Source organism: Nycticebus coucang, chromosome 2 (genome assembly GCF_027406575.1).
Source record: "Nycticebus coucang isolate mNycCou1 chromosome 2, mNycCou1.pri, whole genome shotgun sequence".
Taxonomy (NCBI): Eukaryota; Metazoa; Chordata; class Mammalia; order Primates; family Lorisidae; genus Nycticebus; species Nycticebus coucang.
The window spans coordinates 169,151,516-169,223,604 of record NC_069781.1 but is presented as its reverse complement, the minus strand read 5'-3'; positions in this window follow the sequence as shown (position 1 = coordinate 169,223,604).

Sequence of the window (72,089 nt, the reverse complement as noted above, 5' to 3'; positions counted from 1 at the left end):
AATCGCCAAAATGTGGAAACAGCCTAAATGCCCACCAACCCAGGAATGGATTAACAAGCTGTGGTATATGTATACCATGGAATACTATTCAGCCATTCAAAAAAATGGAGACTTCACATCCTTTGTATTAACCTGGATGGACGTGGAAGACATTATTCTTAGTAAAGCATCACAAGAATGGAGAAGCATGAATCCTATGTACTCAATTTTGATATGAGGACAATTAATGACAATTATGGTTATGGGGGGGGAACAGAAAGAGGGAAGGAGGGAGGTGGGTGGGGCCTTGGTGTGTGTCACACTTTATGGGGGCAAGACATGATTGCAAGAGGGACTTTACCTAACAAATGCAATCAGTGTAACCTGGTTTATTGTACCCTCAGTGAATCCCCAACAATAAAAAAAAAATAAATTAAAAAAATATTCCTCCCTATTCATTTTTAATGGATGCAATTCCTTATTTATTAACTCCTGAACATCTTAAACACACTCATTTAAATTCTTTGTCAGACTCTTTCAGAGTCTTAACTTCATCTACAGAACATTCATGTCCTAAGCATGTGTTTTGTTTGCTGTCCTGATCAACATTAGGTTTCTTCACCTGAAGTCTGCAACCTGGGCCTGTAGGTTCATTTTACATGTGAGGGGCTTTCTTTGGTTTTTGTTTTTCTCTGTTTAAGCTTACCATTCCCTGTCTAGAGCTTTATGACTCTCCATCCGGCCCTTGGATCATTAAGCCATAAGTAAGACATCGCCTGGGATAGATCCAGTCTACAGTGGAAGCTGCAGATTCTCTGGAAGCTCCATCTTCGTCCTCCTATATCTCCAAGTCTGTAATTCCCTATAAAGCTATCTCTGCAAGCAGTAAGTGAGTAGGACTTTAATTGTTAATTTTTTCCTCTCTATGAACCCTGGCCTCGCCTCTGAATTCAAGCACGGAGCCTACTGACTTCCCATCTTTCATGAAGCACATTTAGTCTCTGTCACACCACAGGAATCCAATTCCAGGGTGCCACTGCCTACTTCCAGATGGAGAGTCTCACTGCTTTGTATTTCTGTTCCATTTCTGGTCCATGGGGATATCTACCGTGCTTTTGAGTTCAGCTCTCTATTTGCCTTTCTTTTCCTATACCTTATACAGTAGAGTAGAGGGAGTCAATTTTTCATGCCATTCTTGATAGAAAATCCTCCCCTGTACAGATACTGAAAATAAATACAGACATATATTTCCCTCTTAGGTTTTTGAAAGGACATTCTCAGAATCTAAAACCATAATTATCCCTTGATGAAGCTTCAGAGGGTCATGGTTGCTGGGTGCTCAAGCACAACCACCTCTCAATGGATTTTTTTGGAAGTTCATTTCTACATCTAGAAATTCCAATTTGTTAAATTCCTCATGCAGAATCAAGACTTTCAGTACATACTTCAGAGATATTCTGGGTTTTGTTCTAGACCACGGCAAAAAAATGAATATCATGATAAGGGGAGTCACACAAAATAACCCTCATCGTGTATAAAATCACTGTACTCACTAGACCCTCCCAAAGTTACACTCCACTATTGTCTATTGGGTGTGTAGTACCATTATGTCTAAAAACCATATCTACTTTAATTAAAAGATATGTTTTTGCTAAAATGTGCTGACCCAGAGACATGAGGCAAGCACATGCTGTTGGGAAAATGGCACTGACACACTTTGTCCATGCAGGGTTGATGCAAATCTTCAATCACCTACAATCACAAAGTACAATCACATGAGGTTGCCTGCATGTGCTTTTGTTCAGCAATATTGGGAAAATGTGGAGGCTTTAGTCTGAAAGCAATCCCCTTTCCTCCACACCTAACTCTAAAGTTAGTGGCAAGCAACGCAGAATCATGGGTGGGACAGGGAAGGATGAGAGTGGGGACTATTCAATGATGAAGTTCCTGTGCCCCGTGTCCAAAGCTCTTATTAATGCAGAAGATTGTGTAACAGGAATTTTCTGATCTAGTTTGTTGTGTTGTTTGATTTAAGAAATCAGGCATTGGAGAAGTAACTGTTTTTAATGGCTGATGGCTACATTTCTCTTTTTTTACATTTTTTTTATTTGTACAAATTTATGGGAGATGTGTGACATTTTGTCACATGTGTATAGAGCACAGCAATGAATCCAGGGCACTTGGGTGTCCATCACCTGAATGCACACATTTTTGTTAACTCTAGTTACCCTACTCTGCTATCAAACATTAAATTGTTTATTTTTTTCTCACTGCATGTTTGTGCCCTTTAACCCACTTCTCTTCATCCTCCCCACCTCCTATTTCAGTCTTTCTTGTCTCTGTTATCTATCTTTCCACTCTCAGCCTCTAGGTAATCTATTTCCTTTTTTTTTAGCTTCCACATAACAGTGAGAACTCATGATATCTGGCTTTTTGTGCCTGACTTATGTGATTTAATAACCTCCTGTTCCATGTGTGTTGCTGCATATGACATAATTTCATTCCTTTTTTATGACCAAATAGCATTCCATTGTATATATGTACCACATTGTCTATCTCCATCCCTCCATTGCTGGAGACTTATGTTGAGTCCACATCTTGGCTATTGTGAACAGCCAAGATGACAATGGGAGCCATTGACAATGGGAGCACAGGTGCCCCTTTGACAGATTGATTTCTCTTCCTTTGGGTAGATACTCGGTAGTGGGATTGCTGGACTGGATGGTGATTCTACTTTTATTTTCCTGAGAAACCCCCATCCTGCTTTCCCTAATGGCTGTACTGGTTTACATTCCCACCAACAGTGTGGAAGAGCCCCCACCTTTCTCAGCATTCTTGCCAACATCTATTATTTTCTGTCTTTTTAATAATAGCCATTCTGACTGGGGGCATATGATAGCTCACGGTGGTTTTGATTTGCATTTTCTCTGATGATATGTGATGTTGAGCATTTTTTTCATCTACCTAGCATGATGGCTTTATTTCTTATGGTATTATTACCAACGTGGTACAGATTTGCATAATATTGAAATCAATAAAATGTAAGGAAATGATATTCTCCTGTTCCTTCAGTTCTTCTTTCTTTTTATTTATCCTCTAATTTTTTAATTGTATTTTTTGCTGTCTATATCTAAGCTGTATAAAAATGATGTTTTGATATACAGAGTGATATGGTTTGCTTGGGTCTTGAATGCAGAGTAATCTTGTCATATTTCTGCTGTATTTGTTTTCTTAGTTTTTCAAAAGTAGAGGATAATGTCATACTTACATAGGAGAACCATTTATAACCATTGTCAAGTTTTCCAAGAAAGTGGGAAATCTTTGTTTACATGAGGGAAAAGGATGTGTGGGGGCTGGGCCAAACATTTCATCATATGGAGCAAGGCCATTTTTAGAAACCAGTACATCCTAGGACCATTCTCTGCCATTTTCCTTTTTACCTTTCCAAGGTTTAGGAGGAATTTCTGTTGATTAGAATGAGTCAAATATGCATAACATTCCAAGGTTTTAAAAGGAGAGATTCTATAGAAACTGAAAAATTGATTCAATAACATAATGTATTTTTGGGTATCTGTCTTGTTTTTCTGAAACACACTGGCGAGATCTTTAAGATGAGTGATTATGCCTCACACGGTTAAAATTTTTTCTCAAAAGGACTCGCTGAAGGGCTTGACAAACGCTTGCTAAGTTGACTTACAAAGCACCGTTTGTACCCTCTCAGCGTTTTAATCATGACAAATCTCAGGGCTGACAAATTGCATGTTGATGTTCTTGTTTTCTGTCTAATGAAAATATTTAATTTTCAGAATGAACTGAAAGTCACCCCGGGTTTACTTAATACCAACCTTGCCTAAGATGACAAATCATTCTCAAGGGCAGCACTGTGGCTCCCGTGTCCCAGAGCAAGGCCGGTCTCCATGGCTTTTAGCTCAAGGTGTCATCCTATTTGTCTTTCTTACTGGGTACATGAGATCTTTATTAAAATCCAAAGGTGTGATAGTGTTTCCTTAGAGTCCACCATTTTTAGAGGACAGTAAGTCCCTAAATTCTAGATGAATTAAATCCTCATGACTTGGTTCACTTGGCAGTTGTCACCCAGTGAAAGTATTTCTGTCTGGAGGTCACCACTGTGCCTAATAAAAGATGGGAGAGTGGTCATGGATGATGTTCTGATTCTCTCCTCTTTGAATTCATCTGCGTTGCTTCTGGTGGAAAGAAAGATGCAGCTTCAGTTTTTGCATCCGAAAGGAAACATGCTGGGGTGTGTTATTCTTTTTTTTTTTTTTTTGCAGTTTTTGGCTGGGGATGGGTTTGAACCCGCCATCTCCAGCATATGGGGCCGGTACCCTACTCTGTTGAGCCACACCCCGGGGTGTGTTATTCTTTTGCATTAATTTGGGAAATGATCATTTGTAAATGCAAGGAAGAATGATCTCAAACCGAATAATTACAAAAAGATGGATCTTGATATTCTACTCAGTTAAAACAAGGCTTTTGTTGTTATTGTTATCAACCTCCTGTTAAGTAACTATATGATTATCATTATTTGAGACTAGTCAAAACAATCAATCCTGGCTTGTTTTTGACAAGGTGTTCATAGCGATGGAAGGAGCTTAGAGGACAGCGTCAAAGAACTTTCATATCTTTTTGCTCTTCCCAGTAATGAGTGCAGAGAATTTGGGGGGGCCTTACATGAACCCCCACTCATCCAAAGGACTACTAACATGGCCTTACATGAACCCCCCTCCTCCAAAGGACACAAAAGACCTAGTCAGCCCCACATCCAAAGTTTGCACCAAAGGATCCTAACTTTTCAAAGCCCTCCAGGAAAGCTGTGGAATTTCCCCATCCCCTATAGCCCCATATAAAAAGGGTCTCTAACTGTATATGAAATGTGAAGACACCATTTTAGCACTGCCCAGGGCGCCGCTGTCCCTTTCAATAAGCCTGACCTAAACTCTTCTGCTCCCCCCCTTCTCTACTCCCTCTCACTCTCATCTCTGGGCACTGCTATTCACACCTTTCAAGGAAAGGAAACCCCACACTTCTCAGGGGAATATGATACAACTTTGCTGTTGTAGTCTCAACCTTCCTGTCTATGCATCCCATTTATAAGCTTTGCAAATCAGGATGCTGGTCATCTTACTGATTTTTTCCCCCTCACCTTTGAGTTAATTCATTTTGCCCCAATTTTAAGCTTTGACATTAGTTTTGACCCCAAGGAACAAATCAATGGTGTTGGTTTTTCCCCTCTAGTTTTTAGAAAACTGGGTTCCCAACAGTAATCAGGTTTTTGCTGTGAAATATCTAAAAGATGAATCTATCTGTTGTAAATAAGCCTACTGGGTGTTTCATTCTACTAGGGTACACAATGTATGTACACAATGCATGTACACAATGCAGTACACAATGTATGTACACAATGCAGTACACAATGTATGTGTAGTTTGTCACACATCAGGGATCTGAAAAGGATATTCTGTCTGTGGTTACAAAGAAGATAAGGACAAGTTCATATTTGATGGAATATTGTGTCTTTTTCATTGAGAAAATAATTTTTTTTCCTTTCTTTTTTTTCTTTTATTGTTGGGGATTCATTGAGGTTACAATAAGCCAGGTTACACTGATTACAATTGTTAGGTAAAGTCCCTCTTGCAATCATGTCTTGCCCCCATAAAGTGTGACACACACCAAGGCCCCAGCCCCCTCCCTCCGTCCCTCTTTCTGATTCCCCCCCCATAACCTTAATTGTCATTAATTGTCCTCATATCAAAATTGAGTACATAGGATTTTTTTTTTCTTTTGTGATTTTTGGCCGGGGCTGGGTTTGAACCCGCCACCTCCAGCATATGGGACCGGCACCCTACTCCTTGAGCCACAGGCGCCGCCCGAGTACATAGTATTTAAAACAAAGGTAATGAGGAACCCAGTGGGAATGGCTACAGAGCTCTCCAAGGTATCAGGAATGAGTGATTTTTCATCTCTACACCTCTCCTGTTCTGGCAGCCAGATCTTCTCATCCAGGTGGTTTTGCATCTACTGAACAATGATATCATTCTTGGTAGTTAGAAGCTTTGGCAAGGACTAGAATCCATCTCTAAAGCAGAATGGGCTCAAGACATCAGGACACACAGCTGTAGCTGGAAGGGGGTTGTGTGAAGTACGAACCCTGTTCCTCTCAGAAATGTGTCTTGCATCTGAGCCCAAGGAGCAATCATTAGCTCCACAAATAAGACATGGCAACTAATAAAAGTATCTAAGATGCTCCTGTAATCTTCTGATAATAACTATGCATGTTAGGAGGGCTGATGATGAATAGATCCATAGACCAATGCAATAAAATTCAGAGCCCACCAACAAACTCATGCACCAATGGTCAACTAGACATCAAGGAGGGTGTGAAGAACGCAAAGTGGGAAAAGGATAGTCTCCTTAATCAATGCTGTTGTAAGAGCTGGACAACCCATGCAAAAGAATGAAATCAGACCCGTATCTTACACCACAGATAAAAATCTGACAATGAATGAAAGACTTAAACCTAGGACCAGAAATGATAAAACTTCTAGGAGAAAGCATAGGGGAAAACATTGCCTTGACATTGGCAATGATGTTTTTGGATATAACGTCAAAAGCACAGGCAACAAACACAAAAATAAACAAGTGGGATTTTAGAAAATCAAATGTTTTGTAAAGCAAAGGGAACAATGAACAAAACAAAATGGCAAACTGTGGAATGGGGGAAAACATTCACAAACCAGATATTTGATAAGGGTTGAATAGCCAAAATACATAAACTCATACAACTGAATAGCAAAAACATCAAATACCATGATTAAAAAATGGGTAAAGGACCTGAATAGACATTTCTTCAAAGAAGAAACACAAATGACCAACTGGACCAGGTATATGGAAATGTGCTCACCAGTCACCAATCACCACGGAAATGCAAATCAACACTGAGATTATCACCTATGCTGGTTAGGATGGCTCATAATAAAATAAAACAAAAGACAAGTGTTAGGATGTGGAGAAAAGGAACCCTTGTGTATTGTTGATGGGAATGTAAATTGTTACAGCCGTTATGGAAAACAGCATGCAGGGTTCTCAAAAACTTTAACATATAATTGCCCTATAGTCCAGCAATCACAATATTGGGCATACGAGGTCAGACAACAAAGTTCATGAACTCATTCTAGACAAAGTGCTCTATGTGTATGGCCATTCCAGAAAAAGAGTTCCCAGATTGCTTTGAAGGGTGGACTAGGCAGTGGTATTAGTGCTTAGCTTCCCAAGGGGAGTACCTTAAAGGTGACTGTAGCAATATTCAGCAATGAAGTATGTAGTGCTTTTTCTAGCATGAGTTCACAAACTTAATTGTCTGACCTTGTATATCCAAAGGAGTCGAAATCGGTACATTGAAGAGCTATTTGCACTCCCATATTTGTTACAGCATTCTCAGTAGCCAAGATATGAAAACAATCTAAATATCCATGAATGGATGAATGAATAAAGAATTTGTGGTATATATAATGAAATATTATTATTCAGCCCTAAAGAATAAGGAAAGAAGGCCAGTTGCAATAACGTGGATGGGCCCGGAAGGCATGATGCTATGATGTTAGGTAAACTAAACCTGATACAGAAAAACACATACTGTATGATTTCACTGATACGTGGAATCTAAAATAGTCAAAGTCAGAGAAGCAGAGATTATTTAGAATGGTGGGTGCCTGGGGCTGGGGGATGGGGAAGGGCGAGGTGAAGGTTAAAGGGTACAATAGCACCTACTGCTAAAAATACTGAACTAATTACTTGAAATTGCTAAGAGCTCAGATCTTCTGTGAAGTGCTCTTAACAAAACAAACTAGCATAAGCATCAACATCAGTAATGACAATAAAGGGGGTGGGGGAAACTTTGGGAGGAGATGGTGGAGATGTTCATGGCGTCAAAGGTAGTGATAGTTTCCCAGGCGCACACTTACCTGCAAACTCAACAAGATGTACACGTTAAATACGTGCAGCTTGTTATATGCTAATCATACCTCAGTGAAGTGCTTTGAAAAAAGGGCATGTGGAACATGCGAATTGGAGAACATAAATATCAGAGCACCAGGGAGGTAGAGGCAGATTCCTAGGACAGATTTGGGGCCAGACAGGCAGAAGCCAACTTTACCAACAAGCAAACCACTGGACTCTTTAACACAAAGAGAGCTCGGAGAAATCCAGAAGATATGCCAAAACGAGCCATAACATGAAAACACGAATCGCAGTTCTAAAGAAAGTTTCTAAAGCCCACAGATTTTGTACGTGTGTATATGCAATTTTTCCTAGATATCTGCTTGCACAATGACGAACATTTTTTTCTGTACTTTCCCCCCATTCCAGAGTTGTATTTCTTTCCCCCAGTACCTACTTTCCATTGCTCCCTGTCACTTAGCGTGGTTTGGCTTGTGACTTGTATCCTTCCCCTACTTCCTTTGCTGGTGACTTGTATTTCTTGCCTATAAATCTTAACAGTTTCTCTTTGCTTTCCATGTTAAATTTTTAAATCAGAATATTGCTTATGGTTAGGATTTCTCTACTAGTCTCTGATCAATTTACTCTTTATCTGCAACACTCTTATTTCTTTATTTTAGGGAATCCTTTTTGCTATACTACATTTGACCATTTTTTTCATTTGTGGGTTCTCCACTTCCAGAACATGTACTATCTCTATATTGATCACTTTTAGACTTTTTTTTCCCCACATTGATTACATTTTCTTTTTGCTGTGTCTTTTTCTTTCCTCCACACTTGCTATAATGCCTTTTTCTTAAATTTTATTTTAGCTAGTCATATTTTCCTCTGTGCTATTCTCATTTATCTACAAGTCTTTTAATAGTGTTGTTTTGGTCCTCAATTTCTTTCTTTAACTTTGGAGTTGTCTTGTTTCATAGTTTTATGATCTTTAGAAAAATGTTATTTCATTCTCAATAATACCATGCGGTTGCATAAGACGGTCTTCTTTTCCTTGGCGTATGTTTTCTTCTGCATTAAGTCCTTCATCCGTTCTTTTTGTGTTCAGTTTCATTTGTTCAATGTTGATAGACTGATTATCTACCCACGTGACAGGCACTACTTGCAACGCTAAAGACAGACCCTTATTAGGGGAACTAAGTTGCTGGCATCATTGACATGAGATCTCAGACAGAGATGTCAGACCACAAATAAATAAATGTATCATAAAACATCAAAGATAGTTAATATTTTGGTTTGTGGGCTCTCTGGCTCAGTACTCAACTATTCCATCTGCCACTGTCATGGAAAACGGAGGCGACAGGTCAACACAAGAGTGTTGCTATGTTCCAGGAAAGCTTGGCTGACAGTGAGTTTCAGGCAACTATTTAAGTTTACCAATGTTATTCTCCCCTTCTTTTCGGTATTGCTTCCGGAGGTCATGACAGTGAGATACAGGGTCCTGGGCCTGGAAGTGAGAACGGCCTTAGGACTGTTCCCAAGGCAGAGAAGCCCTTTCCTGGATTCATAAATAGTTCAAGACCAAGGAAAAGAGGTCATTTTGGTCTATGCCAGCCATGCCCCATTCCCAGGTCAGTATAGAACTTATAGGTTGGAATCTGATGCTGGTTTTCCCCTGTGACTCTCTAGGCTTGGTCTGGTCCTGGAATAGTTATATGTAAGAGAACACAAGAGAACACTTGAGAACTTCCGGTTCCCCAACAAAAGCTCCGATTCCCCAACAAAAGCTCCATACATGTGTAAGACACCAGAGGCCTGTTGTAATCACACCTAATGACTTACCGTTTCTTCTATGGCCTGATTTCTTTACGCATATGATAAACTTTAAGCATTTACCTGCCAGTTTATTTTCCTAAGGCCACTACAATTCCTTTTATATACATTTAAAAAATTCTTATTCATTGCAGAAACGAATGCAGATAGGCACAGAAAAGAAAATAAACACCATCCTGAATCTTCCCCTCCCTCCCCAGAGAACCAATGTGAACATTTTGAGATATATTCTTCCAAATAATTTTTTGTCAATCTAAATCTAAATCAATGTTAATATATATTAAATGTATTTTTTTCTACCGAAACATTAACATAGACTTGTATTGAATATCTAGCACTTTGCAGCCCTCAGTATTATATGATGACAGTGACATATGGAGTGGCATATGGGATGCTCTCAAATCTCTCTATTTTAAAATCTGCTCTTCTGCATTTACCAATGTATGATGAATATTTTCCCAATCTCTAATTTTTTTGCAATGGCTGCATAGTATTCCACTGCCCAGAGGTGCCATCATTTACTTGAGGGCTTGCTCATCCTTGGAAATTTACTTTGCTTCTATTTTTTCACCATCATGAACAACACTAAAATGAACATCCTTTCATCTAAATACAGGCAGATTTTTTCCCCCCAATATTCCCTTTGTAACAGAATTCTTTTTTGTACATATATTTTACCTCATTTGGGCATTTGTCTCATTTTTGTGTGTTGAAATTCGGTCGCAACACTTGAGAACTTCTGGTTCCCTTTGTGGTGGTGGTGGTGGGGGAGGAGATTCGGGCAACCCTGGATTAGGATTAGGACACTGATGTGCTGTGAGGCAGAGCCCACAAAGTGATGAGACCCACGTAACTACTTGAAGAGATTAAGGGATCCAGTCGAGGTTAATTGTGACAGCCAGAAATCCCGTTGTAACCATTACCACCTAACACCAGGAGAGCTCTATCAAACCATTAAATACTAAAAATGGGCCTGAAAAAAATCCAAAGGGTGTTGCCAGCTGACAAAGGACACAAAATTCATAGTCTAGATTGACATTTAGCTCCTAACACACCATGACAGTGGAAGGCTCCATGGAGTATATCAGAACCGGGGAGGGGGGTGTGGGGGGAGATTCGCCAAAACTCTCTCTTCACTTGCTGTCTGTGGTTCTAATAACATTACAGAAACCTTTTCATGAAGACCATAAAATGCATATCTTTTGACCTATAAAGGCACAGCTGGTCAAGTTCATCAGGGAAATACAGACTGAGACGGGTGGAGCTTCCACATCTATTCATATTTATATGTTTTATATAAGGCTCTGTTATTTCCTTGAGTGTCTAGGATACAGCAAGCTCTGGGGAAATAAGTATTGTAAAGTTGGCAGGTAGAAGGGGTTTTTGGCTGTTGTTTTTCAAACATATTACACATATTTTTACATTATTAAAAACACACGCACACACAAAACACCATTTCCCCAGAAGCCTCTTCGGCTGACTAGTGTCAGGCCTAGTGATTTATAAGATTGTTTGCATATATTATATTTTAAAACACATATTGCTTTTGTAAAATGTATATTTATTATACATTTTGGAATTCATAATAGGTGCTGGAAAAGCAGTCTCTGGTTCACCGGATCTGAGACACTCTGTCATACAAACACATTTCTGGAAGGGGCTATCATACAAATGCTTTAGACAGGCCCAAACAATTCTTCCCTTTGCAGCACACACGCCCCTTCTCTCCCTCCTCCCGTGTGTCACACCCATACAAATAAATAATGAAAACAGTAATGGAACGACAGCCCCAGAGGAAAACTCTGTTAGGAATGAATCTGATTTTCAAGGCTGCTCCAAAACCAACAGGCCAAGTAACCTCATGAAAAGCAGCAATTGAGAAGGACTGGGCTGTCCCAGTTCCAGATTAGAGAAATCTGGAAATCTGCTCTGTGAACCCCCGTGAAGGGTGTTCTAGTTCCCTGAGCTGGGACCCTGAGCACCAGAGTTGAATCTGAAATCAAAGACAGTGAAAGCCTGGATAGGGCTGTGCGGGTCAGGGTGTGGGGGTGTGGTGGGAGCCGGCACCAGGCTCCTGGCTCCTGCAAATCCCAGGAGAAGGACTGTCCGCACCCACTGCGACCCCATTCCCAGGAGTCCCGCTGTCCATCCCACCTCCTCTCCCTCTGAGCTCAGGGGGACAGAGTAGGACTGGCCCGAGCTCCCTTAGTGCTCCGACCCTGAATGTTTGCTCTCCCACGGTCAAGGTCAGCGGGGAGCCAGGGAGGGGTCTGGCTGCGTGTCCTCAGGCTGCCGCCTCTCCTGCCTGCCACCCCGCACGGAGAGACACCAAAGGGGCCTTTGGGAACATCCATTCCGGGGGATGCAGGGCTCGGAGCCCCGGACAGAAGCTGGACGCACACCCCACCACATGGCAGTTCTGTTTCTCGGCCTGTCCAGTTAGTGTAAAAAGGAAGAGTAAGCCCAGGTGCTGAGGCCTTCTTGCTGCTGTGCTCTGGCAAAGACAGAAGAGGGGGAGTCGCACAGGTCTGCTCCTGCCCTGCGCGCGCTGAAGATGCCTTTCTTCACCTACAGAAAATGGGAACCAGCTTGAAAAGAGAAAAAAAAAGGCCCTGCCCGGATCCAGGCCCTGTGAGTGGGTCCAGACGAGCCCCGAGAGCCGCCCGCCTGCCGTCTGCAGCGGGCTGCACCTCTTTAGCGCGGGTGTTAAGGAGCCGCCCTGCGCGGTCACCCCCTAACTCGGCTCCCCCCATGTGTCCTGGAACGCTGCGTCTGAGGATTTGCAAGCTGCCACCGCCTCGCACACAAAAGGCGGCTCCGAGAGCCAAGATTATGTCTTCAGCGCATTACGGGCACATGCAGCGCGTATATCTTCTGTAAATAACTGCCCGTTTTCACATGGATTATTTAGAATTTCTGATGAAACTGCAGAAATGTCAGTGCAGGGTGCCAGCCACCAATCGCAGCGCCGTCCCGCGACCCCTCTCTTCCTCCGCGCAGCTAGTATCTTCAAGGGGGGAAGGAAAAGACCCTCCTTGTCGCTTGTTACACCTTTTTTATGATCTAGGATGCTATTGATAACGACTTTGTGTTACATAAAACAGATAAATTAATGTCACCAAGTCCCCAAAGTACTGAATCAACCCCATTTCTTGAAGCAGGAGACGCCAGGTGGATGAAAGGAAGGCTCGGGCAGAACAGGGGCTGTTCTAAAATTGGGGAAGCCTCCGATTGCCGCCTGCTTCTGTTTAAAATGCAGCATTAAAGGCCCAGGTGGAAGACACCGGTGTCTGGCTGAGCCCCCTGCAGAGGGGAAACCAGGCGTGTGGTTTTAGTTGGTGATTTAAAGCTCCCCTGCCCTGCTGGATGTGTGTTCTGGGGCCAGGGACCCTGAGCCAAGGGGCAGAAGCAGGTACATGATTCCTGATCAGCAACTCTTCCCTCAGGAAGGAGGTGGGTGATTCAAAACACCCAGCCCTGTGTTCTCAACGTGGAAGGAATTAACACATCCAGCTTTGCACCCCAAGTGAGGTGTCCCCTACATTTGCCTCTGATGAGAAGGGGAGGGAGATATAAACGGTTCTCTCCTGTTGTCCTGGGGTCCACAGCTGGCTGGGCCCTGTCACCCCAGCACCACCCCCAAGCAGAAGTCACACCACCCTTTCCTACATCCTCTCTGCAAAGCCAGGGTGGCCAGTGTTGGTCCAGTTGGTCAGTGGGGGGCTAATGAGACAAATAGGCATTCACTTCCCATTCTGGGGAGCTTTGGGGTGGAGTGGGGCGGGCAGAGACCTTACCCAATGAATCAGGAGGTGGACAGAAGCCAGGAATAAAAGGAGGGAGGGTGCCATGGAGGGGCTCTTCCAAAGACCTCTCCAAGTGGGGTACCCACACCAGGCCCCCTGTGCTAAATTACCCAGCACGGTTTGAGTGGAGTTCAGGAGTGCTGAGAAGGGGGTGTCATAGTAGACAGAAGGGGGGTTTCTGAGCATCAATTCTGTGTGAGGATCAGGAAGTGGAAGTTGTAGGTATTAATTAGAGTATAAATACACTCAAGCACACACACGCATAGATTTGCATTTAGATACAAACTGAGATAGAAGCTCATTTCTATAAATCACGAGGCTTGAACAAGTATTGATTAGGTGCCCCCCTGTATGCCAGTCTCTGTGCTAGGCACAGAGGAATCAAGGGTATGTCTAAACAGACCCTGTGTCAGCCCTGCTGGAGATCACAGTGTATGAAGCCCCTCATAGCCCCTAACCAAACCATGAGATGAATACAAAACCACAGGTTTTAATACCACAAGAGACTGATAGGAGGAATGAAACCCATCTAAGCAGTCAGAAAAGGCTTCTCTAAAAAACATGCTGAGGCTGAGCTAGAAAAGATGAATTGGCACAAAGCAGGGGGAAAGATGTTCTAGGCAGAGGGCAGAGACTGTCTGTGCAAAGGCCCTGGGGTGAGAAGAAGTCTGATGAATATAAGGGAACAAGGCTGCACTGGGGCTCCAGGTCAGCTAGAAATGTTCCAAGCCTCAAACCTAACTTGTAGGTTTCAGCCTAGGAAGTTCACAGAAGGACTAGAGGTGAACAGCGGAGAAGGGGGCAAAGGAGTCCCGGATGGGCCTGGACTCAGAGGCAAGACTCTCAGAGAGGCTGCGTTTCTTCCATCACACTGCACATCACCATAAAGATGCCTCGCTCTCCCTGGGGGCATGCCCCACTGCTTCAGGCAGTGGCTCATCCCCTTTGCTGGTGCTTTTTGGGTTTTAGAGTAGACAGAGGAGGGCAGAGCCAGAAAGGGCCTTTGCAGAGCCAACAGCCTCTCAGCTTCTGCTTTCCAAGTTCTCAGATAGCCTTGGGCTTAGCTGTGCTTGGGGCAGAGTTAAGGAACCTTCATCAGTGTAATAAATCCCTGTTCCAAACCAACCCAGGAGGATCATTTGTGAGCAGATGGGACCCCCAGAACATGGAGAACAAGGAGGGAGAATGTGGCATTTGGGAGAACAGCACCATGAGAAGTTTCTGACCGGGACTGGTGTTACCCACAGCAGACCAGGGAGTTCAGAAGGTGTGAAACCACTAGAAAGACATTCTAGTCAATGGAGTTGACCTTGTCTGCCACAACAAACCCATTCCAATCAAACGCCAGAGCACAAACATAGGGTTCATGAAGCTGGTGCCCGTTGGCTTTTGAGGCCCATCCTCCCACTCCTGGTGTCCAATGCTTGTGCTCCCCAGCCCTATACACAGCCACCTAGACCTGGGCTTACCCCATCTCTGCCCCAGGTGCCTTGTGCTCATCACCACCATGACTGCCACCATCAAGGGTCCTCCTGACACCGGGCAGAGAGATCTAGGCAGCTGCCAGCGAAGAAAGCTTTCTGAGTTTTCTGGGAGTAGAATGTTCCCCCAACTGAAGGTTTATTGGCTCTTTGCTGGTTATGAGATTATACCCCAGTGCTCAGAGACATGTGCTGAGGGATCACATAAATCCTGAATTCTGGCAGGAAGAGAAAAATGCTAATTGTTACATTAGTGACATCTCACCACGGAGTTCTCAGGAGAGCATCTGCTCGCCCTGATTAGAAGGCCTGGGACGTGGATGGCGTCTGCTCATCTCACCTTTCCCTTTCCCGCAAATGCACGGCTGCCAAGAGAGTCTGCAGCACCTGGTGAGCACGTGTGTGGACCCGGACTGAACAGGCAAGTGGACTTTAACTAGCTGTGTTTTGGAGCCACAGCCATCAAGAGCCATGACAGCACTTTCAAGCTAGCTTGACAGACTTTTGTGAAAATGCCCTTGATGGTCCCACAGGAGGCCTCTTCACGCCCCTGCCGAGGTTCACCGTGCCTGGCTTTGGACCTGGCTCTGAGCGCACCATGTTATTTTGGGAAGAACGTTTGGGTGCTAGGCACTGGTCAAGCATCTTGCTTTTGGCTTTGTTTGATAATGTTTTATCTACGATTGTAGAAAAAGTCTTGATAGGGTGTTCTTAAACTCCCCTCGGGGTAAGCAGCGGGCATGGCCAGGACTGAAGTGTCTAAGTATTGATATAAGGGAGGTTCTGAGTTGCCATTTAAGATCCACATTGATGTTCACCGTGTGATGTTTCTTATGAGAGAGTTGTACAGATTGCAGAGAAAAGCTAAAAACAAAAACAAATCAAATGTACATATTGCCTGCAGACATTTGTAAAGCTAAAAGGAGGAAGAAATTTATTATTAACAGAAGAAAGAAGAGAAATCAGGGTAGGGTAATGACCTTGGTTGTGATTAGTGCACATTACTGAGCATAGCACAAGGTGTGACCTTTGAGTACAGACATTTCTCCAGGGAGACAGAAGGGGATTCAGAGCCTGCAAAGACATTCCCACCTTCCCCACTCCAGGGTGATGGTCTTTAATCTCCTGTCCCAATCTGGACCCCTTCGACATCATGAAATACAGATATGCCAGGTTTTATTTTAATAGAAGATGCCTAGGAAGCTAAAATGAAAACTCAAAATATTTAAATTCTGGAGGGAACAGAGCAGTCATGTAAAAAGGCATCTTTTATAGCCACCAGTTCCAAGTCTTAAGCTAAAAAACTTTCCAGAAGAATCTAAGAGGAATTTATCTTCTTTTGGTGTTAATGGTTTCCACTATGTGCTGTGTGTCTCTGTGGGGTACACTGAAGAAAGAGATGGGGTGCCCAATGGGTCTTTGGTGAAAATGCCCACTGGAGCCCACTAAGGTTTGACCCCAGACTCATCAGACATCTTTGTTCTGTGTGGGGGGTTGAAAGATGAAGGTATTCATCAGGCTGGAAGCAGGAAATTTGGGTGTATTCCACAGGACCAAATCAGAACAGCTGGGATTCACAGGTGGCATCAGCCACTGTGGCCTCCAGAGACAGTGGAGTCCTAACACACCTCAGAACAAAAGGGGAAAGATACCACTTTGCGTCTCAAGGTACCAATCACTTCAACACCCAGGAGGTGCGTGTGCTGCAGGGCAACCTACGGAGAGGAAGAATCCGGGATTCTCACATCTACCTGTGAGGTGGTTCTTGTCCCACGTCAAGGGGGAAGGAGGATGTAGGGGACGAAAACCACATCACAGGTCGATGTGGGAAACCACTGCAAGTTTAGAATTTTTGTGGGAGAATACTCAAGCAATACCAGGAGTCGCAGCTGATGAAGTCTGAATCACACCAGGCTTGGAAACAACCCCTTGGAACCCTTAGTGAAGCATCCAACATAAACAGGTAAAGATGGACCGATTTTCAGGAGTAGAACCAGGAGTTTCCATTGGAATTTCTAGGAAGGGGACTAAAAATTTAAATGAAAGCCAGGAATGAGTATCAATAGAACTTTTCAGATTTCGGTGCTTGAAATGTCCCTGCAGTTTAATTAACTGTATTCTATTCTGCTCTGTTTTCTGCTATTGGTGCATGAAGGCAATCGTGAGAAGATTCCCCCAAGAATTTGGCAATGAGGAAAATGAATTAAAGGCGTGTTGGTTTTCAAGCTTAACTCTTTGTGGGCAGTCATCTCAAAGAGGCGGACTAATGCTTTGGGGCCTCCTGACGAATGGGTCTACTGGACGCACCAATGTCCAACTCGCCCATGAGAAGCAGGGGCAGAGCAGGGAGAATCCTGGAGACCAGCATTGGCAATGCCCGTGTGAACCACCTGCTGCAGCTGGAGCGGTCCTGGAGTATCACTGGCAAAGCCGGTGCTGATAGAAATTCAGGGAGGGTTGGCCAAAGATTTCAAGGATTTGGGATCATTGGCAAAACCATCCATTATACATTTGTTTAATCTGTTTTACTTTGATCAGGTTTGATGCTTTCTAGAAAACCTTTGGATTATTCCTCGGCTTTCTAAGCAAATATGCCTACAAGAACAAAGCTCAGCATTAAAACTCTGCAAATCCACTTTCTGGAACATTTATCTCTCACTATTAATTAGTATCTTTACAGTTTGATGATGATTTACGTTAGAGACAGAAAGAGCTAGTTATACTAGGGTATTTATTACAGTGGGATTATACACATATATTTAATTATAACTTTATAAATTGCCCTTGTTTTATGTCACAAATTTGTTCAAGGGAGTTTGTCCCTGAGAAGAGGAGGGCCCATTCCTTCAATGTGGATGTTATTGGTTTCTGAGCTAGAAGGTTGGGAACCACATCTGGGAAGGCCATAGATCCAGCTGGATGATGGATGCTACCCTGAGAGCCTCAAAGCCTCTCTCCAGATAAGGAGTCCCTCTCCCCCAGGGTTGACGTGTTGCTTATACTTAGGAACATAAGTACAAATAACAGTAATGACTCTTAAAACTAGAAAGTGGGGGACTGGGTGATGTCCTTATCTTGGAGACAGTGGAATATAGGGACAAGTTTCTCAGTAGCAAATTTGAGCACCAGCAGAGCTCGTGCTGGCCATGGAAGAGGCAGAAAGCGGACTCTTATGGTTTTCCTCTGTGGATGGCTGTTGGTCCATGCTCTTCCAGGATAGAAAGACCACCACTTTTGGTGGTCCTGGCCTTGAGCCAGCTGGGGGGCGGCTCTTCATCTGCCTCTCCCTCTTCCTATGTCCTGTTTCCTCACTGCTTAGTGATAGAAAACAAAGTTCAGTTGTGTCTGGGCATTTGCTGGTTTGAAGAAAGCATCTAAAGTGCAGATTTTCTAAAGCTTTAATTTGTACACATGTGAAACCTTCATCATTGGCTCTGAGAATTAAGCTTTGACTATATAATTACGTTTCAGCACATTTGCTAAACTTCTACCACCATTTGCATGGGGTTTGAAATTCTCTCTGAGCAATCTGCAATCTACTTAGGGCTGCCTCGTTTCCATATTCACAACTGAAAAGGAACATTAGGATGTCAGCAAATCCACTGGCTTCCCAGCTCATGGCAGAGGCTAGAGGCTGCAGCAGGGAAGTGGCTGAGTGGGGGGAGTCACTCGGGGAAGGCGAGGTGGCTGGGCATGGGCTAGACAGGGAACCAATGACCAGGCAGTGGCTGCATTTTCACACCTTGTAGGGACAGAGGAGCTGCATAGACAAGAAGGGTAGGGAGCAGAGGGAGGAGAAAGCCCTGGTTGGATGTGACCCAACAGGGACTTTCTTGGCAGGAAGGGACTTTCTCTAAACCTTGTGTGGGAAGCAGCCTGTGCTCCTTTCCCCATTTCCAATTGGCACCCGTGGCAGGAATGGTGCCCTAGAAAACATTGTCACATCCTGGAGGGGGCCATGTGGTTCAGCCCCCACATATGGATCAGCCTCAGAGAGGCTCACATCTCTAGTCCTTTCGTTGCAATCCCCTCTGTGTGTGTGTGTGTGTGTGTTTTAAACCATAGTGTCCTGACCTTTGTATTTTCTGTTTGGAAAGAACTCAGGCAATTGGTTCAGATTACCAGCTAAATGCTTATGAAATTTCATTTAAGAGACATCTTAAAATGACTGACAAAATCAGACATCAAATGACTGAAAAAGCATAAAAATGTCCAAACTCTCTCATTTAAAAACATCACTACAAGCTAAGACCTTATATGACGATGTGTAAGTACAACGTTACAATTGAATTATGCAGATTATGGAAATAAAGTCCACCAAGGAAGGAGGAGAGATCTTTAATGGGCCTTCCTGACCCTTGATGTGGGAAACCAACTCTAAGGTGGTCTGTTTCTAGGCCTCACTCTGAGAACACACCTGAGGACAGAAAGTACCACCCTCATGTGAAGATAATCTATCTGAACACAATTTAAAAAATCACTGTTAGCGGGTTCAAAGCTAACCTCAACATCAGAAGGCCTAATTAATGTACCAGATGACACTTCTGTAAATGGTTTCTTGCTTGCCTTTTATTCCTCTATTTCCCAGTCCCTTATTCAAAAAGGCATAGAAACAGAGTTTTTGCCTTTGATCAGTTACCACTGTGGGATCTTGGTCATGGGCAGATTCTTTTTTTTTTTTTTTTGCAGTTTTTGGCTGGGACTGGGTTTGAACCCTCCACCTTAGGTATATGGGGCCAGCGCCCTAGTCTTTTGATCCACAGGTGCCACCTGGTCATGGGGAGATTCTTTGCACTGATTTGTTTAGAACAAAATACTACCGATGATGACATTGACAACGGCCTAGATAATAAACATCTATTGAGCACCTGCCATGGGGCATGTGACATTCAAAGGGCTTTAATAGGAATCATTGCATTTACTTTTATAATAGACACATGAGGCAGAAATGATTATTACACATTTTTCAAAAGATATCAGAGCTGAGGTTAAAAAAACGCTACAGAACCGACCAATGTCACAGAAGTGGGAAGCGAGGGATGAGTCACGGTGCGAGGCCAGATCCCAAAGCCCACATGTTTAATGAAGAGAACCTCTCATACCCCTGGTACTGCAGGTGCTGAATCTGGAGCAAACCTGTATGTGTGTTGAGAAGTGCCACTGTTCCCCAGACAAGTGGTAACCTCGTCCTCTGGTGCAGACACGTAGGTGTGACTAAGATGTGCACCCCTACAGCACATATCCAACCCCTATTTTTAGCCTTTCCTATAAAGAGGCCTGAGGAGACAGACCAGGTAAATGGGAGGTAAACTATCAAAGGCGGAAGGAAGTCAAATCCTACTTGCAATCTAGTCAGATAGGGCAGATGGGGCCCCGGTAATTCGTGGACTTTTCATTTTAAGGAGAAACCAGAGGCAGCGTGTGGGGAACGCCTCCGTGGAGGTGGGAGATGGGCGGACCAGGTTCAAATCTCGTGTTTTCAAATCTCTTGGCTAAGTGAGAGCACCTCTCTGAGCCTCTGTGCCTTCCTCTGGAGGGTGTAAGCTAATAACCTATGGGGCTATTGAGCAGAGGAAACCGATGAGATTGCACTGAGTACAGTGTATGTAATGCAAACACAATTAATATTAGACTTTATCTATGCTGTTTTCTACTATTTCTATCAACAGTCAGAAGAGATACTGCTGTTGATTATTAGGGGGCAATTAGATAGAAAGCTCACAGAAGATCCTTTAGACTTCTGGGCCTTACCATGTGATTGGAATAGCTAGTCGTGGCATTATTAACCACCTATGGACAGAGCCTGGGCTGAGCAATACTCAATATTAAGGACAAGCTTTGCCTGTGTTTCCCCACCCTGGTAGGCTTACCATAGGCCAGTTACGCATCGAAAATTTATGTCATTACTTAATAATGATGCCTGAAATAAGACAAGGTCTCTACTTTACAGAGCCTTGAACATAGCTGGAGCAATTTCACTTTGGTTCCTAAATGCATAAAAATAAAAACTATGTGCATTTTTTTTTTTTTGTATCTCAAACAACATCAATACCTGGGAGATTGGGAGAACTCAATAGGGAGAACTACAAGGAGATAAAGTTCCAGAAAAGGGTGCTATTTCTTTTTAATGTCAAAAAGTCTCTAAGGTGACTAATTTCCTCTCTAAATCTAAATTATGATTATTATTATTTTGCAGGCCGGGATCCCTTAGCTACCCCCTAGAGTCACATCGAGCATCTGGGCCCAAATACTATGCAGTCCTCAGACAATCTGGTATGATCTATACCTGAATATATCTCTATTTGAAATATATATGTTCCTTAGTTTATTAGTCCAACCAGAAAAATGAAATAAGTTACAGTATCAGTCATTGCTTTTCAAACCCTGGAAGAGAACAAGTGTTTTCTAGGGACATTTTCCTTGGGGTTCCTAAGAAGGTGAAGGGCCATAATGTTAGAATCTCCATCCCCAGCCACCTCCTGGCTAGGCAGGTCTACCTCAAACATCAAAGCTGCAGCATTAAAATTTAATTTGAATTTAAAATCCCTGACAGGGACCAACACTGGGGAGGCAGGGGTTAACCACGGAGATAATGAGGCCACCGCTGCCACCGCTGATTCTGTTGACAGTATTGTATCACCTAATGAATGTGGCAATATAAATCTTGATGAGGGGCAGGCTGGAGTCCCCGGAAAGGCAATGGTAATGAGGCGGGCAAGAGCCCACACTGAGGATGAAGGGGAAGAGCCAAGAACGTGGCCCGGCCCAGAAGGAGCATGCTGAGACCCGGGCCGGAATGGGCTGAATGTTAGGCCTTATTTATGCAGAACGCCCCATATTCCACCACACACATTCCAGGCCCTTCTATGTTTGCAGGGTTTGAAGGAAGCAGAGGCGAGAGGAGAGAAACCTCCTATGCCTTCTAAGCCAGCTCTCCTCAAGCCCAGCAGAGCACAGAACTATGCACCAGGACAATTACATCTTGTTACCTCTCTCTCTCTTTCTCTCTCTCCCCATGGCAGTAGGAAAACAGGTTTTACAAATCTTAATTATCCATGTCATCATCTGAAGCCTGGCATTACTTCCACTGTGATTTTACACTATCAGGGATTGCTCTGCCTAGTTTTAGTTAACAAGTTTGGCGTGATTTATTTGTTATCACAGTCCCTTCCCAAATATGTTCCCAGGGCCACCTGATAAGACAAAGGACACCCCGAAATGCCCTGCTGTTGAAAACAAAGACTCCAGGAGACCATTATGGATTATAGCCTTGATGCGTTCCAAGTAGCACATGAGCATTTGAACAGCCCCTTGGGTCTCTACTGGGGGACACCAAAGTGCAAGGGTGTCCCTGCAGATGTGGCCCGCAGGTGGCCCAGTGCCAGCACGCTGGGACTCTAACAGCCAAGAATTCTCTTTGAGTTTGCAGAGCAATGGTCCAACCAGTTCAGAAAGGTGTGACATCGGGAGGAGCCCAGCCCACTCATCCTGGGGCAGTCTAGGATTCATCGGTGCTAGACCATCTGACAAGATGGAACTGCCTTGCTCTGCACTCTGTCAGGCTGGTGGATCTTCCTCCAAGTCTAGAAGTTAGGAAATCGATTTCTGATTGGAAGAAATGTGGACATGACAGCAGCTGGATCCCTGACAGCATCTGGAAAAGCCCACCTACCTTCTTCCGGGAGTCTCAAATCTGGTTGTGTGGAAGAGCTACCTGCATGACTTCAAAATGTAGATTCTTGGGCTCATGCCCAGAGAGGTTGGTTTGGGAGGCCTGAGTATAGCTGCCTCTTAGTCTTTCCTTTTTATTATTATTTAAAAAAAATTCCCAGCCAGGCACAGTGGCTCACCACCTGTAATCCTAGCACTCTAGGAGGCTGAGGGAGGTGAATTGCTTGAGCTCAGGAGTTTGAGACCAGCCTGAGCAGGAGTGAGCCCCCATCTCTACTAAAAATAGAAAAAGTAGCCAGGTTTTGTGGTGGGTACCTGGAGTCCCAGCTACTGGGGAGGCTGAGGCAGGAGGATTGCTTAAGCCCAAGAGTTTGAGCTTGCTGTGACCTATGACACCATGGCACTCTACCCCTGGGGGACAAAATGAGACTTTGTCTCGATAAAAAAAATTTCCTAGAGAGGTGACCTATCATATATTTCTGGCCAAGGAAAGAAGGGTTTTAGGTAAAAGTGGGAAGCAAATAAGATAGGAAGAAACCTGGGAAATCACACTTTTCCATAGCTCCCAGCATGGTTGTTCGAAGTGGGACCTGCTGGCATTTCAGTTGGGATCACTCTTTCCTGTGGGGCCATCCTGAGTGTCACAGGGGTTCTCAGCATCCCTGGCTGGTGCCACTTTTTTTGTATTAATGGGGTAAAGTGTTGGACTGGATGCCAGTGGCTCTTGCATGAATCATGATGATAAAAAATGTCTCCAGACATCGCCATGTGTCCTCTGGATGGGGCTAAGAGGATACAAGGTTAGCCCCAGTCGAGAACCACTGGCATAGACAGACCTAGAGGCCCTGCAGTGTGGGGCATCTCAGGGAGGTCCAGACACTGAAGGGCAGAGAAAAATCACTGCTAAGTCCTACTGTTTTATTGCAATCACTTTGTGATTATATTTCCTGGAAAAAAAAAACTTTATTTCAGCTTTTTTTCCCCTTTGGTTTGTACTTTGTTTGATTTTGTTGCAAGCACTCTTTTAAGATGGGAGGTACCAGCAATTTGCAATGCAAATTGTCATCAACGTTGCTCATAGCTTCAATCCGATTTGGCGGGAGCATCCCCAAGGCCTCACCTTGGCACAGAAGCAGAGATGAAAGTTGAACGTGGGCCGTGAGTGCTGCAGGTGCACACGGCCCGAGAGGGTCCACACACCCCACAGCCCCACACAGGTGCCAACCACAGGAATGGGTCCTCATTCCAGTAGGGTTGACCAGAACATTAACAAAAATTCCTCTTTTACTAACAGAGGGAGTGTGAAGACTAGAGGAGAAGAAGGATGGAAATCCGTCGAGAGCTCTCTTAGCAGGAGAAAGCTCCCTTTCTCTTTCCCCTTTCTTTTCTTTATCTCCCCCCCACCTTGTGTCTCTCGTTGCTCTTTCTCTTTCCTCTTTATCTTTTTTCCTCTCTTCTCTTTCTTTTCCTCTCCTCTCTCCCACACCCTCCTTCCCCTCCCTTTCTCCCTCTCATTTAAAAATCTATTCGATTGGCTTGCCCAGCAACCTTACAGAAACTTCTCTCAAGAGAGGCCTATTGAGCCAGGCTCTCAAATTGCCCCCAGAGCCCACTGGATATTCCTTCAGATGTCTAACAAGCGTTGAACACAACTGAGGTTTAGAGAGACACAGAAATCAATACCGCAGCTTCCACCAGTCACGCTGAGGGATTAGTTGTCCCAAGGAAAAGCACAGACAGTTGAATAAGAGAATCATGACTCCGAATACCCTAACAGGTTTATGAACTAGAGAGCAGCCCCTGGCCTTGATAACCTCCAGTTGGCCTGGAGAAAAAGGAGGCTGTGAAAACATTCACTTAGCTTTCTCCCCTTTTGTATTAATGAGGTCAAGCGTTGGACCTCAGAGGGTCAACAGTGGTACTCGGAGGAACGACGGTGGAGGCCAGTGGGCAAGGACGACCATCTGAGCAGTGGCGCTCAGAGGCCCTGGGCCTCCTCCCGGACTTGGCCAAGTCAGCGGCCACATCCCTCAGGACAGAGGCTGGATCTGGAAGCAAAATAGAAAAATACCAAGGCTTTGGACTCTCTGCTGTGAGCAGTTAGCTGTAAACAGTGGGAGGTGTTTATATTTTAAAGCTCATGGACGCGAGTGATCAACATGGTATGCAAATGAATTAGAGAGAGGCTCTAAACGGGCATGATTTGGAAGGAGGCAAAAGCAAAGGAGAAATTGTAATAGCTCCTCCACTTCGATCAGAATGAAATACCAGAGAGCACAGTGCAATTAAGTTAAAAAACTCTTCATGTTGCCTCCTCCCACATTTCACATTCTAGAGGCAGACCTTAGGAATGGAGACAGATGTTCCAAACACCTCACATACACAGGACACTTGATTGGGAGTGTTTAAAACCAGGTGGAGCCAAAGACCTCAACATTGCCAGTTTCAACAAAAGTGGGGAAGAGTCACTTTATAACTGAACCTATGGGTTTGAGTGGAATGAAGAATTAAAGCTATTATCTGTAGAAGTCAAGCCCCAAACCTACCTTTCTATGAATTTATAGGACAATTTAGGTCCTAGCTGAATAATTCAGAAAAAGATAATCACCTCAATTATTTAGATGGCCATCTCATTCCTTCACACATACCATCTCTCTGACTCCAATGTGGAAAGTTGATGGCAATTTGAGTCCCTTACCCGAGCCGCCCACAGGAGGCCACCGATCTGGACGACAAATGTAGTGCCCTAGAAACAGGATCAGTGGCAACTAACTGGAATAAGCAAATGGATACGGAAGACTCTGGCTCAGAATCCGTGAGTGTGGCTCACCCAATCTGATGGAGGTGCAAAAGCCCCAGACGCAGAAAAAGCCAGCTGACATGGTTCTTCAGCTTATCCGCTCTGCTTTTGGCCCTGGGTGGACATCATTTACTCCAGAAAAGAGGAATTCAGTGCCCTTCCCTGGCAGCCGCCCATCCCTGACCAAGCTCCCTGAGTTTCCAGGAGGGCCTCAGTTCTGGGCCACATCTGGGTTCAGGGAGTGGAGTTGGAATGTGAGTATCTGACGTCTTAGCCATCAGCATGGGGAATGACACCTTATAAACATAGAATCAGGGCCAATGGAGAGCTGGGAGACCCTTGATCAAGTTTGCAGGGGTCGTGGGGAAAGCAGTCCTTCCTCCCAGTGACTACAGGATAATTGTGAGGTCAAACCGGCTGGCCCAGCTTTGGCATGCTGTTTCTACCTGGGTGTGCGCCTCGAGGTCCCCCGCATGTGTTTCCATGGTTTTATAGGTACACAGACAGGGTGTTTGCTGTCTCCAGACTGGTGGGTTCAGCTTTCCTTTGTGTGAACATTCATCTGCCCGATCCCATCCCCCATCCTCTCCCTGCACATTAACCTAAAATATGAGCGCATGCGGGGGTCTTGCCTGGGCTGGCTGCACTTGTGCCCACAGGATCCCTGCCCCCTTCCTCCAGCCCTCTTATCTGAAGCAGCGTGTCACTGCAATTTTATGGTCAACATTACAGACTCAAGCCCTCCTTTGAACCAATCAAACTGTGCTGAATATGTTAAGGGAATCCAGGCTTTCTGTAAGGAACCTGCTTCCCTAGCCTCGCTGCCTGACCTCTCTAAGAGCAGCCTCCATAAATCTGCCTCACCTGATGGGAGATGGGCTTTTTAGGATCTCTCAGGGTGCTTTGAGGTAGCACTTCTATGAACTCCTTGCCACAATAAATAATGCTACCTGCAATATGTCTTGGGGAGTGTGTCAGCAGCTGCTGTCCTGTCATGAATTTTTATTCTGGTGCCGTCTGGAAGATAGATTCCAGATTCAGCATTTCCCTGCACTTAGTGTCAGATCTCTTTACCCCCTTGCCCCAGCGGAATGACAGAGACCACAAATAAAATAAAATAAAATTAAAAAAAGAGAAAAGCATCCTAGGAAAAATGGCCCAGGAGCAGAGAGAAAGGGCCACGCTCCCCTCACCACGGCAGAGAGGGCCGCTGAGATCGTGACTGCGCTGCCAGGTGTGAGGAAGGATGCTGCCAGCCGGGCAGTTCTGGAGTCCTCAAGAGGGAAGCAATTCACCCGGGGTGGCTGGAGAATGGGGTTTTCTACCGGTAAAGTTGTTGAATAAGAGAAAAGCCCACGTTTGGGTCAGTAATCCATTATACAGTAGAGGAAGAGAAATCCGTTTTCAAACTTCTCAGGTGGTTGTTGAGGTGGGAAGAACCAGACAATTGGTCCACGAAGAGAGGACAATGGATTTGGAATTCACCAAGAGATGATCGACATCCAAGGTGCCTTGTTGTGGTCTGAAAGCTAAAGATGAGGAAGAGAGACACCACTGCAGCTTGGGAATGATAATCAGGTGATTCCCAATGACTTCCATCCCTCTGCTGATCTAGACATGAGCACCCACGTGGCCATGTTACCTAGTTACCATCTCTGCAACATGAGTCCACTGGGCAGTGCCGAAGCCAATGCTCACTGCCTCAAGGCCCAGGAATTTCCACTTCTCTGAAATGCCCCAAGTCCCAGGAAGTTTCTGCATTACTAACTTGCCAGCCATATCCATTACGATGAGAGAGAGCAGAGGAAAAGAAGAAAGAGAAGACGACTTTGATATGTTAACATCTCGTGATGGTAGATGATTTCATTTCATATGCTGTTTCCTCTTTGGCGAGGATAAAATTCAGCACTCTGACAGGAAGAATACATAGGCACAGCTTCTGTGAGCCTCGAGATCCACGCAGTCCCAGCTTATTAACTGAACCTCAAACTTCTTTTGAAATGAAGTTTGGCCACTAGGAAGCACGTAGGAATCACCTGGGCATCTTAAAATGCAGATTCTGGTCTAGTTGGCCTGATGGAGGGCATGGGAGTCTGCAGGTGACACTGATGCTATTGGCCGCTGGACCACAACTTAGGGGACAAGGTTCTAGATTCTACCAAGTTTCAACTGTGTACAATAGTGCTGTCCTACCCTAAAGTGTTTATGCAGCCTCCCAACCCAAGAGAACACAGTCTTGCCTTTGCTCTTAAAAAAAAAATTTTTTTTTTTTTTTTTCTGAGACAGAGTCTCACTTTGTAGCCCTGGGTAGAGTGCCATGGAATCATAGCTCATAGCAACCTGAAACTCTTGGGCTTAACTGATTCTCTTGTCTCAGCCTCCCAAGTAGCTGGTACTATAGGTGCCCACAACAACGCCCATCTATTTTTTGTTACAGTTGTCATTGTTGTTTAGCTGGCCTGGGCTGGGTTCGAACCCACTACCCTCAGTATATGTGGCTGACACCATAACCACTACGCTACGGGCGCCAAGCCTGCTCTCAAAATTTTGTTGTCCATTCTTCGTATATATTTTTTAAATCAATAAATATTGAAACAGAGGCTCAAACATTGCAGTGGTTTGAGTATTTACATTCAACACATTAATACTTCTAATGCCCATAAAAGGATTGGATCACCTCATTGAGGATAATGTTATCATCTTTATATTTGCCTTATTTTTGTGAGCATAAGACCTGAACCCAGTGACTTCTGATCTCCAGGCTGCTGGGCCCTGCCCAACGGGAACCAGATTGTCTATGTGGAATGTTGGCCTTGAGTCGTGACCTCCTAAATAATGTCCCATCCAGAGTTACTGGTTCATTTTATCATTCCTAGCCTGCTGGGGCATCATGATCAATCTCCTGGCTTGGACGTTATTGAGAGAAGAGTGTGAAGGTAGGTGAAGACTGAATGAAAACCTTCACTGATTAAGTTACCAGTGGCCATCTGGTCAGTGGCACCAAGGGTTCACTTGACCCAGACCAGCTCATCTCCAACAAAAGAACAGCTACAAGACCACGAAATTCACAATCCTAAAGTGGAGATGACAACAAGGTCATTGACCAATGTATTTTTGGATGACAAACCAAAGTTTCTTATGACTAATGTAGTTTTTAAGTAATAAATGCAAAAGCTCTTCCTACACCCCAGCATCTTTATGTCTAAATAACATAGCCGAGAATATAGCAGACCCTGTCCATCAAGTCATCTGAGGCCAGACATTGTACACATGATCACTCATTTGTAAACTTGGCTTTCTGCCTGCTGAATACCTTTCAAAAACAGAAGCTTTCTCCTAATTGCCTGGGTTGACCTATATTTAGAAACCTGAAATGTGCTGGTGTAGTGGAGAAGCCAGAAAAATGTTGGAGTTAATCACTAAATCAATCTGGGCTGACCCCATGAGGACAGTGTGCACCAAAGGTTACTGGTCAAGGAGCTTTTGGAGGCTGGACTGAAAAAAAAAAAAAACCTCTCTTGTTTCTCTGAAACTGGAAAAATTGCTTCTTTCTGCAAAAACATGTTCTCGGAATAGAATGTGATGTGCTCTAGGACAGCTCTATGACTCTCTCATGCCAGGAACTGAGTGGGGGTTAACATCATCTTGCTCTGGCTCACTCTCTTCGGGGTCTCCTGCCTGCCAGTGGCTGTGGGGGCTACAGATGGAAAAACCAGAGCCATATGCACCCTCTAAAGAGGATTCTAGCTACCAGATCTTTCTTTTCTTCCCTTTTTAGCCTTGGCCATCTTTTCTCCTCTTAAAATCGTTTTTAGTTTCTTCATATTCTGCGTTGTTAAAATTCATGGTTTAAATTTTCCTTAAAATTTTGTACTCGCAATGGGATGATGATAATTTCCTGAAAGTTCAGAGTTTGAAAAATTGGGGGCAGGCAGCCGAAGTATATTAGGCGTGATTTTCGGTTTAAATGAACTGTGGGATGACATTTGGAAATGGGTACCAGGTACCTTGAAGATGAGCAATTACCTTTACGGGAACACTGAACAGAAAGTTCAGGAAGCTCCTTGATGCTGAGGGACCAAAACTCACCCCTAAATTGGCCAGCTCCTGTGATTTCTGCAACCTGTGCTAAATAGTGACTTGGCTTTGAATGCTGAAGGATTTAAACAGCCAAAGGATGGGGTGAGTTCCTAGAGCTAGTGGAGATAGTTACTGATCATTTGATTCTCGCAGCAAATACTTACTTGTCAGAAGGACAAGAAATGGAAAAAGCAGGTATGCTTTTTTGAGATTTAGGTTTGGCTGTCTACCTAGTTAGGATATTTGGCAGCATTACTGGCCAAATATTTATTCTTAGATTAAATTAAACTTGGCTTTAATTTAATCTAAGAATAAATCTTAGTCTGAGTCATAGACAACGTATGTTCTTGCACTGAGTTTTAGGGTGCTGAGCAAGGAAATGAGGAAGTTGACTCAGTCATGTTGGAATGGGACAAATCATGCATTTGTCATCAACTACTTATTGAGTATTAACAGACTCATTTTTCAGAAGATATACAAGTATGAGACATTTTTGCCTCCGGGAAGTTTAAAATTGTCAAAATGGGACAAAGTGACTGAAATGACTAGAAATCTAGAGAAGTCAAGTATGAAATGATATGAGACAGACCGCGTAAGCAAGATAAGAGCTCAGAGAGGTGGCGTGTCCACGAAGGACTCAGAACCCCAGAGAGGCTTCCCACTGGGAGGGTTTGTATAGGAAACAAACAAGGGTGACCCAAAGAAGTGTAACAGCACGTGCAAAGCCACAGAGCCTAACATGTGCTCCCTCATGCAAAGACTCTGGCCCACAGCAACAGACAGGCCTATTTAGGGACTGGGGGAAGCCATGTTTGATGGGAAGGGATAGGTTGGAGTAGTGTTCACACCTAAGGGGTGTTCACATCTGAGTGGTGTTCACACTTGGTCAGCAGTAAAGGAAGACACTGAACCTTATTTCAAACAGAGGAGTGCTACAATGCCAACAGGTTTTGGCAAATGAGGGAAGGTGCCCCAGACCCTCAAGCATGTGGTCCCAGGGACCTGGAAGATGAGGTACCTTAAAGAAGAAGCAGTTAGGCTGTTTGAACTTGATCACATAGAAAAATAATGTTTATGGCTCACAGCTGTAACCATAGCATTTTGGGAGGCAGAGGCCAGTAGATTGCTTGAGCTTAGCGGTTCCAGAGCAGCCTGAGGAAGAATGAGATCCAGTCTCTACTAAAAATAGAAAAACGAGGTTGGCATGGTGACAGGGATCTGTAGTCTCAGCTGGTTGGGAGAGTGATGCAAAAGCATCCCTCTAGCCCAGAGCTTGAGGTTGCAGTGAGCTATGACACCATGGCACTCCACCCAGGGTGACCCAGTGAGACTCTGTCTCCAAAAAAAAAGGAAAAAGAAAAATAACGCTTAACAGAGAGACAAGATGATTTGGAAGATAGCAACAGTCTCTTGGCCTTGTCCCCAAGGGGCCTGAGACCTATGAGGAGGAGGAGAGCTATAAGTAGAACAATAGACAAAACGCATGAAGCTGTTTTCTTAAAATTCTGCAAACCTTTGGGGAGCATGAACATAGCTTGAGACTCCTTCTGACAGAGACGATGGCTAACCCACTTGTGGGTGGTGGTGGTGGTGGAATGGGAACATTCTCTTCTGGTAGGAAGGACACTTGTATTAATAACACAACCTGCACATGATGATCATAAAAAGCAACCGATTTTTAGTTGCTCTTATTATTGTTTTAAAATTCTCTACTGACCATGCAGTCCTTGGCTCTCTGCACTTGGGGCCCTGCTCCCACCATCTCCCTTCACACACACCCCCAAAGGGACAAACACCTGAAGTCCTCGGTGGGGGGCAATTTACCCCCAGGAAAATGCAGCCATGTCTGGAGACATTTTGCGGCGTTTCAAGTGGAGTGCGGGTGTTGCTAGGGACATATAGTAGGCAGAGGCCGGGAGTGTTACCACGGATCCTACAACACACAGGACCATCCTCATGACAAAGGATTATCCAGCCCAGAATGTCACCAGCACTGAGGTTCAGAAACTCTGTTATAGCTGAAGGTGCTGGTGGAAGCATTATTTATAACAACTACATTGTGGAAACAATCCTCGTTTCCAACAATAGAGGAATGGTTAGAATAAATTTTGGGTCACCATATATTCATAGGACGCACCTGGCAGTCACGTGTTTGAACATAATTGAATGATACAGAAAATTGCTTATGGTAGAATACTGAATGAAACAAAACAGGAATCAAAACTGTGTATATGAGGCAACTCAAGTTTGTAACAACAAATGCACGTACACACATATCACTCACACAAATGCCCCACGCAACAGGACCAGAAAGAAGTCACTAAGATGCCAATAATGGTTCTCTCTGAACAGTGGCACATAAATATTTATTCTCTTCTCTGCACTTTTCTATATTTCTGAAATATCTTACCATAAGCATGAATTAATTTTCTAATAAAAATGTAATAAATGCTTCCTTTTCCAAAACATATCAGTAGATTGAAACACAGACTCAAGGAGATGAAATATAATTGGACTGTGAGATATGAACATAGAGGCTCAACGCTTCAAGTGTCAAAGGCAAGAGGAAGAGGGTTTTACTTATGAGCAATTCGTGTGGAAATGGCTTGAACCAATCAAACACTGAACTCAGGAGAGGCCTGACGATGTTGCTGAAAGATCCACTCCAGATTCTGGACACCTTAATAAAAAATGGTGCCAGACGAGGTCTGCAGTGGGGAAGACCCAGTGGGGCAAGTCTGCCCATCTGGGCTGCTGAATGCAGTCCTGTGTGACCTCATTTAAGGGGGCCAGTGACAAGCTGGAGTGGGTCCAGATGACAGCAACCCAGACAGTGAGGGGTTTGCAATCATGCCATGTGACAAAGGGTGAAGGAGCAAGGGAGCTATGGATGTTTAGTCTGGTGACAAAACACTTGGGAGAGATGAGAGAGCTGTCTTTAAATATTTGGAGGGATGTCATATGGGAGAGGGACAAATGTGCTCTGCATGGTCCTGACAACAGAGCTAGTGCTAAAGGCTGATGAGAACTGATAACTTATCTTCTTTCACATAATTTCCAAACAAAAAGAGAAAACTCTTCTAGATCTAAGAGTTGCCCCAAATAGGGTAGCTAACTTTGGAAGTAGGATGGTCCCTATTGCTGACTAAGTGACAGTGTATCAGGTTGTTGCCGAGATGGCAGAGGGCTGAGAAATGAGGCAGCAGTGTCGCTGCTAGTGAATTCCTGGTGCATAGAGTTCAAGGATGACCCAATGCTCGGGGCTCAGTGAGAGCTTTCCAAGGGTCATGAGCTAGAAATGGTGGTGAGTGCTCCCAAGTTCTAACATGCTCCTTGTAGCCACATTACAAGGAAGGTACTACTTGACATTCACCCCATTTTCCAGATGAGGAAACATAGACTGAAGAATGTTCAGGCGCTTGCTCAAGGTCAACAGCTAGTAGATGCATCAGATTCAGTAGTAATGCCAATTACAGTGACAACCATCATTGTCATAACGCAGGAGCAGATGTTTGTACAATGCGTGCTATGCATCAAAGTTCAAAATGCTATATTATACCTATATCTGTATTTTTTAGATAAGTTTTTAGGAGGTTAAGAATCTTTGCCAAGGCCAAAATTGTGTCATATTCTGGGGGAATGCTATATTTAGCAGCATCATCTTCATAATAACTGCAGCCGCGAACATTTGTATAGTACATACTGCATGTCAACAAAACACATTATTGCTGCACTTACAAAAATTGCTGCACTTACAAAAATTCATTTCACACAAACACCCTGCGAGGTATCTCCTCTTGTTTCTAGTTCATAGACCAGGAAATATAGACTTTGGGAGGGAGAAGACCTTGCTCCAGGTTACACAGTTAATAGGTGATAGAGACACTGCATTTCAGACTCCACTGTGGTGTTACTAACAGCACTGCTGATAATCCCCACTGTCATCATTATTGTCACTTTCTTTTTTTCTTTTTTTGTTTAGCGGGCCCAGGCGGGCCCAAACCCGCCAGCCCAGTTGCATAGGGCTGGCACTCTAACCACTGTGCTACAGACGCCCAGCCCATTGTTGTCATTTCTATATTCATAATAGTGGCAAAATACTTATAGAGCCCTCACGACAGATAGGTCAGACAAACAGGACAGGCCCAGGAGGAAGGATGATGGCTAATTTTACATGCCAACTGGGAGGGTGTTTTTGGATGACATTAATATTTACATCCGTGGACTCTAAGAAAGCAGATTGCTCTCACGGTAGGGTGGGACTCATCCAATCAGTTGAAAGCATGAATAGACCAAAAAGCCTGGCAAGGGAGGATTTTCCAGCAGACTGCCTTTGAACTTCATCTGCACCACCAGCTCTCCCAGGTCTTGACCCTGCCACTCCACTCTGCAGGTTTAGGACTTGCCAGGTGCTGTAACCACCAACAGTGAATCCATTCTTTATACTAAGTCTCCTCCTTTACGGACGCACCCTACTGGTTCTGTCTCTCTGGAGAACTCTCACTAGGATAGGCGGGCATGATTATTATATTCATTTTAAACATGAAACACTGAGACCTGGAGACATGGATGAACATAGTCGAGTCAACACGACAAATAAATAGCAGAGATAGGAGGGAAACTCTGACCATTGGGCTTTATGATCCATGAATCTGTGTGACATTCTCTAGAATTCTTTGCTCTCTCAACCAAGGCCCAGTTTATGGTCGAGGGAACGTGAAATTAGGGAACTAACAGAGGTAACTTCTTAAAGCAAGAGGAACTCCTGGTTGGAGAGAAACAATGATATCTCTGGGTTCAACCCGTCTTACATGGCCACTTCTTCTAGATTACACCTGCCACTCTGGGATATTTCTCAATATTTGTCAGATCATTTCTTTCCCCTGGCCTCACTTTATTTGAACAGTAAAGGATTTACAGATCACTTTCACTTTCCCATAAGTTAGAGGCATCTTTCTTCCCCTCTTCCCCTTGACCTGCAACAGATAATTGGAGTTTGGAATACAGAATGTTTGAACTCATTGCACTACATGAAATTTCTTCTCAGCTTCTCCTATCTGGTGAAAATACACAGGTATCTGCACTATTATTCTTCCAAAGGTTTGAAGTCTTGCTTTGATTTCAGCAATTCCTATGGTAAGGTTTCTAGCTTTTAGTTTACTAAGCCTTCCACTGATGGTAAAACTCTCTTGATAGTCTCGGTTTAATTTTACTTTTGCAACAATTACTGTTAATATTGGTATGTCTTTGGACTATCCAAAGTATATTCTCTTTTGGTGGTTCATATTTCACATAATTTCCAAACAAAAAGACAACACAGACAAAAGCAGCATAAAAACATGCCATGGGACCAGGTATTGGGGGGCAGGAAACGCGTGAAGACATTGAAACCGGCCCAAACAGAAATACAATGGTTTTATTATATGAGCCTTCAGCAGTAAAGAAGAAAGGAAAAAGCAAGGTTAGCAAAAGAGGGAAGGAAAGTAAAATATCTAACAAATGCAAAATGCCTAAGGAAATGATGTTTTCTTTGTATGTATCAACATATGCTCAAAGAATATTTCCCCATAAGGTTGTCATTGCCCCCTTACTTCCCATGTACAGTTATGTGCAAGAGAAGCTTTTAAATCTCTCTGCAGCCCCCACTGGGAGATGGAAGGAGGAAGGTGTTGCCATTAAAGTAGAGAACGCACAGCGTGTAAGTCAAGGGTACGAAAAACACCGTCTTACTGCCGCCCACTGTCCTGCCTGGTCTAGCCCTCCCTGACCCCACAGCAAGGGCTGTGAACTGGCCAGTCCTCTGGAAGAGGCTCTCGGAGGACAGTCTCCTATTTTCTTTCCACCTCCAAAGAAGGTGGATCTCAAGGGTGAAAAAGAAATCCAGAAGCTTCTAATCGAATTCAAACCTGAGATGCTCTATCAAAGACAGCTGGCCTTTGGCCTCTGGGGAAAATCCCCACTGCAAACTTAAGGTCAGGGACCGCCACTGAGGAAAACCAATCTGAATGTGGAGACAAAGCAGGGACGCCCCCTTCGGTCCCCCAGTAATAGAATCTAAAGCAGACAGGACTCTGAGCTCTGCTTCTAGCCCTTCCTCCTTCTGTCTGCTTCTTCCTCCTACCCCCAAGGCCCTTGACTGTCTACCTCGGGGGTCATGGCCTGCACCGCATCTTCCTTCTTGCCCCTCACTCACAGAGACCGGTTTCTTCTCCAGTCTCAGGTGATGCACGTCATCTCTACCCCTCCCCCTGATACCTAGTTGGTACTCTTTTCCAATGGTTTCATGTTATTAGGTCTTTTCTACCAAATAATACTCCACGTGCCTAGAAAGAAAGGACCTGGTCCTCCACTTGTTGTTGATTCCCCACCCTCACTAGACCTAGTTCTTTGGTGACCTCAATAAATTCTTGCTGACAGAGTGCCTCTTCTTGATCACCTCCACGTGTATCTGTCCCAACAGCTGCAATGCTCAGTCCCTTCACATTCATGCTGCGTTCCTGACCGGTAAATATTTAATACAAATACCCAAGGCATCATTTTGCATCACAATCAAGATATGGTGGAGAAAGGGGTTGTCATTGTTCAAGATTCTTGGTTTATTTCTTGAGCTGAGAGGAGGGAAATGTTTGCCAAGGTTTCTCGGCTGATGTTGGTATCAGGCTCTTGGCCCTTTTATGAGATATGTGTAGACAGTTCACTCATTCTGTGAAAATCTCTGATATAGACGGAGGAACCACGGACAAGCCAGGCCTCTTTTTAATAAACGCAGGAGATGGGAGAGGAGCACAACCGGGGTGATGGGAAGAGGTGATATTGAATTTCATTTTTCAACTATATGCTAGGGAATGAGGATTATTCTTAAGTGGGGGGAGGGGCTGGAAAAAATACCCAACCATGATATTGATGGGCGTCTGGTTGTATAACTACTGCTGAAGTCCAGTAAGCTCCCAAAATGAGATTTCCATGTACCAGGGCTGCTTTTCCTTTAAACAGAAGCCTGGTGGGGGTGGGTGGGTATGGTTCTGGCTTCAGTATTAATTTTGCTTTCTTTCCACTTGCACCTGCTAATGTTACCTGGCAGAGTCATAGCTGTCGTGAGCCCTTCCCCCACTCCAAGTTTATTTATTGTGGCTATTTTACCAGCTATTGGTGCAACACACTCCACTCAAATATTCATCATTTAGCTCTCTGGGTAAATCGTATTTAATCAGCACAGGAGAGAAAATAGCATAATTATAGATGCCGGATGCCATTACACTCAGGAGAAATTAAACCCCGTCTCAAGCCGACCAGCGGTTGCTGTGATTGCATCACCACTGGGGTTATGGAGAGGTTAGTGGCCATTCGGGGGCCGGGGCTACCTTGTAGGATGCCTGACCCAGATGAGCCGTCAGGAGACACACTAGTGCACATACACACTCATGGCATCAAAAACTCATCAAACAGCAGCCAGTAAATTAATCTTTTATTGTTCTGAGAACGTGATAAATGAGAGGGTAATAAAGCCGGGTTCATGCATGAGGATGTAGGCATGGTAAATAAATGGGCCCAGAGAACTCCAGTCCTAAGAGCTGACAGAGGGAACTCCCATCCCCAGTCTTTTCCAGAGTGCTTTCTTGCCCATAGCCAGAGGGATCGACTCACAATGAAAGAAAAGTGGAAAAGAAAACTTTTCAGTGAAGCCAAAGCATCCATGGCAGGCACGTGAGTCCTCACAGGGAACCTCCCCATCTACCAAGGATTTAAAAGAAAAGGCCAAATCAGAAGCAGACTGGGAGCCCTGATCCTTATCATCGGTAGGCTTGTTTTACATGCAAAAGTTTCCACATCAGTAATCCTAAGGAGTTGTTTTGTTTGGGGGGAAATGGATAAGGTGAAAAGTTGCAAAGAACCAATCCAACAATAATATAACCATGAGATCCCTACCTGCATTCTGCCTGCTGACACAGGCTCCTGGAAAAAGCTGCGACCTTGGGGTCAGCCTCCTTCCACACTCATCCAGGGCCACCTGCACTCGTCCAAGTTACAAAGTCAGAGTCACCTTTCATCTCACAACCCAGCTTCTCTCCCCAGACCTCAACCCCTAGTCAGCAGCCCCATCCACTGTGCAGTACTGTTTGTAAAAATTCACAAATGTCCAAAGATGCAATTAGGCTTTACTTATTACTATTGGGTGACTGTTTTTGCCTTTTCCCCCCACCTTCTATTCTTTTTTTCTTTTGGCTAATAATGCTTCTGAGGTTTGGATAAGTAACTAAAAGGAAGGAGCTCTCCTTCTAGTCCATCCTGCTGCCGACAATTAAGAAACCTCAAAGTAATTTTTGAAAATGTCAGCGTCTCATTTAGCAAAAGGATAAATAATAAATGAAGCGTAATCACTGTCCTGTGCTGGTGGTACAGCTTCACAGTGTCATTAGTAAACTAACGGTATAATATCTTTGTGTCACAGTTTAATTATATCTTGTAATTAGTTTCAGCAATAGATTGCACAGAGTCAGGCCCCCTGAGCTAAACAAAAGGTAATAGAACTTTCGGCGCCCCTGCATAAATCAATTATGAAAGTGTCCTGCGTTATTTGAAGCTTGTTTTGCTGTAATTTTATGCACAAAACTGAACTGGCCCTTCTTGCCCGGGAAGGGCAGCTCACCCCACCCAGCCTTGGCCTGCAGTTGAGCCTGTGGTCAGGCCCACACGCAGCCTGGCCTGCTGGTGCGTCAGTCAGGACCAGCTCAGCAGTAAATATCACAGGAGTGGGGAGGGGCCGCGGGGAGGGGAGGCATGGAGGATGGGGGGCAGGGGACGCAGGAGGACTGGAGCAGGTAATAAATGCACCATGTGTAAGGGAGCAGGGAATCAAATGGGAAAAGATGTGAGGGCCTGGAAGAATGATTCTTTATGCTTCCCCGAACAAAGATGAGAAGGTTAGGAGCATCAAAGACCAAGCAATGCTGATGAATATGGGCAGGCAGACGCGATACATGTCCCTTTATCACATGTCCTTTCAACATCCCTGCTCTCCCCGAGTGGCTGGAATTGGGACCAGCACAGGTTACTTGGCAATAGGGAATGGAGAAGGCGAATCCACATCTTTAATTGGGTCTAATTCGGGTCCTACAGAGCTCAGAAACTGTAAAGGTCTTTGGACCATCGCCAAGGGCTAGCCGTGGTCACCAGGCCCAGACACAAGAGTCACGGAGTCCTGCTAGGGGAAGCTAAGGAGAAACTCAGGGGCGGGGGGTTGCTCAAGTCCAAATGCCACCAAGACGTGTGATCCTCCTTTTTTTTGATCAAACTGTAAGGCATGGCAGAGAGTGGGGGTGGGTTCCCCATTCAGTCCTCATCAAGTTGTCTTTGGAAGTCAGGCTAGTACCACACCGGCCTTTCTGTTTATACAACAATTTACGGGTTTCAACGCAACCCCACTTGAAAAAGCAGACTGAATCTTCCTATTGTGAGCACTTCAGCAAATTTAACAAAAGAACGAGCCCAGGCAAAGAAGAGAGAGAGAGAGAGAGGAAAAAAAAAAATTGGTCCAGTCTTCAGACTGGTGTGCTGCAATCTGGCTGGTTGCTATGGTGACGTGATGGCTTGTTCACATGGCAACATACCTTAGGTCCACTATTAAAATGATGAGGTGAACTCGGTTGCATTAAGGAGAGTGCACTGTATGTTAAAGCGAGCCTCTATCTCCAGAGAGAGCCGGACAGGGAGTAGCAGGCAGTGCAAATAAGGGAGCAAAGGAGGAGGAAAAGGTTGGAGGTCTGGAAGAGGGAAGAACCATGGGGCTGTAATAACTACGAAAAGAAAGATCCTCAGCTCTGTATCTCAATCCAGGGCCTGAGATTCAGAAGACGGACAGGAGAATTTTGTTTGATAGGGAATTCATTGTCGAAATCATCCCATTGGGCTGAAGATCCCCTCATTTTAAAAACATATTCCAGATAAACCTGCTGTCCCTACACCGCACAAAACACCAACAGTGCGCCCAACCCAACCCACAAGCTGCTGCTGTAACCAACAGCCAGGCAACTGCCACTTAAATCAAATACTCTAATAACGACAAGGGTGGGAAATTACATGGCGTTTATTTATTGAATATAAAAATCCATTGACAGACACAGATCCACATCGTATCACATTAGAGCTGGTGGGGAGCATTTCTTTTGGAAATCTGGTTTCGTGTTGCCTTTGACAGAGTGACAATTTTTCCTCCTAATGACATCGCGAGGGTGGTGATAATTCTGCGGATATTATCCCAACAACGCTTCCTACCCGCCCGTGTTTGATTTCTTTCTGCTGTTTAGCGAGGACCGCTTTGGCATATGGAAGAGATGGCCGGGAATTACAGGGGTATATCATCCCAGTGCGGGCTCCAGGAGATATCGTAAAGCATCTCTGGGAGGCCTGAGCCCCTGAAATTCACACTCCCCGCACTCATTCTGAACTGACTCCTGTGGCTGGCTGTGCTTTATTTGAAAATCTCATTACCACAAAGTGAAGTGAAGGGCTCACAAGTCACAAATGTCTCTTGGTTTGGAAACATGGCAGAAATTGAGCTCAGCATCATTTTTGTTTTGTTCTGAGATAGAGTCTCACTCAGTCACCCTGGGTAGAGTCCAGTGGTGTCATAGCTCACAGCAACCTCAAACTCTTGGGCTTTAGTAATCATCTCGGCCTCAGCCTCCCAAGTAGCTGGGACTACAGGCACCTGCCACAACGCCCAGTTATTTTTAGAAATGGGGTGTGCTGTTGCTTAGGTTGGTCTTGAATTCCTAAGCTCAAGCAATCCATATGTCTGGGCCTCCCAGAATAATGGGATCACAGGCGTGAGCCACCCTGGCCAGCCAATAGCCATGTTTTTTTTATGACAACTGCCCTACCATCAGAAGATTCAGTTCTACACACCAGCTTGCTATCTCCTTTGTGCCACTGTTCTAAGATGCATGGATGGGAACTGAACCCCAAGAGTTCCTGTCCTGGTGGAAAAGAGGGGATGTGGAAATCTGAGACTCACAGAAAGAGTTGAGGTCTAGCTGGGGGAGCAAAGCCGAATTCCACCTGCATTCCCCACCCCCAACCCCACACTTCTCCTGAGTCTTAAGCAGCAGAACATCACTTCCTAATATTTTCTAGGGTTCTAGAACATTATTTGGCTTCTTTAGGAGTCAGAAACAAACCTAGGGTAGGGAGGTAGGATATCTCAGGGGTTAAGACCCTGAACTTCACAGTAAAGAAGTTCTTTGTCACTGGCTGAGTGACCTCTCTTAGCCTCAGTTTTTGGATCTGAAAAGTGGGGAATAGCAGAACCTGACCTTCTTGGATTTACTAGAGAACTGGATGAGGTAATAGTTATAAATGGATATACTCAATTCAGGATACAGACTTTTTATCAGTGATTGTTACTCCCTGTGAATCTAGCCAATCCGTAGCAGGCAGTGACTTCCATTGTGATTTTAGCAAGAGAGGAAAATAAAATTTTAGATGCAAGCTCTTGAACAATAGGCCAGTGGATTTTTTTAAACCTATTTTGGAGGGGTCTGGGGTAGGACACAGCTTGGACACGTTTATTTCAGAACCTTATTCCCTAGATGCTGCCAGACAGCCAGGCCTGGCATACAGCCCAACTGGCCTTCTTCCACTAAATGTTTTTACTTTTGTTTTGTATTTTGACTACTGACAAAATACCAGTTTTGTCCCTCTATCCCAAAAGGTGGGCAAGCATCTCCTCCTAAGCATAGTAAATTGTATGTGGGGAGAGAGAGAGAGAGAGAGACAGAGACACCTCCTGGTGTCTATCAACTTTCCATGACAGCTGCACTCATGTTCCCTCCTGAGGACCAAAATAGCTACAAAGTGTACGAAATCGTTAAGCACATAAAAATCCCAGAGGTAGACGCTGAGAATAAAACTTGTGATTTCCCAACCAAAAGGCATCAAAGCCCAGCCCTCACAGTTCATTTGCTTCCCTCTGCTCAGTAAGCTGGCAACACCAGCCCTACACACAGCTTGGAGAGGAGAGGGAGGAAAGCTGGCCCCTGACCTGCCGGGTGCACTGGCCCCATATGCATAATAGTGACACGTGGGTGTGGGGCCCAGATGCAGATGAAATCAGCCAGAAAGTGGTGAAAAGAGAGAAGGCATTTGAATCTTCATGGCTCTTTTTTTGTAATTTATGATATACTTTTCACACATTTAATAGCAAGGCAGCCAGGTTTAGAGAAACTTTCCCACTTCGATGTGCCGTGGCAGAATAATAAGACAGTGTGGCATGTCCCAATGTGTGGTCCCATCAGGTAAGATGGTGAGGGGAAGATGCTGTGACATTGAACCTCAATAGAAAACCCAGAAAAGGGGATGCAGTGGCCATTGCCACTTCCAAAGGGCAGGGATATTTCTTATCAGGTAAGCAGAGCCACTCTCGGTTTCCAACATTCATTCACCAATAGCCCTTGAATTGGGAAGTGTGTTTTAGGAAGAACTATGACAGAAAATATCAAACTCCTGGTGTGTGAAGCCTCCAACTATGTTGACCATTACAAGGCCTGTCTTCTTACTCAACCAATCTTCATTTGCTGAACACCTATGAATGTTTATAGAATCTCATTAAGTGCATTTCAGATGCATTAAGAAGTCTGAAAGAGTTTCTACTTTAAGGACATTATAATTTAGTTGGAAAATAAGATGTTTGTATGTAAAAAGAAGCAAGGTATTTAATAGAGTAAGGCTGAAAATGGTCTAGATCAGGGTAAGCAAACCACAGTCTGTGGGCCAAAACTGGATTGCCACCTGCTTTATTATTATTATTTTTTTTGGTCAATGAAGTTCTATTGGAACACAGTTCCAATGTGCTGGAAGATAATATGTATTTAAGTATTATCTGTGGATTCTTTCTCTGTTCAATGACAGGGATGAGTAGTTGTAACAGAGACTGAGTTGGCCTGCTTAAAACATTTTCTATCTGGCTCTTTACCAAAACAGTTTGCCAAGAACAAGAGTTGTTCTAGGTTCAGAAGGAGAGTAATTGTGGTGGCTGGGGGTCACCATGAAATGGTAATGCGAAGCATGGCCCTTTTGTAGACTCAGACAGACTGGGAGGGGTGGATGCGGGATTCCAGTGGGGGAACAGCATAAACAAGAGCATGGAGGAAAGAGGCACCAGAGCTGTTTGAGGGGTGGCAAGAAACACCTGGGTAGGGCAGCCAGCTTCATTCCAGAGCAATCATCAGGAAGGATGGCCCTCTAGAGAAGTGCAAGACAAACCCAAAGACTGTGAGGTTGCTGAAGCCAAGGAGGGAGTAGATTTTTAAGAAGTGAGAGGAGCAGAGGCAGTAAACAGCACCCAGTCCAATCATTCAGCAGAATGTGGAAGGCAAGGGGAGTGGTCAAAGGAAAGCAAAGACACAGAAGAAGGAAGTAGGTACCACCTACTTGAGAAGTGTGAACAAGAATCAAGGAGAGGCATAGGTTGATAATTTGAGTAAATGGCAGAATTTGCCAAAGTAGGAGGGACTGTGATGTCTTAAGGTAAAAGAGGAACAGCAGATAGAAAGGGGCTGAGGATGTAGGGAGCTAGACAATCAGGGGAAGGGAGGAGGGTCACTGCCTGCCTCTAAGACCAGGGAAGACTCTGAGAGAGCAAGTAGACATTCTAGGTAGGGGAGAGGGTAGCAAAGCCAGGTTTCCCAATGTCTCCCTGATCTCATGACGGACATTATGTGAGATAGCAAAGGTGAGGGGCCCATCTGGGGTTAAAAGGATGGACAAGTCAATAAAAGATCTATGTGGGAGCTATAATGGCTCTCTCAGGGTTACAGATCCGTGTGTGTGTGGCACATCCATTCACCTGGATAACTTCCCTCTTCAATGGTCTGTGGCTTGGTCTTCATGGTGTGGTAAAGGTAGTTCAGCTTGGTCTTGGCAAAGGAGAAAACCCAATGGATGAGATTATCTATTACATGAGTGATAAGGGGCTGGTATGGTTGGCAAGGTCCTTGGAGTTGGCAAGGAACCAAGTGAGGCCAGACTGGACCTGTTAGACTGGGTGGGCTGGAGAGAACTCAAATTCATAGTATCAATGAAGCCAGAAAAGCTTGCTGAAACTCATTGAGGGATTAGGCTTAATGTGGCTGGATGTATTTTTCTATCAGTGTCATTCTTGGAAGTTGAGAAGCTTAGCTCATTTTTTAATCATCATGGATAAATCAGAAGTGATATGCTTTCTGTTGGAGGACAGTTGGATTGATCTTGGAATGTGGTAGATATTATAATTCACAAATATCCGTTACCTTCTATTTTCAGATATTTGAAGGGTTGTACTTCCCACCGACCTTCAAGTAAGGCCTGGCCCTGTGATATGAAATTAGAATGGATGTGACTCATTTCACTTTGGGTTGCATCATTTAATTTCCAATGTGAGGTCCTCTCTAGACCTGATGTGGTAATCACAGAGGCTGCCTTCTGTTCAGACTGTAGGAGCAGGGATTGTAAAGTGTGTGGACAACAGCCCTCCAGAGTTGCTTGGATCCTCAGCATACTTTGAGTAAAGAGGATGTTACTGACTGAATTGTGTTCTCCCTCCCCCAAATTTGTAAGTTGAAACCCTAACTAATCCCAGAATGTGACTTTTTGGGGGGACAGAGACTTTAAAGAGGCAATTAAATTAAAAGGCAGTTAGAGTGAGCCCTAATACAACAAGGGTGGTGTCTTTATAAGAGGAGGATATTTGGACACAAAGAGACACCACAGATGTGCACATACAGAAAAACGACCACACAAACACCCAGTGAGAAGCTGGCCATCTGCAATCCAAGGGGAGAGGCCTCAGAGAAACTAGGCCTTCTGACACCTTAATCTTGGACTTCTAGACTGCAGAACTGTGAGCAAATGAATTTCTGTTACTTAAGCTCACCAGACTGTGGGGAGCCCTAGCAAAATAATACAAGAGATAAACAATTTTTCTGTTAAACCACTGAGATGTTGGGACTACTTGTTACTGAAACACAACTTTGCTCATCCTGACTAATATAGTAGGATACTTCAGGTTCGGTGGCAGAAATGAGCTCTCTGAAGCAATGATATTTAATATGAGAATTAAATGGCTGTCAGGAAGAATATTCAAGACAGAAGGAATGCTCGGACACAGTCCCTGTTTGCTGTGACAAGGGTGAGATGAAGGTAAGGTGAAGAATGAAATCACATAGAGGTCATAGGCAAGGTTAGGGAGTTCAGACTCAATTTTACAGGCTAGGGGAAAACATTATATGATTTTAAGCAGGAAAGCAAGATGATATGATTTTTCTTTTTAAGAAGATCACTCAGGTTTATGCATGGCGGATGAACTGTCATAGGAAGCAACAGAAACAGGAAGACTTCTGCAGCTATTCAAAGGTGGGACCTGGCAAGTGAAATGAAAGATGCTCCAAGGACAACCTAGATCAGATTTCTTCTTCCTGAAGGCTCAAAAGAGAATAGCAAGACCCAAGAATTCTGCTTTTTTGTCAAGCTTAGACCTGGCAGGTGGTTGTATAGGCAGAAGCTATCATGGTGCCTTCATTTAGGATGGAGGGAAGCAGATGAATTTGGGCATTTTGATTCCATTGGCTGCTTACAGGTAGCTATAAATAGTAAGAGTTGCAAGCTTATCAGAAATTTCATACTTCTATTTCAGTGTTTGTCAAGAGAAGATGCCCAGATTCTGGGCAGAAGAAAGAATAAGTTCCCTTTTGTGGGGAGATCACAGATGGAGGAGGTTATCCGGTACTTTCACAAAGGAAAACTAAGTCCAGTGGCCCTAGGGGCTTTGTCATCTGTAATGGAGAAAGAGGAAAGAGAATGTAATGGGGAAAGTGGGTGGAAGAGGTCCCAGTGGTTATAGAATGGGTGTGACATTAGCCACTTACTCTCTACATGACATAGTAGGAAAGGCTATTGGTTGAGACAATCTTTGGCTTTGGAAGGTGTAAAAAATTAGTGAGGTAGAGGTGGAGCAAGATGGCAGCCGAGTAACAGCTTCCTTGCATCTGGGCACCGTGAGTCTGGGGATATAGGACTCCAGGCATCTCTGGCTGGTGGGATCTGCCTATCATCACCCCTGAGAGGATACAAGGAGTCAGCGAGAGACTTCTGGACCCAAAGAGGAGGACTAAAACAGTGGAAAACCGGCAAGTGGTTGCGTGTGTTCAATCCGTCTAAACCCGCCCGCAACTGTAAGTTCAGTAGCAGTGAGACTGCAAACCAGAAAGGCCTTACCTGTGAACTGTTTTGGTGTCTTTGGACTTGGCACTCAGCTGAACTGCCTTGGGGAGAGCCTGAGCGGGAGTGCGGAGAACTTTGGCCTTTGTCTAGGGCCCCAGTCTGAGCCGCTGAGCCAGACGGAGCTAATAGTGTTTAGCTCTGGGTCACAGGCAGACATTGTGAGCGATCTGCCCTGGCAAGTTCCGCCCTCAGGGTCACAGAGCTGGAATTGGGTGGGAGCTGGTAACCCAGCCACCAAGTAGCCTAAGGGCGGGGTCTGAGCCGCCTTGCAGCCCTAACCCTCGGGGGCAGAGGGAGACCAGTTTTCACACACAGGGTAAGTGGATAGCCACTTCAGCACTGATTCCAGAGACAAGCACTTCCCTGAGAAAGCTTCTGCTCAGTAAGTGAACAAGTTCAAAGTGCCTTTTAAGTGGGCTGAAGAGAGATTTAGGGTGTCTACCTGCTGGGGTTTGAGAAACTAGCAGCCTCCAGTTGTATCAGAACTGTGATTAACATCTCATACCCCAGAAGACCACGTGTTGCCCAGACAATATTCAATAACATATACATACTGCTTTGTTTTTGGTTGTGTTTTTTTTTTTTGGTTTGGTTGTTTTTTTTGTTTATTTTGATGTTGTGGATTGTTGTTTTGTTTTTTAAGTTCAACATTTTCCATACAGATCCTTTTTCTTTCTCAATTTTTCTAGTTTAATTATAATTTCCCATTGCTGCCTATTTCAATAATTAGAACTTCATTTTTGTTAGTGTTTCTACCACTATTATTTGGTTTTTCCAGCCAATTTTATCCCGTAAAGTTTTCTGTTTGCTTGTTTTGGTTTGATTTATAGCATTTTTGTCTTTCCTCTCTACTTGGTGGAGGTGGGGTACTGTGTCTGATCAGGACAGCAAAGAGCTGCTGACCTCAAGGGAACCACCCAACTGGGCACCCCCAGAAGGTGTTTTTTTTTTTTTTAAGGTTGTATCAAAGTACCCTACTGTACACCTATATTGCTCTGTCTCCCTCTTTCTGTGCCTCTCTTCTTTTTGTCAATATTCCTTTTACCCACCCCCTCTCCTTTCTCTATTTTTCTTTTTTTTTCCTTATCACTCGGTCCTCCTTTCTTTCATCCCTTTTTTGATCTTAAACCTTCTCACCCTTCTGGACCTGTAACCCTTAGTCCACAGGCACGAGAACTTAAAGAGCAAGAGGAAGTGAAAGGAAAATTAGGGCAAGGAAACAGATAAAAGAAATCACCCATGAGGAAGAATCAGCAGAAAACTCCAGGCAACATGAAGAACCAGTCCAGAACAACCCAGCCAAGGGACCATGAGGTAGCTACTGCAGAGGATTCCACCTATACAGAAATGTTAGGAATGACAGAAAGGGAATTTAGAATACACATGTTGAAAACAATGAAAGAAATGATGGAAACAATGAAGGAACCTGCTAATAAAGTGGAAAATAACCAAAAGGCAATGCAAAAACAGAATCAAATTAGACATGAACGATATGAAGAATATAAAAAGGATATAGCAGAGCTGAAGGAAATGAAACAGTCAATCAGGGAACTTAAAGATGCAATGGAAAGTATCAGCAACAGGTTAGACCATGCAGAAGAAAGAATTTCAGAGGTAGAAGACAAAGTTTTTGAGATAACTAAGATAGTAAAAGAGGCAGAAAAGAAGAGAGAGAAAGCAGAACATTCACTGTTAGAATTATGGGACTTTATGAAGCGTTCCAACATACGAGTTATAGGAATTCCAGAAGGGGAAGAAGAATGCCCCATAGGAATGGAAGCCATACTAGAGAATATTATAAAAGAAAATTTCCCAAATATCACCAAAGATTCTGACACACTAATTTAAGAGGGCTATCGGACCCCAGGTCGCCTCAACTCTAACCGAGCTTCTCCAAGACACATTGTGATGAACCTGTCCAAAGTCAAGACAAAAGAAAAGATTCTGCAAGCTGCCAGGACTAAGCGCCAGTTGACCTACAGGGGCAAATCCATCAGAGTGACCGCAGACTTCTCTAATGAAACTTTCCAAGCAAGAAGACAATGGTCATCTACCTTTAATCTACTTAAACAGAACAATTTTCAGCCCAGAATTCTGTACCCTGCTGAGCTAAGCTTCAAAATTGACGGAGAAATCAAATCATTTACGGATATACAAACATTGAGGAAATTCACCACAACAAGACCAGCTCTACAGGAAATAATTCAACCTGTTCTGCACACTGACCACCACAATGGATCAGCAGCAAAGTAAGAACTCAGAAATTAAAGGACAGAACCAAACCTCCACACTGATGCAAAAGATAAAACTAACCAATGGACTCTCACCAAATAAGACGAATAGAATACTACCACACTTATCAATTATCTCAATAAATGTTAATGGCTTGAATTCCCCACTGAAGAGACATAGATTGGTTGACTGGATTAAAAAACACAAGCCATCCATTTGCTGTCTGCAAGAAACACACCTGGCTTCAAAAGACAAATTAAAGCTCCAAGTCAAGGGTTGGAAGACAATTTTTCAGGCAAATGGAATTCAGAAGAAAAGAGAAGTTGCAATCTTATTTTCAGATACATGTGGATTTAAAGCAACTAAAGTCAAAAAAGACAAAGATGGTCACTTTATATTGGTCAAGGGAAAAATACAACAAGAAGACATTTCAATTCGAAATATCTATGCACCCAATTTAAATGCTCCCAGATTCTTGAAACAGACCTTACTCAGTCTGAGCAATATGATATCTGATAATACCATAACAACAGGGGACTTTAACACTCCTCTTACAGAGCTGGACAGATCCTCTAAACAGAAATTAAACAAGGATATAAGAGACTTAAATGAGACCCTAGAACAACTGTGCTTGATAGACGCATATAGAACACTCCATCCCAAAGATAAAGAATATACATTCTTCTCATCACCCCATGGAACATTCTCCAAAATTGATCATATCCTGGGACACAAAACAAATATCAACAGAATCAAAAGAATTGAAATTTTACCTTGTATCTTCTCAGACCATAAGGCACTAAAGGTGGAACTCAACTCTAACAAAAATGCTCGACCCCACCCAAAGGCATGGAAATTAAACAATCTTCTGTTGAATAACAGATGGGTGAAGGAAGAAATAAAACAGGAAATCATTAACTTCCTTGAGCATAACAATGAAGACACAAGCTACCAAAACCTGTGGGATACTGCAAAAGCAGTTTTGAGAGGAAAATTCATCGCTTTAGATGCCTACATTCGAAAAACAGAAAGAGAGCACATCAACAATCTCACAAGAGATCTTACGGAATTGGAAAAAGAAGAACAATCTAAGCCTAAACTCAGTAGAAGAAAAGAAATATCCAAAATCAACTCAGAGATCAATGAAATTGAAAACAAAAGAATCATTCAGAAAATTAATGAAACAAGGAGTTGGTTTTTTGAAAAAATAAATAAAATAGATAAACCATTGGCCAGACTAACAAGGAATAGAAAAGTAAAATCTCTAGTAACCTCAATCAGAAATGATAAAGGGGAAATAACAACCGATCCCACAGAGATACAAGAGATCATCTCTGAATACTACCAGAAACTCTATGCCCAGAAATTTGACAATGTGAAAGAAATGGATCAATATTTGGAATCACACCCTCTCCCTAGACTCAGCCAGGAAGAAATAGAGCTCCTGAACAGACCAATTTCAAGCACTGAGATCAAAGAAACAATAAAAAATCTTCCAACCAAAAAATGCCCTGGTCCAGATGGCTTCAGTCCAGAATTCTATCAAACCTTCAAGGAAGAGCTTATTCCTGTACTGCAGAAATTATTCCAAAAAATTGAGGAAGAAGGAATCTTCCCCAACACATTCTATGAAGCAAACATCACCCTGATACCAAAACCAGGAAAAGACCCAAACAAAAAGGAGAATTTCAGACCAATCTCACTCATGAACATAGACACAAAAATTCTGAACAAAATCCTAGCCAATACATTACAGCTTATCATCAAAAAAGTCATTCATCATGATCAAGTAGGCTTCATCCCAGGGATGCAAGGCTGGTTTAACATACGCAAGTCCATAAACGTTATCCACCATATTAACAGAGGCAAAAATAAAGATCACATGATCCTCTCAATAGATGCAGAAAAAGCATTTGATAAAATCCAGCATCCTTTTCTAATTAGAACACTGAAGAGTACAGGCATAGGTGGCACATTTCTAAAACTGATTGAAGCTATCTATGACAAACCCACAGCCAATATTTTACTGAATGGAGTAAAACTGAAAGCTTTTCCTCTTAGAACTGGAACCAGACAAGGTTGTCCTCTGTCGCCTTTACTATTCAACATAGTGCTGGAAGTTCTAGCCAATACAATTAGGCAAGACAAGGAAATAAAGGGAATCCAAATGGGAGCAGAGGAGGTCAAACTCTCCCTCTTTGCTGACAACATGATCTTATACTTAGAGAACCCCAAAGACTCAACCACAAGACTCCTAGAAGTCATCAAAAAATACAGTAATACTGTAATACAGTACAGTAGCTTTTGTATACATCAATAACATTCAAGATGAGAAGCTAATTAAGGACACAACTCCCTTCACCATAGTTTCAAAGAAAATGAAATACCTAGGAATATACCTAACGAAGGAGGTGAAGGACCTCTATAAAGAAAACTATGAAATCCTCAGAAAGGAAACAGCAGAGGATATTAACAAATGGAGGAACTTGCCATGCTCATGGATGGGAAGAATCAAGATTGTTAAAATATCTATACTTCTCAAAGCAATCTACCTATTCAATGACATTACTATCAAAATACCAACATCGTACTTTCAAGATTTGGAAAAAATGATTCTGCATTTTGTATGGAACCGGAAAAAAACCCGTATAGCTAAGGCACTTCTTAGTAATAAAAATAAACTGGGGGCATCAGCATACCAGATTTTAGTCTGTACTACAAAGCCATAGTGCTCAAGACAGCATGGTACTGGCACAAAAACAAAGACATAGACACTTGGAATCGAATTGAAAACCAAGAAATGAAACTAACATCTTACAACCAGCTAATCTTTGATAAACCAAACAAGAACATACCTTGGGGGAAAGACTCCCTATTCAATAAATGGTGTTGGGAGAACTGGATGTCTACATGTAAAAGACTGAAACTGGACCCGCACCTTTCCCCACTCACAAAAATTGATTCAAGATGGATAAAGGACTTAAACTTAAGGCATGAAACAATAAAAATCCTCAAAGAAAGCATAGGAAAAACACTGGAAGTTATTGGCCTAGGGAAAGACTTCATAAAGAAGACTGCCATGGCAATTGCAACAACAAAAATAAACAAATGGGACTTCATTAAACTGAAAAGCTTCTGTACAGCTAAGGACACAATAACCAAAGCAAAGAGACAACCTACACAATGGGAAAGGATATTTGCATATTTTCAATCAGACAAAAGCTTGATAACTAGGATCTATAGAGAACTCAAATTAATCCACATGAAAAAAGCCAAAAATCCCATATATCAATGGGCAAGAGACATGAATAAAACTTTCTCTAAAGATGACAGACGAAATGGCTAACACATGAAAAAATGTTCATCATCTCTATATATTAGAGAATTGCAAATCAAAACAACCCTGAGATATCATCTAACCCCAGTGAGAATGGCCCACATCACAAAATCTCAAAACTGCAGATGCTGTCGTGGATGTGGAGAGAAGGGTACACTTTTACACTGCTGGTGGGACTGCAAACTAGTACAACCTTTCTGGAAGGAAGTATGGAGAAACCTCAAAGCACTCAAGCTAGACCTCCCATTTGATCCTGCAATCCCATTACTGGGCATCTACCCAGAAGGAGAAAAATCCTTTTATCATAAGGACACTTGTACTAGACTGTTTATTGCAGCTCAATTTACAATCCTCAAAATGTGGAAACAGCCTAAATGCCCACCAACCCAGGAATGGATTAACAAGCTGTGGTATATGTATACCATGGAATAGTATTCAGCCATTAAAAAAAATGGAGACTTTACATCCTTCGTATTAACCTGGATGGAAGTGGAAGACATTATTCTTAGTAAAGCATCACAAGAATGGAGAAGCATGAATCCTATGTACTCAATTTTGCTATGAGGACAATTAATGACAATTAAGGTTATGGGGGGGGAGCAGAAAGAGGGACAGAGGGACGGGGGTGGGGCCTTGGTGTGTGTCACACTTTATGGGGGCAAGACATGATTGTAAGAGGGACTTTACCTAATAATTGCAATCAGTGTAACCTGGCTTATTGTACCCTCAATGAATCCCCAACAATAAAAAAAAAAAAAAAAGAAATTATTCCTTGCATCTTCTTGGACCACCATAGAATAAAAGTTGAACTCAGTAACAACAGGAATATGCACACTCATACAAAAACATGGAAGTTAAATAACCTCATGCTGAATGATAGCTAGGTCAGAGATGAGATTGAGAAGGAAATTGCCAAATTTTTGGAACAAAACGACAATGAAGACACAAATTATCAGAATCTCTGAGATACCACAAAGGCATTCCAAAGAGGGAAATTTATAGCACTGCAAGCCTTCCTCAAGAGAACGGAAAGAGAGGAAACTAACAACTTAATGGGACATCTCGAGCAACTGGAAAAGGAAGAACATTCCAACCCCAAACCCAGTAGAAGAAAAGAAATAATGAAAAGTAGAGCAGAATTAAATGAAATCGAAAATAAAAGAATTATATAACAGATCCATAAATCAAAAAGTTGGTTTTTTGAAAAGTTCAATAAAATATAAAAACCTTTGGCTAACCTAACCAGGAAAAAAAGAGTAAAATCTCTAATCTCATCAGTCAGAAATGACAAAGACAAAATAACAACAGACTCCTCAGAAATTCAAAAAATCCTTAATGAATATTACAAGAAACTTTATTCTCAGAAATATGAAAATCTGAAGGAAATTGACCAATATTTGGGAGCACGTCACCTTCCAAGACTTAGGCAGAATCAAGTAGAAATGTTGAACGGGCCCATTTCAAGTTCTCAAATAGCATCAACCATACAAAACCTCCCTAAAAAGAAAAGCCCAGGACCAGATGGCTTCAGGTCAGAATTCTACCAAACCTTTAAAGAGGAATTAGTACCTATATTACTCAATCTGTTCCAAAATGTAGAAAAAGAAGGAAGACTACCCAACATGTTCTATGACGCAAACATCACCCTGATCCCCAAACCAGGAAAAGACCCAACAAGAAAAGAAAATTATAGACCAATATTACTAATGAATATAGATGCAAAAATAATCAACAAGGTCCTAACAAACAGAATCCAGCAACACATCAAACAAATTATACATCATGACCAAGTCGGTTTTATCTCGGGGTCTCAAGGCTGGTTCAATATACGTAAATCTATAAATGTAATCCAGCACATAAACAAATTAAAAAACAAAGACCATGTGATTCTCTCAATCAATGCAGAAAAAGCTTTTGATAATGTCCAGCATCCCTTCATGATCAGAACACTTAAGAAAATTGGTATAGAAGGGACATTTCTTAAACTGATAGAGGCCATCTACAGCAAACCCACAGCCAATATTGTATTGAATGGAGTTAAACTGAAATCATTTCCACTCAGATCAGGAACCAGACAAGGCTGCCCATTGTCTCCACTGCTCTTTAACATTGTAATGGAAGTTTTAGCCATTGCAATTAGGGAAGTAAAGGCGATCAAGTGTATCCATACAGGGTCAGAAGAGATCAAACTTTGGCTCTTCGCAGATGATATGATTGTATATCTGGAAAACACCAGGGATTCTACTACAAAACTCTTAGAAGTGATCAAGGAATACAGCAGCATCTCAGGTTACAAAATCAACATTCATAAATCGGTAGCCTTTATATATACCAACAATAGTCAAGCTGAAATAACAGTTAAGGACTCTATTCCATTCATAGTAGTGCCAAAGAAGATGAAATATTTGGGAGTTTATCTAACAAAGGACGTGAAAGATCTCTATAAAGAGAACTATGAAACTCTAAGAAAAGAAATAGCTGAAAATGTTAACAAATGGAAAAACATACCATGCTCATGGCTGGGAAGAATCAACATTGTTAAAATGTCCATACTACCCAAAGCAATATACAATTTTAATGTAATCCCTATTAAAGCTCCACTGTCATACTTTAAAGATCTTGAAAAATAATACTTCATTTTATATGGAATCAGAAAAAAACCTCGAATAGCTAAGACATTACTCAGAAATAAAAACAAAGCAGGAGGAATCACGCTACCAGACCTCAGACTATACTATAAATCGATAGTGATCAAAACAGCATGGTACTAGCACAAAAACAGAGAAGTAGATGTCTGGAATAGAATAGAGAACCAAGAGGTGAATCCAGCTACTTACCGTTATTTGATCTTTGACAAGCCAATTAAAAACATTCAGTGGAGAAAAGATTCCCTATTTAACAAATGGTGGTGGGTGAACTGGCTGGCAACCTGTAGATGACTGAAACTGAACCCACACCTTTCACCATTAACTGAGATAGACTCTCACTGGATTAAAGATTTCAACTTAAGACATGAAACTATAAAAATACTAGAAGAGAGCACAGGGAAAACCCTTGAAGAAATCGTTCTGGGTGAGTATTTTATGAGGAGGACACCCCCCAGGCAATTGAAGCAGCTTCAAAAATACACTACTGGGACCTGATCAAACTAAAAAGCTTCTGCATAGCCAAGAACACAGTAAGTAAAGCAAGCAAACAGCCCTCAGAATAGGAAAAGATGTTTGCAGTTTATGTCTCTGACAAAGGTTTCATAACCAGAATCCACAGAGAACTCAAACGTATAAGCAAGAAAAGAACAAGTGATCCCATCGCAGGCTGGGCAAGGGACTTGAAGAGAAACTTCTCTGAGGAAGACAGGTGCACGGCCTACAGACATATGAAAAAATGCTCATCATCTTTAATCATCAGAGAAATCCAAATCAAAACTACTTTGAGATATCATCTAACTCCAGTAAGATTAGCCCATATCACAAAATCCCAAGACCAGAGATGTTGGCGTGGATGTGGAGAAAAGGGAACACTTCAATACTGCTGGTGGGAATGTGAATTAATACATTCCTTTTGGAAAGATGTTTGGAGAACACTTAGAGGTCTAAAAATAGATCTGCCATTCAATCCTATAATTCCTCTACTAGGTATATACCCAGAAGACCAAAAATCACATTATAACAAAGATATTTGTACCAGAATGTTTATTGCAGCCCAATTCATAATTGCTAAATTATGGAAAAAGCCCAAGTGCCCATGGATCCACGAATGGATTAATAAATTGTGGTATATGTACACCATGAAATATTATGCAGCCTTAAAGAAAGATGGAGACTTTACCTCTTTCATGTTTACGTGGATGGAGCTGGAACATATTCTTAGTACAGTATCTCAAGAATGGAAGAAAAAGTATCCAATGTACTCAGCCCTACTATGAAACTAATTTATGGCTTTCACATGAAAGCTATAACCCAGTTGTAACCTAAGAATAGGAGGAAGAGGGAGAGGGAAGGGAGGGTGGGGGGAGGATGAGTAGAGTGAGGGTGATTGGTGGGATTACACCTGCAGTGCATCTTACAAGGATACATGTGAAACTTAGTAAATGTAGAATGTAAATGTCTTAACACAATAACTAAGAAAATGCCAGGAAGGCTATGTTAACCAGTGTGATGAAAATGTGTCAAACGGTCTATAAAACCAGTGTATGGTGCCCCGTGATTGCATTAATGTACACAGCTATGATTTAATAATAAAAAAAAGAAAAAAAATAAAGATGGGGAATCAGAGCTGGGGGGCTGAGTGACATGTACCATCCTAAGATCTAGAAATGTTGACAAAATCCTGAATGTGTAATCACCTGTTACAAAAGAGGTCTTCTTCAGTAACATTTTCATTTCCTAACATAGATGCATCTTAAAGACTAATGTATCATATGTAAGGGCCGTTCAAGAATTTGGGAATCTGGAAGAAATCTAACTGGTAGACCAGAGGACACTGAGTCACACATGAAAAGCCTAAAAAGCCCAATAACGGGCTAATGTTCAACAGTCATCAAGTTCACAGATCATTCTGAGCTGACATTCTGCTCCTGGAAGGCAGGGCGTGCTCGGGAATTTTAACATGGAAGTACTGACATGTGGTGTAAGATGAGCAAATCTTGAAAACAAGTGCTAAGTGAGGGCTGCCGGACACAAAAGACCTCAGAGCACGTGATGCCGTTTATATGAAGTGGCTGGCACAGGCAAACCTGTAGACACAATCGGTGGCTCCTTGGGAGGGACATGGGAGTGATTGCTAATGCGTACAGGGTTTCTTTTGGTGATGGAAATACATTGTAAAGTTGATTGTGATATAACTGGGTGAATACAATAAACATTATTGAATGATATACTTTAAATGGGTAAATTTTATGGAATGTGAATTATGAAGTTAACAAAACCTACAGCTGGAGGCCTCATCTGGTCTTTAGTCTACTGATACGTGCAGTGATAGATGTGTTAAAACATCTAACACTAACGTACCTTGGAGACTGTGCAATTGATTCACTTGCCTAATTCACCAAACTCCGTGTTTTGACACCTGAGATAGTTCTCTGCATGACTTTGTGGTTCTAAAGATGTACAATAGGACATGGACATTCTTAAGGAAAAGGAAAAGTCTCAGGCCCAGGAAAACCGTATGTTACAAAGGTGCTTTGAGAGGCTAATAACACAAAACAGAACATTTGGCAAGTAAGAAGCCTGGAAGAGCATAATGGCTGAGAGTGGGAAGGCAAAGCAAATACAAGGTCACAAGTCTTAATGTTCCAACTATTTTTGGTTTTCATTCATTATCGGCAGAGTAGTGTTCTGATAAGCCATTTGACTTATTTGCTCTTGGGGTCTATGTATGCCCTACGTTCCTTCTAACAACTTGGAATAGGAGAGACAATGTATGGTGTGCAAGGTGATTTTAAGGCACAGGTGGACGGGTTTTGCTACCATGATCCACCCACAACTGCAGTGAGTGCTGCAGAGTGCCCCACCTGCTTCTTGAGACCAGGCATGGTTACTCCTCCCCTAAACCAACCTCTCACCCTCAAAGAATCAGTGCTCAGGTAAGCAACCCTCCTCTATTCCCTTCCCACCTTCTCCTGAAGATCACCTGGGCTCACTTTTAGACAACTTAGATGGCCCCTAGTTAGATCAAACCACAGGCTGCAGGTCCCTTCTCCCATGATGGCTTTTTGTTACTAACATGCTTCCTTCTAAAGGTGGCACCTGGCAAGTGAATGAATGGTGCTCCAAGGAGAATCTAGGTTGGATTTATTCCTAAAGGCTCAAAAGAGAATAGCAAGATTCAGCAAGTATCTTGCCATTTTACTCAAGAATAGACCTGGCAGGTGGGGGTATCAGATGTCGAATTGCCATGGAATAGAATCTTTGGGATTGGTCACCATTGACAGCTCATTCACATCCCCTCCTTCTGTGGTTCATCTGAATTTTTTTGCACAGTTTGCTGTCAATTATGACCCTGATGGTCTTACTGGTGTGGAACACTCCACTCCTCCATAAATTTACCAAATCATGAATAATAGACTGTGCAGGGACAGGTGGGCACAGATGCAAGCACCTTCTGTACTAGTCGCCAACCTTCCAGCTCAGAATGAGGAAGGGACATCAGCCACAAGGCTGAGGCTGTTTTACCTTTTCTTTTAAAGGCTGAGTACCTCGGGGTCTTTCAATAATGGCATCTCAATAAATTATTTAAAAAAGAAAATAGAGCCCCAGATGATACAGCATTTCCTTGTCAAATGAGGGCCCCAGATCTTTAATGGGGAGTAGAGAAAAGGTAGAATTGGTGGTGGCTGCATAGTCATCCATTCTAAAGGTCTTCCTTCTGGTTTATACGGGTAAGTCTGATCAATTATGGGAAACAGTATTCCCCATATTTGGTCAATAAAACATCACCACTTGACAACTCTGCATCCATAAAACATTAATAATAGCCTTTGTTTATAAGAGTCTACAAAGTGTGTCGTAGATTTGGCCTGGATCAACTTAACCTTCACAAAATTTTGGTGATGTAAGTATTATTCTTACGCCTATTTCAAATATGGGGAAAAGGAGTTTCAGAGGAGTCCCCTAACTCGCATAAGGCCATAAATTAACTTCACCAGAAGTTAATGAAGGTGGGAGACGAATCCAGATTCATCTGAATCCAGGTTTCTCACTCGCAGCCCATGTGCTCTTCTTTCTCCTGATCAAATATACAGGCCGACCAAACACAATGTGTGGTGGAAATAAGAGGAAACTTGCAATGGACTTAAAGGTAAGTGCTCAGAAGAATAAAACGGGGGTGATGGCTGCAATGTCTATTCCTTATGAACATACTACATTGGCTTCCTATTGAAACAGACTAATAAGGGATAGGCTGAAAGCAAACATGAGCGGGCAGATACTTCATCTTTCTGATCTACGCAAAACCCATCCCAAGTGGGCAGTGCAAATCCACCCTGTTTTTCCTTTCTCCTCGAGCGAATTAGCACATGGATGGACCTCTCTCCTCAATACCTGCAAAGCTATGTTGCCTCCTTCTTTTTCTCTGGGACTGTAGGTAACAGGTGCATCCAGACTCTGTTACCATCCTCTCGTTTCATCCTTTGTCTTTGAAGTCAGCCTCATCAATAGTTGCAAGTCTGGGTACAGTTGAAATCTTTCCAAAGGGCAGAAGAGTAAGTTCTACTCTGCTGTTTTGGTTTCTGAATTTCGGGGTGATGAACCAGGCTCCCCTCTGGTGTTTCATTGTGGCTTCCCAATTCATTGTGCTTTTAGCAAGTAGTGTTTCACACGGGGGGCGGAGGGGGATTCAAGGATTTTAGGCAGAATGGGCCGTGTTGACCAAATATTTTCCCACCCTTTCCCCTCTTTTGCTTGTGCCAACTATATTTTTGAGTTTTACTCAATGATGGAGTGGTTTCTTAGCATCTTGTGCGCTTAGCCATTTAATTAAAGCAATCCATATTGAATTCATGTCCAGATGCCTTGACCGGCGGAGCCACATCCTCATTGGCATGCCAGCTGCTCAAAGAGGGACACGGCCCCTCGCATACTAATCAGGAGAGGAGGCAGTGATTCATCAGCCCGTGATACTGCTCCAGCGTCTACAAGCACTTATGACATGTAATTGGTGGTGCATAAGCAAGCCAGGCCACATTAAAAACCCTACAGATAGTCAGAGATAAAAATTAATGACTTTTGCTTTGTGTAATCCTGCATGCCTTGGAGGGAAAGGGGGGGCATTGGGATTAATGGGCAAATCTAAGTAGGCGCCAAGGAACAAAGGCTTTCCCGGCCTTGTTTACATATCGAACAATAAAAAACACAAGTGACAAGTTATGGGAAAGGCGAGTGTGAATTTTCGGCACGAGTGACTTGAAAGACTGCTTGCAGTTTATTATGGATTCCGAATTTCCATATTCATTATTCCAAAACAAACGTCCTCAGTGGGCTCTTCTGGGACTGGCTAGAGCCGTTGTTATTATTCATCTTTCGCTGGGGCCGGGGTTGTCATGATTAGGGCTGGGCTGTGCTCACTCTTCATGGCATGGCCCAGCTACTTGGGGACACAATGCAAAGCTTTGACAAGCCCAGAGGAATGTACCAGGGATCAAGGAAGGTCATCTCAAGCAGCCGGAGCAGGAGGAGTCTCACACTCAGGGCAGGATGGGGAATGAGAGAGGGGAGAGCCTTGAGCCACCAACTGATGGGCAAAGGAAATAGCCTAATGTCCAGAAGGAAAGGAATTAATTAGATTTCATAACTAATCTGGGCAGGTTAATGAATATAGTTATTGGGGTGATGTCAGTCAGGCTCTGGGTAACATGCATATTCAAAAGGGGATGGATTCCAGGCGTGGTTAAGGGTAGTATGGAAACCGCCTTTGTTAGCAGTTATAATGCAAAATGCAGACCACAATTCGGGTGTCTTGGAAGATAGTCCATTGCACTCGGTATCACATGCGGAACGTGATAGGGACAAATGCCAGGACTCTGTAGTCAGGAATGGCCTCGGTTGTTTATAGAAGGGTCTTCTTTAAGACACAGATGGCCTGGCTGAACTTTGAAAATGGCCTGCAACCCAAGAGCAGAAAACGTCCAAGGGAGATGATGGGCAGGAATGCGTTCAGCATCCCTCAGGGTGACAAGAGCAGGGCTTTGAGTTGAAACACTCCTGGCCTTTCGCCTGGAGTCCTCCGTTCTTCTGTCACTGTAGAACTAAACCACACTCTCTGCTCTGACTAGACAGGACATCCACCACTTTGCTCTCACGGGTGTCATGATCTACCCATGAGATGTCCTGAGGAGGACATCAGTGCTGAGAATGCTTACACATCTTGTTACTTTCTGCAGAGATCGCAGATTGAAAGTAGCACGTACATATGCAAATTCAGCTACATTCCCAGTTAGGTAAAGAAGGTGTCAAAATGTAAGAACAAAATGGCCCCGTGGGGCTGGGGGAGAGACTTTAAAAATTATGACGTTTGTATTCAATAACTTGCATTTCGGAGTTAGGAAGAGATGGCCACAATGAAACCCAGGGTCTGCAGCAGCAGCCTGGATCTGAGAGTGGGCAGTCAGGGTCACACGGGAACAGAGCTGGAGTGAAAGTAAATACACACTGGGAGAAAGACAAGGCAGAAGAAACGAAACTTTTTTCAGCGTGCAGGTAGAAGGGTTAAAAAAAAAAATGAAATGCAACTTTCTGAGATTCCTGGGCCATGTTCTGCTGCGTGCCTTATGCTGAGTGGCTTAGGGTGGCACACCTTTTAGAGTCTGAGCTATCAAAATGCATGTTTTGTCTCTTTTTCTCATGGTCCTTTCTCAGGGAAGCGTTGATTGGAAGCTATTTCCAGAATCCTGAAAATATTAAGTGTATAATAAAACCAGATAATAAAAATGAAGTTTGGGAAAAATCGGAGCTATTCAGTAAGAAGCCACTGAGAGATAGAGATTATATGCAGCGGGGGGAAGAAAATTATATGCCCAAGATTTATCTACTGTCAAGGAAGAGGAAAGAGCCCAAACTGTGTTGGCAAGGGATGAAATCATTTCTATGACATTGTGGATGCCTCAGCTGTCCTTCTTCCTGTGAGGATGAATCAGGAAGCTGGACCTGACCATTCTCTACACCTGCCAATGCTCTGGGGTACCTGAGGTTATCTTCCCAGTAGCACAGGTCTCTGATTAAATTGCCTCCCAGAGAAAAACTGACTTATTTTTGTTTTTGCCTTGTTCAGCTTCATTTACCAAATCAATCTTTTTTTTTTTTTTTTTGAGACAGAGTCTCGCTATGTTGCCCTCAGTAGAGTGTCATGGCATCACAGCTCACAGAAACCTCCAACTCTTTGGGCTTAAGCAATTCTCTTGCCTCAGTCTCCCAAGTAGCTGGGACTACAGGCGCCCGCCACAATGCCCGGCTATTTTTTTTGTTGTAGTTGTCATTGTTGGTTAGCAGGCCCAGGCCAGGTTTGAACCCACCTGCCTGGGTGCATGTGGCCGGCGCCCTAACCACTGAGTTACGGGTGCCAAGCCAAAATCAATCTTCTCTGAAGTTCTCTCAAAACTTTTATCTGGCCAGGAGGAGAAACTAAAACCTTTGCTGGTATTGAAGAACGTTCTCTCTACCAGGCATAAGAAGACCACCTGATCAGCAAACCCTGACTCGGATCTGGGACTAATCAAAACCACAACCAAAGAGAGGAGGAAATGGTATTTGTAAAACACTCTTTCCACAAGGAGCTCACGGAACCCTTGGGTAGTCAATGAAGAATCTATTCTATGCAACCAGAGTGGTGGCAAGGGGTTTTCACAATTCCAAAGAGGGAAACTGAGGCATAGTGGAGACTAGTGATCGTCTAGAATGGCAATTTTCAACCGGGTATGCTGTGAGAGAATCTTAGGCATACTGCAAAAGTTTTAAAGATCATTAATGAAATATTTTGGAAAGAAGTTCAAAGCACAGAAAGTCTATTCTTTTTTACTTTTTCTTAAACAACAAAATTTAAGTGTGCTACGGAAGTTTAACTATAGGTTCAAGTGTGCCGTGAGATGAGAAGGGTTGAAAAACATGGGTTTAGAGGCTAAATGAACAACAACCCTAGAAATCAAGGTCTGTTTGCTCTCTCGTACACCTCCCTCTGTCCTCCCCTCTCTCCTCCTTCTGTCTGTCCCCCACTGCTCATTTACGTACTAGTGGTGGTACGTAAGTAGTAGCAGCAGGCCCAGGCTAGTGGTGTCCCAGTCATGGTCTTATTTTAGAAATATTCAAGTAATGATGGGAATAGGCTGAGCTGAGAACGAACCGTCACGGGGCAGAACTCATAGGGGAGCCATCAGAAAGCATTTGGATTTTCTGGGGCCAGCAGAGCCCTTCACTAGGAGTAAAGGGCAAAGGGAATGGGAAAGGAGAGGGCTGCTTCAAGAAGAAACGCCACCACTTGGTAACAAATCAGATGTGGGATGAAATGAAAGGAGGTTTTTACCTTGAGTGACGAAAAAAAAAAAAAAAAAGACGGGAATGGGCTGCTGGCTGCCACCTTACGTCTGGTGGGTTTGAAGTCCTGATGCTCACACAGGTACAGACACGTAGCAGGTGACATGGCAAATGGAGATGCTGGTAAGAGAACAGGTGAGGCACCCAGGAATGAACAGGGGATGTCCAGGGTGAAATCAGGGAGCGAAGAGAAGAGGGTGAAGGGCATAGCTGAAGGCGGACAAAGGAAGAGGAGAAGAAGGTCCCCCATAAAGGCAGGGAACGAGGAGAAAGGTCTCCAAAGTCCGAGGAGCAGAAGGCTCTATCTGGGACAGCAGAGGGGTCATGGAGGGCCACCAGCTTCACCTTTGCCTGTTCTGAGAACAAGTCTCACATGTTAGGAAGGGAGGAGAGGTGGGGGGACAGAGGAGGGACTGTGGGGATGAAGAAGGGTGGGAATAGTGAGGGCAAGAAGGCGGTGGGGTGGGGGCGACTCAAGACTAGTCTCACTGCCAAGGGCAAATGGAATAATGAACTGAGAGGCAAGGATGAAACGCAGGGCTGCCTCTAGGAAACCACTTCAGCTCTCAGAGCGCAAGAAAGGGGGAGTCAGCGCTGGCACCACTGTCAACTTCCTCTGCCCTGCATCCTCTGGCGTTGGCAGAGGGGCCATTGTTCCTCCTGCTCCTCAAAGGACTGCTGGCCAGCCGAGTGGCCACTCACAGTCCCTTCCTTTGTGCTTGGAGAGATTAACAACAAGGAGCCCTAAACTCAAGAGGCTCCAAGACAGACCGGGTGGGCGCCGGGCGAGTGGAAGGTTTCCGAGCTGCCCAGTTTGCACTGGGCCCCTCCTCCTCTCGGCCCTGTGATCTTCTATTAAGTCGGATAAGGGAGTCTCTTTTCCTCCTTTTCTTTTCTCATTCCCGTTTGCAAAATGAATGCTTTCTGAATCTGCTTGACATAAGAACTTTCTTTGTTCCATCCTAATGTTGACAGCTTGTTTTGTTCTGGAGTTGGCTTGCTTCTCACAAAGGGGGTGGGGACCCCACTCCCCACCCGGAACTCAACTGAATTCCGCAGCTCTGTTCATCACCAAGTTTAAAACACGTAAAGGTAAATTCAATTAGCAAATGTGGAACCAATTATTATGGGACAAAACATGGTTTGAAACATCCTGAATGTGAGTCTTTTTCTGGAAAATCAAGAAATATAGGACGAGTTTCATTTTCCTAGGTTAATGAGATCAATTTGAGAAAAGAAAAGACACAAGACTGTTACAGTTAATAACACTAATAATACTAAAAAAACAATATTTACGTAGTGTTAAAGGTGAAGTCCTGTATTTTTTCCCTCCCGAAAACAAAGAAATCAAGCCAACCAAAGGTGATAAATTTCTTTTCCTCATGATTTAAAATATTCCAGAAATTTGACAACTCTGAATTCAACAAACACCATAGGGAAGCACAGATTAAAAGATAACATGATAAAAAAATAAACCCAGCTCAACAAAGGACTTATCTTTTCCTCTGTGTATCTTTTTTCGCTAATATTTCAGTAGCAAAGTTTTAACAGCGGACAGTTTTTTGCCTTTAATTGGTATATTTATGGGACAGATAGAACCATCTATCTGTTGATAGTTAAAGCAATCAAAACAAACTCAGGCACCGTTCTGTTGGTTGCCAGTGAGGCTCAAGGTGAGGGAACTGATTACATTTGTTCTGGCTAAATTTCATGCACTTATGACCGTGTTCCTAAATATCACAAAGATTTTTACCATTTGATTCTCCCCACAGCTGGCCTCAACATCCTGGGAGTTTGCAACTGTCTTAAAATGTCCAGGCCACATGTCTTACAAACCACACATTGCAGATTCCTCTCCTAGTTCAACGTCCAGTTCTGCCTCTAGCCATCTGCAGTGGTGTGCACATTCTAGGTTGTTTTATCAGCTGGAGATGGATCTATGTTATTCAGACCCACACTACCATTGGTCACATGGTGCCAACCTGCGTGTATTTGGAGGAAAATCTGGGGGCTATGGAAAGGTGATGGAAAGGGAAGGAACCAACTCTAGTCACCTACAAAGCCCCAGGGACTATACAAAGGCAGCGGGTGGTAATCATCTCATTTAACCTTCTCAACGATTCTGGGTCCCAGCCTGCTGCTCACTAAAGTGGAATCTCTTCTCTGCCACTGTGGCAACCTCATCCCTCGAACTCTCCACTCTTACCAATGTGAAACAAGCACATTTCAAATTTCCTTCTCATCCTCCCTACCCCTTAGAAAACCTCCACTGCTGCTCAAGAGTGCCCTGTACTGTCTTCCTGGCACCCACAGAAAGATTAAGGCAGACATACAGGGCTCCCTGGATTTCAGGGCTGACCACCACTTCCTACCTCGGCTGCCTGCCAAAGGGGCCTCCTTGAAATGAGCAAAATTCACAGCTTTCTCCTTGAAGACCATCAGACTCAACACCATCAAGTTAGATCTCCCTGCTTATCTCAGTTTACCTACAGATCATCTCTATTTTTCCATATTCCTGTCCCCTAACGTTGAGTGGTCTAATCTGATCCAAACTTCCACTCCCCAGCTCTCCAAATTCTGATATTGGGTTCTCCGAGACTCAAGAACTGTTATCACCAAAATCCCCTCTTCTGGACTTCTCCTCTGAATGTGCCTTTCCCTGTTCTGTCACCTCTATTGTGGCTTCCAGGTACTGTTCTCCTCCAAAGCCTCCTCCGAGGCACATGCCATCAGCTGTGCCACCTGCCATCCTCATCACCAATGTCACTGTTCCCACCAACTCCAACATCCACTCCGACAACCCCTCCAGCATGCTGGCCTCTTGGCTGCTTGAATCCTTCACCCCTGAGGATCTTTTTTCCTACACTAAATGTGCCCCCACTGTCATGGTCACTGGATTTCATCATTGTCAGCAATGTCATCACTTCTAAACTTCTCTATTGCAAACACCACACTTTCTTGAGCCTTCTCTCTTCCCTGCTCACTCTAATTTTCCAAGTCTTCATCTCCTCCTGGAGCTCCTAACCCACTACCTGCCCGATGGTTCACTACCCTCCTTCCACGTTTAGATTCCAAGTTCTGTAGCTGAAACCCCTCTCTTGTGCACGTCCCAGCCTGCCTGCAATCCTCTTTTCTTCCACTGCCCTTGCTTGTCAAAACCCAAACTTTGCCTAAACCCAAATATTTTCTTCATCTAACCTGCAGGTAAGCAGCAGAACATGCAAAAGAAAATGACAGAGTCAGGCTGTCCGACCTTACATTAAATTTACGACCACAGGAGTCACATGGACCCTCCACTGGCCTGGCCAGGCCCCACCCACTCTCCAAGATGGCAGGTGCATACGTCAAACGTCTAATACATTCTCCTCCATCCCAACTCCCAGCTTGCCTCTTATTTCACTGATCAAACAGGAGTAAGAAGATGTCGTCACTTTTCTACTCCCCTATCTATGGGACCTGCTCGTGTTCTTGTTCCCAGCCATCCCCCTACTCACTAACCATCATGTCCTCCCTCCACTTTGAGCAGCGTTTTTGGCACAAACACACTGGAAGATGGCCCTTCCCTAATGACTCCTCCACATCCTCTCACTCCCCTTTCCTATTGCTCTGTATTGCAAATATTCTAAAAAGAGTGGTCTGTATGTTCTGTTTCCATTCTCTTTGCATTTGATTCCCCAACACGCCATTGAACCCGCTTCTATCAAGGTCACCAACAATCTCCTTCTTGCCAATTTTCTTGTCCATTCTCTGTCTTCATCTTTTTTTTCTTTAATTTTTTTTTTTCTATTTACCAAGAACAGAAGAATCTCTGTCTTCATCTTATGAGATGTTCATTGTCAGCAGCCCTGGCACAGCTGGTCATCCCCTTTCATGGGAGCATTTCCTCTGCATGGCTTGCGGGCTCTGTACTCTCCTGCCTCTCCTCTCTCACCAGCTTCTCTCTTCTCTTTGTTACCTGTCCATACTGACCATCATGTAGCCTGGTCATCATGCTGCTCATTTTCTCTGTCTACACTTGCTCCCTGGTGTCTCATTCAGCTTTTAGCACACCTGTACACTGGTGGTCCCCAAATTCACAGCTTTAGCCTCAACTGCTCCTCTGAGCTCTAAGCTCACATCTCCACAGCCTGTCAGGTCTCTCTACCTGGATGCCTTCCAGGCATGTCAAACTAACCATCATTCTCTTTGCAAATTCTGCTCCTTCCTCTGACTTAGAATGGCAGGGATTTTTTTGTTTTTTTTTTTAAGACAGCCTCACTTTGTTGTCCTCGGTAGAGTGCTGTGGTATCACAGCTCGCAGCAACCTCACACTCTTGGGCTCAAGTGATTCTCTTGTCTCAGCCTCCAGAGTAGCTGGGACTATAGGCACCATCACAACGCCTGGCTAGTTTTTCTTTTCTTTCTTTCTTTTTTTAGAGATGGGGTCTCACTCTTGCTCAGGCTTGTCTCAAACTCCTGAGCTCAAGCAATCCATCCACCTTGATTACAGGTGCGGGTTATTGTGCCTGGCCAGCAGGCATCCTTTATTCCCCTCTCTTCCTTACACACTATGTCTAATTCCTTGGCAACTTCTGTTGGTTCAAATGTTAGAGTTCACCCAAAGTCTGACCACTTCCCACCACCCCTACTGTATCAGTTCTCTATCTTATTGTCCCTTTACAGTTATTGTCTCCACAGAGGAGCTAGATGAACTTTGAAAGGTCACTCTCCAAACTCAAAACTCAGTGTGCACAAAAATAAAATCCAACTCCTTGCTATGACACGCTCTTTCTCCATCTCTTCATTATGTCTGCCACTGGTTTCTTTGTTTCTACAGGCCTCAAGTCTCCAGGCCTCAGAGCTGATCCACAAATACTTTACTCCAGTACCTTCTTCAAGGCTTCCAGACATGCTGTTCCTTCTCCCAAAACTCCTTCTCCTACGTCTTCCCACACTCCCTCACCCACATTCACCTCTCCACTCCCTTCTCACATTCTCCTCCAGCCCTTCCCTGACTGGGGACAGCACCTTTCCCATGTTTCCTTGTCTCTGACCTTGACTAACTTTTCCTTATAGTGCTCACCATAGACTCTCTACCATTACAAATGTTCATTCATTTATCTGTTTGCTCACTGCCTCTTTGCACTAGATGAACATGCCTATCTTGTTCTTTGTGTCCCCAGATCCTGGACCATTGTCCATCTCATAGCTGGTACTCAGTAAATACTTCTGGAATGAATGAATGAATAGATGGAAATCAATTAGACATTTCAGCATCAAGCCAAGAGTAGGGATAGAAAATTCACTGGGGATGGGAGGTGCTTCTTCATTTTCAGATAAGTCAACTCCCCAACCATGAAGAGTAGGTAGCATCTGACAATCTTTCTCCTGGTCTATCTGAGGTCTTTAAGACGCAAGGTGATCTCCCAGGGCTTATGATTCTGGATATCCTACACAGAAAGCTTCTGTTATCGTTATGAGAGGCTCCTTCATCTGCTTTAAACCAGGGGTGTCCAAATGTTTTTTTCTCTGCCACACATTGGAAGAATAAGAGTTGTTTTGGGTCACACATCAAATACAAAAACATTAATGAAAGCTAATCAGCAAAAAAATAAATTATTAAGTTAAAAAGGTCTGTGTAGGCTTGGTACCTGTAGCACAGTGGTTACGGTGCCAGCTGGCAGGTTCGAGCCTGGCCCCAGACTAACTAGACAACATTGACAACTGCAACCAAAAAATAGACGGGCATTGCTAGTGGGCGCCTATAGTCCCAGCTACTTGGGAGGCTGAGGCAAGAGAATTGCTTAAGCCCAAGAGTTTGAGGTTTCTGTGAGCTGTGATGCCATGGCATTCTACCGAGGGTGACATAGTGAGACTCTGTCTCAGAAAAAAAAAAGAAAGAAAGAAAGGTCTGTGCATAGTTTTCATGATATGTGACACCATAAATAAGTAAAAAAAGTCCTCATAGAATCAGCATGTGGCTTACAGGCCGCAGCTTGGACACCCCTGTAGCAGCTGATGATTTAGCTGGTGATGGTGATGACCATGACGATGATCGTGATGACAGAAATGAGAATGGCATTCATATGATTCAGCAGTGCTTGAAAGACTCAGCAAATTGCTTGTGAAGTTGGCAGCCAGGGCTATCTGGACCAGAAAGCAGAGGCCACACTCACATAAAAAGAGAGAGCTCTTGACAATCCACAGGGAGGTGAACAAGACAACTCTGGCTTCAAGAACTTAGGGGGAATCCTGGAGGAAACAAATTCAAGTTGCAATAGCGGAGACTGAGGCTTAGACATAAGGAACAACTTCCCGAGAGTAAGGGACTTAGCAAATGAACAGGTGCTCAAAGAAGTTTGTCAAATATAAGAGTGAAAACTGCCTATGGGTGGTGCCTGAATGAAGAGACTACTTGAATATAGCACAAAGCCTGGGAGCAAAGCCAAGTGTATATGAAAATGTAGGATACAATAAACGTGGCATTGGAAGTCACTGGGGTGCAGGTGATCTTTTTAATAAGCATTGTTAGGATGATGGGGTCGACAGTTGGTCAAGTTAGTAAAGTTCGATCGAGACCTCCACCCACACATAAAACTATATTCTAAAGCAGACTGAAGAGCCAAATGAAAAAAATGACTCCTGCAAATGCTGAAAGAAAACACAAGTGAATTCTTGAGTGCGGGGAAATGACTTCCTGCTTGAATCAATATCCAGAGGCAGTAGAAGAAAAGATTGATGAATTTGATTACATAACATTTTAAAAAATGTTTGCATGGAAAAAAAACTTAGGCAAAATCAAAAGATGTATGAGAAATGGGAGGAAATGTTTGCAATATGTATCATAGACCAATGCTAATTTCTGTAATTAGGCTTCATAAGAATTGAGGGGGAAAAAAGACAAAAACTCAATCAAAAATGGGCAAAGGACATGAACGGACGATTCAAAAAAATTATAAAAGTAGCCATTAAACACACAAAAAAAAGTTCAACATCACACATCCATGTAAGTAGTAAAATGCAAACGAGATCTCCATTAAAACAGTTTGGCAGATCCTCAAATGACGACTCGTAGAGTTACCATATGACCCAGAAATTCTATTCCTAGACATTATACACCCAAGAGAAATGACATGTGTCTACCCAAAAACTTACACATGAAAGTTCATGGTTGCATTGTTCCTATTAGACAAGTGGCAGAAACAAGCCAAATATCCATCAACAGATGAACGGACATACAAAATGTGGTGTGATATCCGGGCGTTGTGGTGGGTGCCTGTAGTCCCAGCTACTTGGGAGGCTGAGGCAAGAGAATTGCTTAAGCCCAGGAGTTGGAGATTGCTGTGAGGTGTGATGCCATGGCACTCTACCTAGGATGACTGCTTGGGGATCTGTCTCAAAAAAAAAAAAAATGGTGTGTACACAGAAGAATATTACTGGGCCACGAAAAGGAGGGAAATAATGACACACAGTATAACGTGGTGAGCCTTGAAAATACAATGGTAAGTGAAGGAAGCCAGTCTTAAAAGACCACATGTCCCAGGTAGATAAAGATTTGTGGTTGTTTTAGGGCTGGGGTGGGAGGGTGGGAGGGCTACATTCTGAAAGCAACTCTGTGAATTTACTGAAACTCACTGAATTGCACACTTTAAATGGGTGAATTGTACAGCATGAGAATGGTTCCTAAATAAAATGATTTTTAAAGAACTACATCGAAACGTTCATTTTCACCTGTCACACGAGTAAATATCAGAAAGCTTGATACATCTTTCTGGGAAGGCTAAGGGGAAACAGACATTCTCCTGCCTTGTGAGAGGGAATGCAAATTGGTACAGCAGTTAAGGAAGGGGGACTTTGTAATGCCTAACGAAACCACACATTCGTATGCCTAGTGACCCAGAAATCTCCCTTTCAGGAATTTACCTTGGTAATTTACCCTGACGATCCCTTTTGAACAATACAAAAACATGTATTTACAGGTTATATAAGGAAAGATTATTTACAATGGAAAGATATTGGAAACAATCTAAATGCCTGCAAATAGAAAACTGGTTGGATACATGATATAATCACACCAATTCCACTTGGCTGAAGCAGAGGGGAGTCATTTCTAGTATGTATCATTAGGGGGGGGAAAGCTGGGTGCAAAAACTATAGTATTGTCTATTTTTTATAAGAAAGGAGAGGAAATAAACTATACATGCATCTATTAACAAAAAGAAACACTGGGAAGAAGAGCAGAAACGAATGAAACTGGTCATGTGCAAGAGGTGGGTGGAGACAGGTGGAGGAGGCAGAGGGCCACTTCTCCTTTCTACTTAGGTTTGACTTTGATCCTGCTATTGTTTTCCATGCTGAAAAAATTCTGAAGGATGGGGTGGGGAAAGCCCCTAATAGAAACAGATGAGCCAAATTGCATTTCAAATGAATGAAGTAACAGTACTGCTTGGAGATGAGGGAGCTAACCCTAGTCACTTTTAAATATAGGGTTTTGACCCCACATCTGAGATGGCTTGGATGTTTGTCCCCTCCATAGCTCTTGTGGAAATTTGATCCACAGCGTCGGAGGTGGGGACGAGAGAAGGGTGTTTGGGTCACGGGGGCAGATCTCCCATGAATGACTTGGTGCCCTCCCTGCAGTAATAAGTGAGTTCCTTCTTTACCAGTTCACAGGAGAACTGGCTGTTTCAAAGAGCCTGGGCTAGCCCTTGTTCCTTCTCTCACCAGGTGACATGCCTGCTGCCCCTTCAATTTCTACCTAGACTGGAAGCTCCCTGAAGCCCTCGCCAGAAGCAGATGCTGGCGCCACTCTTCGTATGCAGCCCACAGAACTGTGAACCAAATAAGCCTCTTCTCTTTATATCTCATCCAGCTTTAGGTTATTTCCTTCATAGCAATGCAAAACAGAACTAATACAATATCCTCAGTCTAAAGACAAAAAAGTGAATAAAATTGCCACCCCTGCTTTTTTCTGACTTCCATTTGCCTGAATTATAGATGCCTATCCCTTCACCCTGAGTCTCTTTACATCCTTTAAAGTAAGATAAGATTCTTGTATGCAGCAGATATCTGAGTTTATGCATCCAGTCGGCCAACCTGTGCCTCTTTAGAGGACAATTTAAACCATTAAATAAATAAATACATAAAAGTGTACAAAAATATTAAAGTCTAGTTAGTAGGTTTATTTTTTACACTGGTATGCAGCAAAATTGCAAGAATGACTTCATATGTAAAGTCATCCTTTTATCTAGGATGGAGCAAATGAATAAATATTTTTGGAACCATGAGAGTTAGATATCAAGTTTCTTTTAGTGAAGACATAGAGGTTTTTTTTTAATATATAAAGAAGTGATGACTAGAATGCTATGGGATTGGAATTGAAAGCGTAGGTGTGTTTCATAAATCTGTATAAACTGTCCATTGAGAGGGCCTTGAAATAACTATAGCCCACAGCTCTTGATACCCAGATCTTGGTTTTAAAAATTCTCTTCTCCAATAAAAGAATACAGGACTCCTTAGAGAGATGGCAGATTTCAGAGCAGGTAATACAAGAGATGAGCCTGAATGTCTTGTTCTAGAAAGTAAGAATGTGCTCAAAACATGAAGAGGACATGTTAAAAAGACAGGAAGGGGTTTCACTGTCCAACTGTGGGACAACTT